Source organism: Rana temporaria, chromosome 10, assembly GCF_905171775.1.
Source record: "Rana temporaria chromosome 10, aRanTem1.1, whole genome shotgun sequence".
NCBI lineage: Eukaryota > Metazoa > Chordata > Amphibia > Anura > Ranidae > Rana > Rana temporaria.
The window spans coordinates 11,512,619-11,573,215 of record NC_053498.1 but is presented as its reverse complement, the minus strand read 5'-3'; the positions used below and the strand labels follow the sequence as shown (position 1 = coordinate 11,573,215).

The 60,597-nt window shown below is 46.6% G+C and overlaps 1 protein-coding gene across 1 annotated transcript; it reads left to right on the top strand.

Moving 5' to 3' along the window:
- The first annotated feature begins 11,634 nt into the window (after positions 1–11,634).
- LOC120916317 lies at positions 11,635–60,079 on the top strand. Its single transcript, XM_040327223.1, has 13 exons — positions 11,635–11,797; positions 18,898–19,008; positions 22,190–22,336; positions 24,503–24,646; positions 39,955–40,086; positions 44,756–44,869; positions 46,952–47,098; positions 49,248–49,388; positions 49,573–49,710; positions 52,104–52,220; positions 55,810–55,956; positions 58,095–58,238; positions 59,524–60,079. The coding sequence occupies exons 1-13, from the start codon at positions 11,743–11,745 to the stop codon at positions 59,640–59,642; spliced, it is 1,656 nt and encodes a 551-aa protein (XP_040183157.1). The 5' UTR covers positions 11,635–11,742; the 3' UTR covers positions 59,643–60,079.
- Positions 60,080–60,597: the final 518 nt, after the last annotated feature.

Below are 60,597 nucleotides of genomic sequence, written 5' to 3'. Positions count from 1 at the left end.
TATGTGTGCCCATCAGTGCTGCATACCAGCGCCGCCAATCAGTGCCACCTCATTTGTGCCAGTACTACCTCATCGATGTCCATCTGTGTTGCCATATCAGTGCCCGTAATTGAAAGAGAAAAACTTATTTACAAAAAAATTAACAGAAAAAATAACTTTATTTATTTTTTCTAAATTTGCAGTCTTTTTTTAGTTGTTGCGCAAAAATTAATAAATCGCAGAGGTGATCAAATACCACCAAAACCAAAAGAAGGCTCTATTTGTGGGGGAAAAAGGATGCCAATTTTGTTTGGGTACAGTGTAGCATGACCGCGCAATTGCCATTCAAAGTGTGGCAGTGCTGAAAGCTGAAAATTGGCTTGGGCGGGAAGGTGCGTAAGTGTCTGGTATGGAAGTGGTTAAGGTTTAGCTGCAGAAAAAGCCAGATGCCCCTAAAAGCAGCGTTTAACTCTCAGTGTGCGTAAGGTTAATGATCAGGGACAAAGGCACAAAAATTAACCACTATATTAAAATGTGATACAACAATATTTTTTTTTTTTACAATTTTTATAGTCTTCTATGGTCAACTTTTTTTTTGTCCCTGATTAAAGATACACAGGTGTTAAAAATGCCACAGCACCTTCTGGTGGCATATAGTTGTAATGCATCCATCTAGGCTAGGGCCCTGGTGTCCAATCTGTGGCCCTTTTGGTATATGATGTGTGGCCCTCAGCAATCTGTAAAGGGAACATTGATGGGGGGGGTGTGTGTAATAGCCTTGATCTCTAAGAGCCTCTGTGTAATGTTCCCAATGTTGTATCGTCTTCTGCAGCCAATCCTCAGCCAACAATGTATCCTGTCCTCCTCTCTGACCGTCTTTCCAAGCATTACATACACTATATTACCAAAAGTATTGGGACACCTGCCTTTACACACATGAATGTTATTCTCATCCCAGTCTTAGTCTGTAGGGTTCAATATTGAGTTGGCCCCGCCCTTTGCATGTATAACACCTTCAACTCTTCTGGGAAGGCCGTCCACAAGGTTTAGGAGTGTGTCTATGGGAATGTTTGACCATTCTTCCAGAAGCGCATCTGTGAGGTCAGGTACTGATGTCGGATGAGAAGGCCTGGCTTAGTCGCCACTCTAATTCATCCCAAAGGTGTTGGGAAAAATGCACCACTTCACAGGCATACTGTAGACACCCCTCAGTAGGATATTCCTAACTTTTTTTTTTTGCATTGATACATGTCCCCTGGGGCAGGACCTCAAATTATTTTTATGACAATACCATGCATATAAGACTTTAAAAATTAGCACGTTTGTTTTTTCATGTTCGTGTCCCATAGACTTTAACGATGTTTGTCCAAATTTTTTTTTGCTTGTTTGCAAATACTGGTGCAAACTGAACCTTGGGTGGTGTTTGGCTCATCCTTGTAAAATTGGGAAAATCTCAAGGGGGTATGAATACTTTTTCAAGATGCTGTAAAACTAAAATGGCATTTTAGTCAAACGACTAAGACTAAAACTGAATTTTCTGCCAAAATTAACATGGCACTGGCTAGAAGGTTGTAATGGTGCACAATGAGAACCTGAGGTTTGGTGTAACTAAAAGGCAGGCTTCATCCAACTGCTAGTATGTAAGGATGAGCCAAAGACCCCCCCCCCCGGGTTCGGTTCGCACCAGAACATGCAATAAATTTGTTCGAACACCGTTAAAGTCTATGGGACACTAACATGAAAAATCAAAAGTTCTAATTTTAAAGGTTAATATGCAAGTTATTGTTCTAAAAAGTGTTTGGGTCCTGCCCCAGGAGACATGTATCAATGCTAAAAAAAAAAGTTTTAAAAATGGCCGTTTTCAGGAGCAGTGCATTTAAAAAATGCTTAATGTGAAACAAAAGTAAAATATTCCTTTAAATTTCATACCTTAGGGGGGGGGGTGTGGTGTCTATAGTATGCCTGTAAAGTGGAGCATGTTTCCCATGCTTAGAACTGACCCTGTACAAAATTACATTTCTAAAGGAAAAAAAGTAATTTAAAGCTACTCGCGGCTATAATGAATTGTCAGGTCCCGGCAATACAGATCAAAGTTATTGAAAAAAAAAAAACAGCAGGGTTTCCCCCTCCAGTCCCTTAGCAGGCCCTTTGGATCTGGTATGAATATTAAGGGGAACCCCAAACCAAAATAAAAAAGTGCGTGGGGGGTCCCCCCGAAATTCCATATCAGGCCCTCCAGGTCTGGAAATTAAGGGAAACCCTGCGCCATTTAAAAGAAATGGTGTGGGGGTTAGCCCAAAAATCCATACCAGACCCTTCAGGTCTGGTATGGATTTTAAGGGGAACCCCCACACCAATTCTTTTTTTAAATGGTGTGGGGTTCCCTCAAAAATCCATACCAGACCCTTATCCGAGCACGCAAACCTGGTAGGCTGCAGGAAAAGAGGGGGGGGTGAGAGAGCACCCCCCCTCCTAAACCGTACCAGGCCACATTCCCTCAACATGGTCAGGATGTCCCCATGTTGATGGGGACAAGGGCTTCTTCCCCACAACCCTTGCCCGGTGGTTGTGGGGGTCTGCGGCCAGGGGGCTTATCGGAACTTGGAAGCCCCCTTTAACAAAGGGACACTCCGGGTCCCGGTCCCCCCTATGTAAATTGGTAATGGGGTACCATTCCACAAAGAAAGTATAAAAAAACACACAGACACAGCTGGACAAGGCCTTTATTAAAAAATAAATTCCAGCGATGTAATCCCGTCTCTCAATTTCCAACGATGATCTATTCTCCAGCAAGGAACAAAACCCCCATGACGCGTAAGAGGGGGCGGGGTCACCCATTCCACGTCATTGGGTAACCCCCGGCACCCGGGGGTTACCCAATGATATGGATGGGTGACTCCGCCCCGCAACAAAATTGTTCGCTGATCGCCAAACGGGTGAACAGCCAATGTTCGACTCAAACATAAAGCTCATCTCTACTAGTATGCATAACATTTTGGGGCAATTTTTAGGCCTTTTGCCAAAGCACCCCTGAAGGCACCCTGGTTGAGAAGGCTGCACTAGAGGATGCTACATTAGAAAGAAAGATATTCTTCGGTGCAGCTCAGAGGAAATGACAAGAACACTGCACTTCTGGCAGGATCAACAGGTATTTTCTGAATTTGCTGTAAATATTCATAGCCTGGGGAAAAAAAAAACCTCATACAGCCAACCAGCTGCATCGGGAGGCGGGGGGCTGGAGCCCTGAATGGGTCCTCGAAAAGCCCCGGGTCTCAGGCATGCAGCATTCTATTGTTAGCCCCGAGCCGCCGAGCACGGAGACCGATCTGATCCCGAGCGCCGCCGAGTGATATAGCAGGTCCCGCCTTCTGGAGCCTGCAGCGCTTATGATGGATGTCCAAAGCTGGGACCGTGGGACGTGTGACGTCCATCATGGGCACTGCAGGCTCCAGAAAGCAGGAATTACAATGCGGACGCCGAGCCACATACCCACTCGGGCGGACGGCTCTCCACTCCTCCTTTGGCTGCCTGCTGTGATGATGGGCATTGGGCGTGCCGCACACCGCACACCGCGGCTGGGTTGAGCTGAGCTGCTGCAGGACACATGAAGTCTGTCTCCTGGTCAGTGTCTCCTGCAGCCACCACAACTAAGGACTGGTATCTACAATCAGGGCCGCCATCAGGAATTATGGGGCCCCTTACACAGCCACACAATATAATACATTTTGTGTCCTTGAATTTAGATATACTTTAAAATTGTTAGTACATCTGCATACATTCAATAGTCACAATGAATGACTACTCTTTCTTGGAATATTATGATGGGTCAGTTGCGTGCCGTGGAAATCTGTCATGATGCTGTAATCTTTCATGAACTAGCTAATCCACATTATGCAATGCTTCTCCTTGGCACAGGGTGTGGTGGCGGCTTTGCATATTATTTTCTCCACCAAGGTACTCGTTTGTACTACTTCTATTATACTGTACATAAAACCTACTAAACACACACACTACGTGTTCTTCAGGAACAGTGGTTTAATGGTTGGCACTTTTGCCTTGTGCTAGTGGGGTTCTTGGTGCATATCCTGCTGAGGACTGCATCTGCATGGAGTTTGCATGTTCTACTTGTGCTTGCGTAGGTTTCCACCCCCACCCCACCACCACCACATACACCATAGACATGCTGGTAGGGCAATTGCCCATTGTATGTGCATCTCAGTGGCGGCTGGTGCTCAATTTTTTTTGGGGGGCACAAACAAACTGAAAAAAAAATCAAGTGCAGCCATTGTGCCCATCAAAAGCAGCTGCTGTGCCCATAAATTGCCGCCACTGTGCCACCAAACAAAGCTACAGTACCCATCAATTGCTGCCACTGTTCCAAACAATTGCTGCCAGTGTGCCCCATCAAATTGCTGCCAGTGTTTCCCATCAATTGCTGCCAGTGTGCCCCATCAATTGCTGCCAGTGTGCCCCATCAATTGCTGCCAGTGTTTCCCATCAATTGCTGCCAGTTTTTCCAATCAATTGCTGCCAGTGTGCCCATCAATTGCTACCAGTGTGCCCCATCAATTGCTGCCAGTGTTTCCCATCAATTGCTGCCAGTGTTTCCCATCAATTGCTGCCAGTGTGCCCCATCAATTGCTGCCAGTGTGCCCCATCAATTGCTGCCAGTGTTTCCCATCAATTGCTGCCAGTGTTTCCCATCAATTGCTGCCAGTGTTTCCCATCAATTGCTGCCAGCGTGCCCCATCAATTGCTACCAGTGTTTCCCATCAATTGCTGCCAGTGTTTCCCATCAATTGCTGCCAGCGTGCCCCATCAATTGCTGCCAGCGTGCCCCATCAATTGCTGCCAGTGTGCCCCATCAAATGCTGCCTGTGTGCCCCATCAATTGCTGCCAGTGGTTCCCATCAATTGCTGCCAGTGTTTCCCATCAATTGCTGCCAGTGTGCCCCATCAATTGCTGCCAGTGTTTCCCATCAATTGCTGCCAGTGTGCCCCATCAATTGCTGCCAGTGGTTCCCATCAATTGCTGCCAGTGTTTCCCATCAATTGCTGCCAGTGTGCCCCATCAATTGCTGCCAGTGTTTCCCATCAATTGCTGCCAGTGTGCCCCATCAATTGCTGCCAGTGTTTCCCATCAATTGCTGCCAGTGTGCCCCATCAATTGCTGCCAGTGTTTCCCATCAATTGCTGCCAGTGTGCCCCATCAATTGCTGCCAGTGTGCCCCATCAATTGCTGCCAGTGTTTCCCATCAATTGCTGCCAGTGTGCCCCATCAATTGCTGCCAGTGTTTCCCATCAATTGCTGCCAGCGTGCCCCATCAATTGCTGCCAGCGTGCCCCATCAATTGCTGCCAACGTGCCCCATCAATTGCTGCCAGTGTTTCCCATCAATTGCTGCCAGTGTGCCCCATCAATTGCTGCCAGTGTGCCCCATCAATTGCTGCCAGTGTTTCCCATCAATTGCTGCCAGTGTGCCCCATCAATTGCTGCCAGTGTTTCCCATCAATTGCTGCCAGCGTGCCCCATCAATTGCTGCCAACGTGCCCCATCAATTGCTGCCAGTGTTTCCCATCAATTTCTGCCAGTGTTTCCCATCAATTGCTGCCAGTGTGCCCCATCAATTGCTGCCAGTGTGCCCCATCAATTGCTGCCAGTGTTTCCCATCAATTGCTGCCAGTTTTTCCCATCAATTGCTGCCAGCGTGCCCCATCAATTGCTGCCAGTGTTTCCCATCAAATGCTGCCTGTGTGCCCCATCAATTGCTGCCAGTGGTTCCCATCAATTGCTGCCAGTGTTTCCCATCAATTGCTGCCAGTGTTTCCCATCAATTGCTGCCAGTGTGCCCCATCAATTGCTGCCAGTGTGCCCCACCGCCCGGCACTTACCTGTCTCAGCGCTGTCCTCCACGCTCCAAGTCCTCCATGTCTTCTCCCGTCCTCTGCTATGATTGGACGCCTAGTGTCCAATCACAGAGCCTGTCGCTTCAGCCAATAAGGTGACAGGGTAACCAGACCCGAGCACCTGATTGGCTAACACAGCACTGTGTATATAGCGAACGCACAGCATTGCGCCCGCTGTTTACCAATTTGGAGGCCTATGGCTCTAATCAAGCGCTTCCAAAAACACACCCACCGCTGTAATTCAAATGCCCGGCGCACGACAAGGGGCGGCAGCGGGGACAATAGATAGATTCATGCAATGCATGAATCTATCTATTGGTGATAGAGTGGTGCAGGATTGAGGGGGCGGCTCTCCTGCGCCCTCTATGGCTGCACTGCCACTGGTGCATGTTTGTCAGACGGGGACCTTAGATTGTAAGCTCCTTGATGTTAATATTTTTAGCGAGTTATTAATAACTCTGGACAGTACAATGGCTAAGCGGCCAGCAATCTAACATTCTAAATCTTAGGTTTATTCCCCCACAAAGTACCTATCTGCATGGAGTTTGTAAATCCCTCATGTGTTTGTTTGCCCCCGACGCAGCCCAAAACATACAAACATAAATACATGAACTGCATTCCACCCAAATACTACAGTCCTGATCAAAAGTTTAAGACCACTTGAAAAATGGCAAAAAATCATATTTTACATTGTTGGATCTTAACAAGGTTCCAAGTAGAGCTTCAACATGCAACAAGAAGAAATGAGAGTCAGGCCTCGTACACACGACAGAGTTTCTCGGCAGAATTTGGCGAGAAACTCGGTCAGAGCCTGATTCTGCCGAGAAACTCTGTCGTGTGTACACTTTCGGCCCGATGGAGCATGTTCTCTATTTTCTCGTTGTTCTATGGGAGCTCTCGGCCCGCCGAGCTCCTCGGCGGCTTCAGGGCTTAACTGGCCGAGGAACTCGATGTGTTTGGCACGTCGAGTTCCTCGGCCGTGTGTACGAGGCCTGAGACAAAACATTTTTTGAGCATTCAATTTAATGAAAACAACGAATAAACTGAAACATGCTGTTTTTCAGCTGATCAAAAGTTTAGGACCACACCTCCAAAAAAAAAGTAAACCCCCCCAAAACAGAAATCCAACTTCCAAACATGAACTCAGTAATGAGTGGCTCCGCCGTTATTGTTGATCACTTCAAAAATTGGTTTCGGCATGCTTGATGCCTCGCGTTTCCATGAGGCCAGTGGGAACATTTCTCCAAGTGGTGAAGACAGCCACACGAAGGCCATCTACTGTCTGGAACTGTTGTCCATTTTTGTAAACTTCCCTTGCCATCCGTCCCCAAAGGTTCTCAATTGGATTTAGATCAGGGGAACGCGCAGGATGGGCCACAGAGTGATGTTATTCTCCTGGAAGAAGTCCCTTGTCCTGCGGGCATTGTGTAGTGTAGCGTTGTCTTGCGTCATTACCACACAGACGAGGGCCCTCAGTCATGAGGAATGCTCTCTGCCACATCAGGACATAGCCAGCGGCCGTTTGACGCCCCCGCACTTCCTGAAGCTCCATTGTTCCACTGAAGGAAAAAGCACCCCAAACCATTATGGCGCCCCCTCCACTGTGGCGCGTAGAAAACATCTCAGGTGGGATCTGCTTGTCATGCCAGTAACGTTGGAAACCATCAGGACCATCAAGGTTACATTTTTTCTCATCAGAGAATAAAACTTTCTTCCACCTTTGAATGTCCCATGTTTGGTCCTCTCTTGCAAAGTCCAAACGAGCAGTTCTGTGGCGTTCAAGGAGACGAGGTTTTTGAAGGCGTTTTTTGTTTTTGAAGCCCTTCAGTCTCAGATGCCGTCTGATGGTTATGGGGCTGCAGTCAGCACCAGTAAGGGCCGACGATTTGGGTCGAGGATCGTCCAGTGTCTTGACGGACAGCCAATTGGATCCTCCGGCTCAGTGCTGGTGGAATTTTTGTTGGGTCTTCCACTTGACTTTTTTGTTCCATAACCCTCAGGATCATTTAAGAAATTCCAAATGACTGTCTTACTGCGTCCCACCTCAGCAGCGATGGCGCGCTGTGAGAGACCCTGCTTATGCAGTTCAGCAACCCGACCACGTTCAAAAAGGGAGAGTTTTTTTTGCCTTTGCCGTGTGACTACGTGACAGAAAATGACAAGGAATCCACATCTTTGCACAAATTTGGCATTTTAACCACTTCCCGACGGCCGTAAGACTATATACGGCCGCAGGGTGGTTCTACTTCTCTAAAGGCGCCGTCAATTGACTTCCGCCCATTTCCGCGTTCCCAGCGCGCGCTCCCGAGCGCGCAGCAGGGAACTGCTGTGCTGGCCGTGTCCCTTGGACACAGCCAATCACAGATCGCCGTGAACGGCCAATCGGAGTGGCCGTTTGCTAGGCGATCTGTGCGGCCAATGAGAGATGATCTCATATGTTTACATATGAGATCATTTCTCATTGCCGGCTCTCACAGACAGCGGTGCTGTCAGGGGAGAGAGGAGACCGATCTGTGTCTCTTGTACATAGAGACACAGATCGGTCACCTCCCGTCCCCCCACACAGTTAGAACACTATATAGGGAATACATTTAACCCCTTCCTCACCCCCTAGTGTTAACCCCTTCCCTGCCAGTCACATTTATACAGTAATTAGTGCATTTTTATAGCACTGATTGCAGTATAAATGTGAATGGTGCCAAAAATGTGTCAAAAGTGTCCGACGTGTCCGCCATAATGTCGCAGTCGCAATAAAAATCGCAGATCGCCGCCATTACTAGTAAAAAATAAAAATAAAAAAATTATAATTCTGTCCCTTATTTTGTAGGCGCTATAACTTTTGCGCAAACCAGTCGCTTATTGCGATTTTTTTTTCTTTTACTAAAAATATGTAGAATATGTATTGGCCTAGACTGAGGATAACAAAAAAAAATTGAGCTATTTATTACAGCAACAAGTAAAACATTTTTTTTTTTCAAAATTGTCGCTCTATTTTTGTTTATAGCGCAAAAAATAAAAACCGCAGAGGTGATCAAATACCACCAAAAGAAAGCTCTATTTGTGGGGAAAAAAGGACGCCAATTTTGTTTGGGAGCCACGTCGCACGACCGCGTAATTGTCAGTTAAAGCGACGCCGTGCCGAATCGCAAAAAGTCCTCTGGGCAGGAAGGGGGTTTAAGTGCCCAGTAAGGAAGTGGTTAAAGGCATGTGGTCCTAAACTTTTGATCAGCTGAAAAACAGCCTGTTTCAGTTTATTCGTTGTTTTCAATTAATTGAATGCTCAAAAAAATGTTTTGTCTCACTCTCATTTCTTCTTGTTGCATGTTGAAGCTCTACTTGGAACCTTGTTAAGATCCAACAATGTAAAATCAGATTTTTTGCCATTTTTCAAATGGTCTTGAAACGGCTGGGTACTAGTACAGGACGTACCTATACGTGCTTGTGCCCAGCCGTGCCATTCTGCCGACGTATATGTGCAGGAGGCGGTCCTTAAGTGGTTAACTTGCTGCACAACATTATCACCGGCAAGTTGTACACTTGCCGAGCACTTGAAGCACAAGTTCTAGCTGGCACTTTCCAGTTTGTAGCAAATTTGTGTGGCAAGTCTCTAGCAAGAGCAAAATTGCAATGGTGAGTCTACAGCAAGTACTCTGCACGTCACAGTGACCCCCTGTGGTGGGATGACTATTACACAAATTAACTGAACCTGAACTTGCAGCAGACTTGCAGAATGCTGCAAAGAAAGTCGATCTGCAATGTGGACTTCTTGCAGCTCAAGTGCTTACTGTCTGGGAAGAAGTTGCTGCAGATTTGATCAGAAGATGGGGACACTCATAAAGGGATGGACATGGTCAGCAACAATACTCAGGTAGGCTGTGGTGTTTAAACGATGCTTAATTAGTACTAAGGGGCCCAAAGATTGCCAAGAAAATTCTCCCCCACACCATTACATCACCAGCCTGAACCTTTGATCCATGCTTGCATGTTGATTACACCAAATTCTGACCCGACCATCTGAATGTCGCAGCTGAAATCGAGACTCATCAGACCAGCCAACGGTTTTCCGATCTTCTTCTGTCCAATTTTGGTGAGCCTGTGCGAATTGTAGCCTCAGTTTCCTGTACTTAGCTGACAGGAGTGGCACCCGGTGTGGCCTTCTGCTGCTGTAGCCCATCTGCTTCATGGTTCGATGTGTTGTGTGTTCAGATAGTATTCTGCCTACCTTGGGTGTAACGAGTGCTTATTGGAGTAATTGCTGTCTTTCTATCATCTCAAACCAGTCTGCCTATTCTCCTCTGATCTCCGACATCAACAAGGCATTTTCCTCCACACAAATGCCGCTCACTGGATATTTTCTCTTTTTCGGCCAATTTATTTTTGGACCACTCTCAGTAAACCCAAGAGATACAGTATCTCACAAAAGTAAGTACACCCCTCACATTTTTGTAAATCTTTTCTTCTATCTTTTCATGCGACAACACTAAAGAAATGACTCTTTGCTACAATGTTGTGTAGTGAGTGTACAGCTTGTATAACAGTGTAAATTTGCTGTCACCTTAAAATCACTCAACACTAAATCGCTGACAACAAAAGTGAGTACATCCTTTAAGTTAAAATGTCCAAATTAGGCCCAACGTGTTAATATTTTGTGTGGCCGCCATTATTTACCAGCACTGCCTTAACCCTCTTGGGCATGGAGGTCATCAGAGCTTCACAGGTTGCCACTGCGAACTCGCAGCGTGCTCGTGCGAGCTCGAGACAGGCGCGCGCGAGCTCGCGGTGGGCGCGCTTGTGCCCGCAGGGCTGGCTTTTCAAAGCAACGTACGGGTACGTTGCTTTGCGCACAGGAGCCATTCTGCCGACACAAATGTTCGTGAAGCGGTCGACAAGTGGTTAATGGGGTTCTCGCATCCAATCAGAATGCAGGTTGCATTCGCAGGTGTGAACGCACCCTAAGGCCTCGTACACACGATGGGTTAAACAGAGGACAATGGTCAGATGGACCATTTTCATCGGTCAAAACCCAATCGTGTGTGGGCCCCATAGGTTATTTAACCATCGGTTAAAAAAAGTCAACTTGCTTTAAATTTAACCAATGGATTCCGAACTGATGGGAAAAAAACGATCGTTAGTACGCACAACCATCGGTTAAAAATCCAGGCATGCTCAGAATCAAGTTGACACATGCTTGGAAGCATTGAACTTCATTTTTTTCAGCACGTCGTTGTGTTTTACGTTCTGACACGATCGTTTTTTTTAACCGATGGTGTGTAGGCGCGATGGACCATCAGTCAGCTTCATCGGTTAGCCGATAAACGGTTCATCGGTCCGTTCTCACCGGATGGACTGATCGTGTGTACGAGGCTTTAGAGTTCCAACACACAATGGCCATACGGCTGCTGTGATCCCACCCTTTGATAAAAAGGAGGCTTGGTTAGCCACTCCTTCATATTATTGGGTCCGTTCTCATCAGATGGACCGATCGTGTGTACGCGGCTTAAAAGGAAAGTGTCCGTGTCATCGACATAAAGAATCACTCTTTGTTCTTTCTCTAATTTTTCGGCAGTCAAACATCATCTTTCACAACTCACAATGTCTATTACGATTCAAAAGTAAAAGTTGTATTTCCCGTCTGGGAGATTTTGGACACTCCCGACTCTTATATTAATTTATGTACATAATTTCTTTTCTAGGTTGGGAAAATAATGAAATGGTTACAACTTCCTTATTGTGCTTGTCAACTTGATGGATATTTGCATCTGTACCCTCACCCATCAGTGTCTGCACTCGTATAAAGAAGCTCCAGTTCCAGGGAACAGTCGCAGAGCAGACGTCTGTTGGGCACACGTTGGACGGGATGATGGAAGATTTGCTCGGAGTCCTCTTTCTTCTTTGTGCTTTGGCAGCACCGGGTATGTCTGAACTCTATAGCGCAAACGAATGGCCACTGCCCCCACCTATAACTGGCTTTTGCAACAAGGAGCACGTGGAAGGGCAACGCATGGAAAAACAAAATCAAAGAAATTCCCAGATCAACTTGCCGACCAGTCTGGACGGGGGCGCACTGGACGCCTTTGCTGCCATGGTGCTATATGCTGGGTGTCCAGTGAGCCCCGTGCGTCCAAGGAGGGGTGGCCCCTCCATTCTCACCTGCTCTCTGCCTATCCATTAGAATGAATGTGCTTGCATTGTGGAGGCTCTCAAAATTTAGAGGTAGGACTGATAATACTGGGGTGCCTTGACGGGGCTCTGCAGCTTACGTATATAAAATTGCAAATCTGTGCAAACTAAACCCCTGTTTTTGCATGTTAGATATCAATAAATGTTACTTACAAAACTTGTGTAGCACTCCCCCAGGAACCCCAATGGGAACTCTTTTGTTGCCGTATCTAGGGAACCCCCGCCAGGGCCGGCCTTTGGGGTGTGCGAGCTGTGCGGCCGCACAGGGTGCCATGGGCAACAGGGGCGCCGTGCGGCCATCACAGCTCGCAGAATGTAAGTCGCAGTCAGTTGCTCACATGATCACATGGGACCCGATAGTACCAATGTACCAGACGGCACTTTCAGGGGGGCGGCAAATTGCACAATGTCTTGGGGGCGAGGGGTGAAGATGGGGGGGGGGGCACAGAATTAGCTCGCACAGGGCGCCTGAACACCTAAGGCCGGCCCTGACCCCCGCTTGAAGCCATCATCTTTTTGTGGCTATAATGGAGGTTCACCATTTCAACGACCTGTTCAACGGTTGGGATCTTGCCGGTTTTCCCCAGTCTTGTTAGGCACAATCTAGCAGCTAGTAAGATGTGGGTCGTCATATGTCTGAATGGTTGTGGTACCGAGTCACTATATAGGTTTAAAATCGCCAGCCCAAGTGTAGGGGATGATGTTGGTGTGATATGTCCGATATTATCTGGAAAATTATATTCCAAGAGTTCTGGATACGTTTTCCCAGTGTTCGCGGGGAGGCGTTTTTGTAAGGTGACGTTTTTGGTGTAGGATGTTGTAAAATATAGATATCCCTTCCTTCTTGCCTTCTTGGAAAAAACCCTGGCCTGGATTCAAGAAGCAATTGCGCCTGTGTAACCATAGGTTACACAGCGCAATTGCTTACTTGCCCCGGCGTAACGAATGCTCCTGATTCAGGAACCTCGTTACGCCGACTGCAGCCTAAGATATGCGCGGCATAAGGCTCTTATGCCCGCATATATTAGGCTGCATTCTTGCGTTGGCCGCTAGGTGGCGTTCCCGTTGTGCTCAGCGTATAGTATGCAAATTGCATACTAACACCGATTCACAACGTTGCGCGAGCCCTGCGTAAACAATTTACGTAGTTTCCGTACGGCGTTTTTTGCGTAAAGGCTGCCCCTGCTATTAGCAGGGGCAGCCAATGTTACGTATACCCGTCGTTTCCCGACGGAGCATGCGCTCTACGATCGGCGCGGGAATGCGCCTAATTTAAATGATTCCCGCCCCCTACGGGATCATTTAAAATGCGCGCGCTTACGCCGGGCATTTTGCCGGCGCGCCCGCGCAATTTACGGAGCTTCTGCTCCGCGAATCGAGGGCAGCGCAAAAAAATTGCGGGGCGCAGGGCAAAAACGTTTCCCTGCGCCTCCGTAAAAAAAGCGCAATTCTTACTGAATCCGGGCCCCTGTTTTTAACGTATACTATAAGACAGGATGATTCAGTTGTGCTCTTTGCTGCAAAGGCCAGTTATAGGTGAGGGCAGTGGCCATTTGTTTGTATTGTTGAAATATTGGCAAGGTGTTTTGTTCATGCTTAGATGGAAGCCATTGAAAATGATAAGATTCACAAATTTTAGAAAGTCCGGTGGCCTTGAGTTAAGCATTGGTTACCCCCCAGACTTTGATGGTACTGATATTAATGCCTTGGTAAGCCCTTATGTTTTTCTTTACTCCTCGCCATCTCGAGAACTAGAACTGTGCTACCTCCCCCGGGAGTTATATTGTTATGACTGGATGCCCAACTACCCTTGTGTACTTGATGGTTCTTTTTTTCTGCCTTTTTCTATGTCCTATGTTCAAACCAATAAACCTCTTTGACAAGGAAATATTGGTATTAATTGGTAATAATTCCCAGCTCAACTTACCGACCATGCTGGACGGGGACGCACTGGACACCTTTCCTTCCATGATGCTATATGCTGGGCGTTCAGTGCGCCCCTGTGCCTTTAACCACTTAAAGGTTTGTGTGTTTTCACCTTAATGCATCCTATGCATTCGGGTCAAAAAACACCTGGCAATGACGGCCCCCTTCAGCCCCCCTGTTTTACTCACCTGAGCCCTTTTACCTGCTGTGCACGTGTCCGGTATCCTCTTCTCCACGGAGTCTGGTCGTTGATTGGCTAGATTGGATGTATTGATAGCAGCTCAGCCATTGGCTCACGCTGTTGTCAATCACATCCAATGACGTAGCGTGCCGGGGGTGGGGCCGAGTGATAGTCTGCGGCTATAGAGAACCCGCAAGCTAACCCCCTTGGGAGAGCGCTTACCATGAAGGGGGTTAGCTCTTGCCGGGAGGAGCCGAAACAGCCGCCAAGGGACCCCAAAAGACGAGGATCAGGGCCAATCTGTACAAAATGAACTGCACAGTGGAGGGAAGTTTAACATGTTTGTTATTTAAATAAATAAAAAACCTTACAAACCCTTTAAGGTGAAAAAACACTTCGCTGTCACGGGCCCCCCGTTTTACTTAGATGAGCCCTTTCACCTGCTGTGCGGGTCCCCCGGCGTCCTCTTCTCAACTGAGTCTGGGCGTTGATTGGATAGATTGATAGCAGATGCGATCGCCTCCATCGCTGCCGACGGTGGTAAGTGGCGGAGGGGGGCCTCCTTTCCCGCCGCCGATAAAAGTGATAATGTGGCGTATCTGTCGCAGAGACCACTTTTATCTTGTAGCAGACCGCACGCTGAAGAAGAGGATACCGGGGCTATGATAGCTAGCTGCTACCATAACAACGATATTCCTCTTCAAAAAGCCGACATATAATGACAGTGGGGGGTCCGTAAGTGGTTAAGCAGGGGTGGGCTCAATCCAGGCTCACCTGCCCTCTGCCTATCCATTATAATACATGTGCTTTCACTATGGAGGCTCTCAAGATTTAGAGTTAGGTCTACAGAAATTACTGGGGTGCCTTGGCGGGGCTCAGCAGCATATGCATATATTAGCAAATATGTGCAGACTAAACCCCTGTTTTTAACGCATACTGTTAGAATCATTTGGTTGGTCATAGGCTGGTCGGTAAGTTGAACTGGGAATTTCTTTAGTTTTGTTTTGAATGTCTGAACCAGTGGCAGCCGCTCCCCTAATCCATGCGCCCGGCCCCTATTTTCATACAGGGCACCGGACGCATGGATTTCAAAGTTTTTTTTTTTTATTGAAGCACATGACTTAAGCTGGGGCTCTAATTGACTTAAAAAAAGGGAGGGCTCTGGGCGCAGAGCACTGCGCCCTGAGCCCGCCCAGTTGTGTGACAATAGCAAATTAGTATTTGCTATTGCCCTTCTGCTTCTCCTCCCGGGAAAATCAGGAAGTGGGCCTTAAGACCCGATGGGCCGAGTGGAGATGTGACCGTATTGGCCGGTACCGGGGAGGATGTCCGGGGAGATCCGGGAGATGGCTGATCTCTCTGCTCTGCATCGCCGGCAACACACAAGACAGAGCCCGACCGCGCAAATACCACTCCCAGTGTGCATGGGGCACAAGGCTTTCATTATGGTGGGAGGTCCCCACATCATTAGAGATGGGACTTTGGTGGGTCAATCTGGAAAATAGACGAGGTCCGGATGGGACTGTATGGTCACTGGGTTGGCCTAAGCAGACTAATTGTGGGGTTACCCAGTCTGAAATAAGAGTAATTGTTCAACCATTGTTACACCCTTGTGCAGGGCAGCCATCACAAATGTTGGGGCCCCTTACACAGCTTTAGGCAGCAGAGAACCGGGGGGAGGGGGGGACAAAAAAAACAAGTGTAATCTCTTCTCTCCTGACGCGAGATAAGCGCGGGGGGGGGGGTCCTGGGGACCATTGGGCCCCTCACAGGTGTAATGCAATAAAAAAAAAAAAAAAACAGGAGGGGGGCAAGCAGGGCCTGTAAGGGGCCCTGGGGACCATCGGATCAGTGGGAGGAATAGTGTCCCATCAATGGCATCAGTGGGAGGAATAGTGCCCCATCATTGGTGTCAGTGGGAGGAATAGTGTCCCATCAATGGCATCAGTGGGAGAAGTAGTGTCCCATAAATGGCATCAGTGGGAGGAATAGTGTCCCAACATTGGTATCAGTGGGAGGAATAGTGCCCCATCATTGGTGTCAGTGGAAGGAGTAGTGCCCCATCATTGGTGTCAGTAGGAAGAATAGTACCCCATTGTTGGTGTCAATGGAAGGAATAATGCCTTGTATCAGTGGAAGGTAAAGTGCCCCAAGGGCCAGATAAAGGCAAGCAAAGGGCCACATCCGGCTCGCGCGCCACAGTTTGGAGACCCCCTGTCTCTAGCCCTTTTCCTCTCTATCAAAGTACAGAAAATGAAAGGGGGATCCCCTGTACTGTTGCCAACACCCCTATTTATAAATGCATAGAAAGCACTTCTCCCATTTAATGGGACTTTGTAGGCAAGTTGGACAGTATAAAAAGTTACAAAATATCCTTTATTGTAATTACATCATCAAGGTAATCAAATAGTTAAAAGATGCATACAAATTCTAATATGTCAATTCAAAATATTAGAATTGTAAATAAAGTACAAAAAGAGTTGAACTGAAAAAAAAAAAACACTTAATTAGCAGAGGCTCTGGATGAGTCCCTACGCGTTTCAGAGACATGGGCTCCTTCCTCAGGGGTGCCTCTGCAGACAGTACAGTGTAACGTAGCAAACAAATAACAAGAATTAGACCATGATGGAGTTTCATAGGCAAGGTGCCACCATATCAATGCAACCCCCCAACATGGAGGGAATAAGGGGTCTCCACTTCAAAAGTCAGACCACCAATAGGCAGACACCTAAAGAGGAGAGAGAAAAAATATTCATTTTCTAAGCTGCCGTGATCCCCATAAAACATCAATTATTTATATTGAACCCCCAAAAAAGGGGTAGAAAAATAAAATGTTAAATGTCATTAGGGAAGCCATGACATACAGCGTACGCCTGGCAAGGAATGCAATAAATGGGGGAAGTGCTTTCTATGTACAGTGAATCCTCGGATTTGCGAGTAACGCGGTTAACTAGCGTTTTTCGCAATACGAGCAAATATTTTTTTTTAAATCCTGACTCGGTTTGCGAGTGCCGTCTCGCAAAATGAGCAGGATTCAAGCCTCTGCGGTGTGCAGTACCGCATTTGGCCAGAGGTGTGGGGGCGCTGGAGCCATTCGACTTATTCAGAAATACTCAGAAATACAGTGGAACCTCGGATTAAGAGTAACTTGGTTTGAGAGCATTTTGATTTGCGAGCAACTTTTAAAAAAAAAATCTGACTCAGTTGACTCGCAAGACGAGCAGAATTCAAGCTAAATAGGCCTGCAGTACCTCATTTGGCCTGAGGTACGGGGGCGCAGGAGCTGAAAAAAGCCGAACATTGGCCTGCAGTACCTCATTTGGCTTGAGGTACGTGGGCGCAGAAGTCGAAAAAAAGCCGAACATTGGCCTGCAGTACCTAATTTTGCCTGAGGTACGGGGGCGCAGGAAACAAGCCGAAAGTGTCCTCGGGCCTTTTCGGACATTTTCGGCACTCTCTGCCCCCCCCCCACCTCTGGCCGCATTCGGTATTGCACCCCATTGAAGTCAATGCGGATTTTTTTTTTTTTTTTTCGTTTCCATTGACTTCTATGGGGAAATTCGCTTTGATATGCAAGTCAGTGATGTATTATGGCCTAGGACGACAAGGCCCAGGCCTAGGGCGGCACTTTGCGGGGGACGGCAAAATCCCATCCCGTCCCCCTGTGCTCATCCCATCCTGTCCCCCTGTGCTCATCCCATCCTGTCCCCCTGTCCTCATCCAACCCTGTCACCCTGTCCTCATCCCACCCTGTCCCCCTGTCCTCATCCCACCCTGTCCCCCTGTGCTCATCCCACCCTGTCCCCCTGTGCTCATCCCATCCTGTCCCCCTGTGCTCATCCCACCCTGTCCCCCTGTGCTCATCCCATCCTGTCCCTCTGTGCTCATCCCATCCTGTCCCCATGTCCTCATCCCATCCTGTCCCCATGTCCTCATCCCATCCTGTCCCCCTGTCCTCATCCCATCCTGTCCCTCTGTCCTCATCCTATCCTGTCCCTCTGTCCTCATTCCATCCTGTCCCTCTGTCCTCATCTCATGAAAATGACAGGGTGGGTCTTAAAAAGGAAGGGGTGCGTCATATATAAAGTAGGGGGTGCGCGAGTTTCACCAGGCCTAGGGCGGCACAAAACCTAAATACACCCCTGATGCAAGTGCTTTGGATTACAAGCATACTCCTGGAACGGAATATGATCGTAATCCGAGGTTCAACTGTACTCCGTTCCTGAGTGTTTTCGAGCCTTTCCGAATGCCGCCGACCAGTTTCTGAGTATTTCTGAGTCTCTCTGGCGCCCCTCCACCACCTTTGGCCACATGCGGTATTGCACGCCATAGAAATCAATGTGGAACAAATTATTTTTGCTTCAATTGACTTCTATAGGGAAATTCGCTTTGATATGTGAGTGCTTTGGATTACAAGCATTCTCCTGGAACCGATTATCCTCGTAATCCGAGGTTCCATTGTTTCTATACCAAAGTAAAGCATTTTTGTTTGTGTTGCCGTTGGAGAGTTCTGCCCACTTTCGGTTGGGTAAAAATGTTGTCAGCAGGACAGGAAGTGAGGGGAGATCTCTCAAATGGAGCCCCAGATAGAAGTAAAAACTTAAGAGGGGTTCTAACCCCTTTTCACTTCATCCAAAACAAAACAAAAAATAGTTTTGGTCGGAGATACATTTTAAGTTCTAACAGATAAACAATAATAATCTTTTCTTTCTAATTTACATTCAGGACATTCCCTCTCGTGCCTCGAATGTGTGGGAAAGGATTCGACATGCAAAGGTGTCAGCAAAACATGCTATGATGGATCCTGCGGCTTGGTTTTTCAAGAAAACACTGAAGGTGGGCAACGTAACTGATATTTGTGGTAGAGTTCTTTTTATCCTCATGAAGCAAGGCTCCAACCCCAAAATGATTCCGTTCCAGAAAGCATGAGCCCAGTCCTGTGCCTAGGGCAGGGGTGTCCAAACTTTTTTCAAAGAGGGCCAGATTTGATGAAGTGAACATGCGTGAGGGCCGACTATTTCAGTCTAAGTGTGTTCCTCCGAGCAACTAATACACTGCCCAACAAGAATTCTCCGGCCCTTGTGGCTGTGTGTGGTAAAGAGATGAGCTTGGGCGTATTATTTGGATATATATCGTATTTATCGGCGTATAACACGCACCTTCACTTTAAGAGGGAAGTTTCAGGATTTATTTTTAAATTTTAAATTAAGACCTGTGAAGCCCACCATTGCCATGAATGCAGCAGCCCACCATTGCCATGAATGCAGCAGATCCACCATTGCCATGAATGCAGCAGCCCCCACCATTGCCACGTGCAGCAGACCCCCCCATTGCCATGAATGCAGCAGCCCCCCATTGCCATGAATGCAGCAGCCCCGCCATTACCATGAATGCAGCAGCCCCCCGCCATTACCATGAATGCAGCAGCCCCACCATTACCATGAATGCAGCAGCCCCGCCAATGCCATGAATGCAGCAGCCCCGCCAATGCCATGAATGCAGCAGCCCCGCCATTTCCATGAATGCAGAAGACCCACCATTGCCATGAATGCAGAAGACCCACATTGCCATGAATACAGCAGCCCCACCATTGCCATAATTGCAGCAGCCCCACCATTGCCATGAATGCAGAAGACCCACATTGCCATGAATACAGCAGCCCCACCATTGCCATAATTGCAGCAGCCCCACCATTGCCATGAATGCAGCAGACCCGCCATTGCCATGAATGCAGCAGACCCACCATTGCCATGAATGCAGCAGACCCGCCGTTGCCATGAATGCAGCAGACCCGCCATTGCCATGAATGCAGCAGACCCACCATTGCCATGAATTCAGCAGACCCACAATTGCCATTAATGCAGCAGACCCACCATTGCCATGAATGCAGCAGACCCACCATTGCCATGAATGCAGACTCACCATTGCCATCAGTGCAGCCTGAGCGTTGCCGATCTGCAGCCTCAGAGGGGACAGGGAGGGAGGGGGGGGACGAGCAACAACAGATTACATACAGGACAATCTCCTTTTTTCTTGGTGGCCTCTTTAACCACTTGTCGCCCGCCTTATGCAAAATGACGGCGGCAAAGTGGTTTCAATATCCTGACCAGACGTTATATGACATCTTCAGGATATTGAGCCGCTGCACGCCCCTGGGGGCGCGCATCGCGGCGATCGTTGTTGCAGGGTGTCAGTCTGACACCCCGCAACACCGATCTAGGTAAAGAGTCTCTGACCGAGACTCTTTACCACGTGATCAACCGTGTCCAATCACGGCTGATCACGATGTAAACAGGAGGAGCCGGTGATCGGCTTTTCCTCACTTGTGTCTGTCAGACGCGAGTAGAGGAGAGCCGATCGGCTGCTCCTCTGACAGGGGGGTTTGTGCTGATCCGTTATTAGCGCAGCCCCCTTGAGGGTGCCCACACTGGACCACCAGGGATGCCACCAGACCACCAGGGATACCCACCACCAGGTATGCCACCCTAGACCACCAGGGATGCCAATCAGTGCCCCTAATGGATGCCATTCAGTGCCCATAATGGATGCTAATCAGTGCCCACAATGGGCATCACTGATTGGCAGGCATTATTGTTTGGCATCCATCAGTACAATACATTACAGTACATCCGTGCCACCTATCAGTGCCCATCCTTTCCCATCCATGCCACCTATCAGTGCCCACCCATGCCGCCTATCAGTGCCCATCCATGTTGCCTATCAGTGCCCATCCATGCCGCCTATCAGTGCCCATCCGTGCCACCTATCCGCGCCCATCCATGCTGCCTCTCTGTGCCCATCTGTGCCACCTATCAGTGCCCATCAGTGCTGCATATCTGTGCCACCTATCAGCGCCCATCATTGTCCATTCGTAAAGGAGAAAACATAGTTATTTACAAAGTTTTGTAACTGAAACAAAAAAACTTAATTTTTCAACATTTTCGGCCTTTTTTTATTTATTTTTAGCAGAAAATAAAAACCGCATAGGTGATCAAATACCACCAAAAGAAAGCTATATTTGTGGGAACGCGGGCCGGACTTAGGACATGCCTGGCTTAGGAAGTAAAAGTCTATTGGGTTGCAATGGGACTTGCAATGGTCTCAGATTGTAAAAATCGTAGTTTTTGGCAATAAAATGACTGAATCCATAGAGGTCTACCGTATATACTCGAGTATAAGCCGACCCGAATATAAGCCGAGACACCTAATTTTACCACAAAAAAACTGGGAAAACGTATTGACTCGAGTATAAGCCTAGGGTGCCCATCTGCATGCCTCACTGTTCCTCACTTTGCCTCACTGTGTCCATGTTCATGCCTCACTGTGCCCATACCTCACTGTGCCCATGACTAGACTTACGTTTAACATGGGAGTATATAGAAGGGGTGCCCGGCTTTGAAAAATCGGTGCTTCCCAGCCGTAGGTCCCCCAGACAGAAAGCATTGCACACTTGTAGAGGAGAACTGGGGCTACGTGTGTGCCAGGTTTCGGGTCCAGGGGACCTACGGCCAGGTGGTACCGGGTCCCCAAATTTACCGGAGAAATTACCGTTTAACATAGGAGTCTATGGAGGCGGTGCCCGACTTTGAAAAATGGGTGCTCCCTGGCCGTAGGTCCCCTGGGCAACAAACTTTGCACACTTATAGAGAAAGAGTGGGGCTACATGTGTGCCAAGATTGGGGTCCAGGGGAGCTACGGCCGGACAATACCGGGTCCCCAAAGTCCAGGAGATCAGGCTCAAAAAGGTGACTCGAGTATAAGCCGAGGGGGGCATTTTCTGCACAAAAAAAGTGCTTAAAAACTCGGCTTATACTCGAGTATATACGATATTTGTTTCCTTTATGCCGGTAGCATTTTCTTTCACATCACCCACCCACGGGCCGGGCCTAATCGTAGAGGTAAAAATGTTTTGGCCATGTATACACTTTATTACTTCGATGATGATCAATAATGATGGGTATTAGTGTTTTTATTGATTATAAATGTAATTTACATATGTTTTATTCCCACTGGACAGATGGAAAAACCTCTAGAGACTATTGGAAGGTTTGTATAGGTACAGAGTACTGTAATAAAGTGGGCAGCATCAGCCATATTAGTGGTACTAAGAAGATTGGGATTTCTTGTTGCTACACCGACGACTGCACTCCATCTCTACCAAAATGTAAGTTCCCATATATTCAACCTCTTTTCTTTTTACTTTCAATAATTTTTATTGAATTTTCAGTGAAAATACAATAACACAGTTACAGGTTAATATGTTGTATCAAAAACACAACAACAGGCTGTATCAAACAAGGCTTTAGTACACAATGAGATCTAACATACCCTCAGTGGTGTGTCTATAACGTCTTTATATACTGTAGGACGGGGGTGTCCAAACTTTTTTCAAAGAGTGCCAGATTTGATGAAGTGAACATGCGTGAGGGCCGACCATTTTGCCTGACATTCTTTGAACCATAACAATTTGGTCTAAGTGTGTTCGTTCGAGCAACTAATACACGGCCCAACAAGAATTCTCTTGTCATTGTGGCTGTGTGTGGTGAAGAGAGAAGCTTGGGCGTATTATTTGGATATACCGTATTCATTGGTGTATAACTGTGAAGCAAAATAAGGGTCAGTGCCCGTCTGCAGCCCCACAGGTGCCCATCTGCAGATCCACCATTGCCATCAATGTAGCCTCACCATTGCTAGGAATGCAGCACCCACCATTGCCAGGAATGCACCCACCATTGCCAGGAATGCACCCACCATTGCCAGGAATTCACCCACCATTGCCAGGAATGCACCAACGTGTGCCAAAGATTATCTACAGGAGATTCTCCTGTTTACATGGCGGCCTCTTTAATAGAAAGTTCTGCCTCTTTTGATGGACAGAACAGTCGTCCAATGGCAGCGCCGGAGATGGGATTTCCTATTACAGAGGCCAGCTGTAAACAGGAAATTCTCCTGTGTGTGTACGGCGCTCGTCCCGCCTCCTCCCTGTCCTCCAGGGCATATACATCTTTGTGGCCTTAGCACTGGGAGATCGTCAGGCGGCCACAAAAGATATATATGTCCAAACAACCAGGAGGACTGTTCAAAACCAGAACGCGGGCCGGACTTTGGACATGGCTGCTGTAAGAGGAGATAACACCCCACTCCCAACACCCCTCAAAGGATCTAGCTGTGTGGGAGAGTGGGGGCCAGCAAATTTATGTTATAGAATAGATAGATAACAATAATAGGATAGACCACTATCTATTGCAACGTTTCTGAAAGGTTGTTGCGGGGAAGGTCACCCTTGAGTTGGTTCGAAAGGCCCAACTAACTGTGGGATAAATTAGAGCGGAGACTGTGAGCCAGGCCTTCCCGTCCAACATCAGTGCCTGACCTCACGAATGAGCTTCTGGAAGAATGGTCAGACATTCCCACAGACACACTCCTAAATAGGGATGAGCCGAACACCCCCCCCCCCCCCCCGTTCAGTTCGCACCAGAACCTGGGAACAGACCAAAAGTTTGTGTGAACTTTAGAACCCCATTAAAGTCTATGGGACTCGAACGTTTGAAATCTAAAGTGCTAATTTTAAAGGCTAATATGCAAGTTATTGTCCTAAAAAGTGTTTGGGGACCTGTATCAATGCAAAAAAAAAAAAGTTTTAAAAAAATGGCAGTTTTTTCGGGAGAAGTGATTTTAAATGCCTTTTTTTCATTCAGAAGTGACACTTTGTGCAGGGACAGTTCTAAGCACGGGAAACAAGCGCTGCTTTACAGGCATACTATACACACCCCCTAGGTACAAAATTTAAAGGAATATTTCACTTTTATTGTTTCACTTTAACCATTATTAAAATCACTGCTCCCGAAAAAAACTTTTTTTGCATTGATACATGTCCCCTGTGGCAGGACCTGGTACCCAAACACTTTTTAGGACAATAACTTGCATATAAGCCTTTAAAATTTGCACTTTAGATTTCTCCCATAGACTTTTCCAGGGTGTTCTGTCGTTCTTCGAAATTGCCACGAACACCCCAAATTGTTCGCTATTAGGCGAACAGGCAATGTTCGAGTCGAACATGAGTTTGACTCGAACTCGAAGCTCATCCCTACTCCTAAACCTTGTGGACAGCATTCCCAGAACAGGCTGAAGCTGTTATAATAGCAAAGGGTGGGCCAACTCAATATTGAACACTACGGACTGGGATGCCATTAAAGTTCATGTGTGTGTAAAGGCAGGTGTCCCAATACTTTTTTGTAATATAGTGTATATTGTTTGCCTGCACCACCCCCTGCAAATTGTGATTTCACCTACTAGCCTCTACTTCACTTTATTTTCTCTTTTCTCGCAGTGCCGGCTAACAGTCCTGAAGCCAATGCAATGACATGCCCAACATGCAGGGATGTGAAATCTTCGTACTGTAAACCACAGATTAATATAAAATGCAGTGGAAATGAGCGAATGTGCATTGATTACCAAGCAGCAACACCAACAGGTATATAAGTCTCTCCTTTTCTCAATCTACACCACCTCCCTGGATCAGTTGATGGCCTCCTATGGCTTTCAATATTATCTCTATGCTGATGACACCCAAATCTATGTCTCCACCCCCCAGCTCTCTCCATCTGTCTCCTCGGCATCACCAACTTACTAGCAGACATATCAGCCTGGATGTCACATCAATTCCTCAAACTCAACCCATCCAAAACTGAGCCCATGATATTTCCTCCCACACGTGCCACTTCCCCTAATTTCTCTGTCAATATCAACGGCTCAACTATCATTCCGTCCCCCCACACCAAGGTCCTAGGTGTAATCCTGGACTCCGAACTAACCTTTTCGGCCTCACATCCTATCGCTATCAATAATTTGCTGCCTTAACCTCCGCAACATCTCCAAGATATGCTCCTTTCTAATCAATGTTACATAGTTACATAGTTAGTCAGGTTGAAAAAAGACACAAGTCCATCCAGTTCAACCACAAAAAAAGAAACAAACAAAATAAAAAACATAGTACAATCCCATACACCCAACTCCATACCCACAGTTGATCCAAAGGAAGGCAAAAAAACCCCAGCAGAGCATGACATCCAATTTGCTACAGCAGGGGAAAAAAATCCTTCCTGATCCCCCGAGAGGCAATCGGATTTTCCCCGCATCAGCTTTACCTTCAAATCTTAGTACTCAGTTATATTCTGTACATTTAGGAAAGTATCCAGGCCTTTCTTAAAGCAACCTACTGAGCTGGCCAGAAACACGTCTGGAGGGAGTCTGTTCCACATTTTCACAGCTCTTACTGTGAACAAACCTTTCCGTATTTGGAGATGAAATCTCTTTTCCTCTAGACGTAAAGAGTTCCCCCTTGTCCTCAGTGTTGACCGTAAAGTGAATAACTCAACACCAAGTTCACTATATGGACCCCTTAAATATTTGTACATGTTGGTCATATCCCCCCTTAATCTCCTCTTCTCAAGAGAGAATAAATTCAGTTCCTCTAATCTTTCCTCATAGCTGAGCTCCTCCATGCCTCTTATCAGTTTGGTTGCTCTTCTCTGCACTTTCTCCAGTTCCCCCGATATCCTCTTTGAGAACTGCGGCCCAAAACTGAACTGCATATTCCAGATGAGGATTACCTCTTGTATCTGACCTTCCCTCTAAGTTTAAAGCGTTTGTTACCCCAACACTTCATATTCCTGAATGTGATCACTTATAAAGGGAAAACAAGGTATTTACGATGTTTTTTTATATCTATATGCGAAAATATTTTGCCTTTTTCATTTCTATTTTAAAAAAAGTTTTTTTTTACAAGGTAATCCTTTACAATCACTTTAACACTGGTTAGGCACACATTTTTTTTTTTGTAATTCCTTTATTTTCATAGAAAGTGCAGTTAACAGTCAACACAATTAGCATAGATACATAATAAAAATCAGACAGAAAGATCAAAAGTGGTCGTGAGATGGTGTAAACATATCAAATACTCCGGCAATGCACAGTAAATAAGGCACTAAAGTGGCACGGTACAGGACAAATATTGGTGTGAGGAGCCGGGGAGGCCTCCAAACAATTGCTTGCATGACCTAAAACTTATAGTAAGTGTATGCAGAGCTATACAACAAATTTTTACATTTTATAGCTGGTTGGGAGGCGGGGGATTCCAAAAGCCAGTTGGGCCCAATCGTGGGACATATGAAGTAAGTAATGCTCATTAGGATATTCACAGTATCTGATCAGAACAGCCCATGACCGGGTGATAACTAGGGGGAAGGAGTGTGTACAGAAGGGAAAAAGGGGAGGGGATAGAGGGTCAAGGGTCATATGGAAAAGGGAGAGAGGCGAGAGGTAGGAGGGGAAGAGGAAAGATGGAGGCACAGTGGAGTGCGAAAGCTGAGAGCAGAAAGTGAGAGGGGAGTAGAGCAACCCGACTAGGGAGCAGAGCCAGCCCAATGGGTCAGCCTGACTGTTAGGGTTGCCACCTTTTCGTCAAGCCAAACCTGAACACTTCAGTAGCGCACACCATTTTTTTTGTAGTACATTCAATGTATTACCGCTGTACAAAGCAATGCACAGCAGGAGAGGTGCGTGGAGGGTATGATGGGGGCAGTACATACAGGAGAGGAGTGTGGTGGGTATGATGGGGGCAGTATATACAGGAGAGGAGTGTGGTGGGTATGATAGGGCAGTACGTACAGGAGAGGACTGTGGTGGGTATGATGGGGGCAGTACCATACAGGAGAGGACTGTGGTGGGTATTATGGGGGCAGTACATACAGGAAAGGACTGTGGGGGGCAGTATGTACAGGAGAGGAATTTGGAGGGTATGATGGGGGAAGTATGTACAGGAGAGGAATTTGGTGGGTATGATGGGGGCAGTATGTACAGGAGAGGACTGTGGTGGGTATGATGGGGGCAGTATGTACAGGAGAGGAGTGCGGAGGGTATGATGGGGGCAGTACGTAAAGGAGAGATGTGTGGTGGGTATGATGGGGGCAGTACGTACAGGAGAGGAATGTGGTGGGTATGATGGGGGTAGTACATACAGGAGAGAAATGTGGTGGGTATGATGGGGGCAGTACGTACAGGAGAAGACTGTGGTGGGTATGATGGGGGCAGTATATACAGGAGAGGACTGTGGTGGGTATGATGGGGGCAGTATGTACATCAGAGGAATGTGGTGGGTATGATGGGGGCAGTACGTACAGGAGAGGACTGTGGTGGGTATGCTGGGGGCAGTACGTACAGGAGAGGACTGTGGTGGGTATGATGGGGGCAGTATGTACAGGAGAAGACTGTGGTGGGTATGATGGGGGCAGTACATACAGGAAAGGACTGTGGTGGGCATGATGGGGGCAGTATGTACAGGAGAGGAATTTGGAGGGTATGATGGGGGAAGTATGTACAGGAGAGGAATTTGGTGGGTATGATGGGGGCAGTACGTACAGGAGAGGCCTGTGGTGGGTATGATGGGGGCAGTACGTACAGGAGAGAACTGTGGTGGGTATGATGAGGGCAGTATGTACAGGAGAGGACTGTGGTGGGTATGATGGGGGCAGTATGTACAGGAGAGGACTGTGGTGGGTATGATGGGGCAGTATGTACAGGAGAGGACTGTGGTGGGTATAATGGGGGCAGTATGTACAGGAGAGGACTGTGGTGGGTATGATGAGGGTATGATGGGGGCAGTATGGAGAGGGATTTCTTGCAGTGTCTATGGGGTTACCAGGGAGCGATGTTGGGTAGAGAAGGGAAGGTAAGTGACCATGGAATGATGTCTCTCAGATGGGGGGTTAAGAAGCAGCTCTGAGCGGTGTCTGTATGAAGTGGTCTGGGGGTGATGTAAGCTGGGGGGAGTGGGGGGCTAAGAAAAGTGGTCAGATAGCGATGTCTATAATGAAAACAATCAGGTATAAGAAGTACCGTATTTATCGGCGTATACCGCGCACTTTTTTGCCCTGAACATCGGGGCAAAATCGTGGGTGTGCGATATACGCCGATACCCGCTTTCCCGCGCCGAGTTTTGAATACTGCGCCGACATATATCGAGCGCAGTACACTCGGGTATAGTCGGCCAGTCTCGGCTTCTTCCGCGCTCACGTCCTGGACGTACAGGACGTGAGCGCGACAGTTGCCGAGCCTGCCCGAGTGTACTGCGCTCGGTATATGCCGGCGCAGTATTCAAAACTCGGCGCGGGAAACGAGCGGGGAGGACGCGAGGACGCCGGACCCGATGAAGAGGACACCCGAAGCCGCAGACGGACGCCGGACCCGCCGATGGATGCCGCGCAAGACACCAAAACTGTAAGTACAAAAAAAATCTTTTTTTCCACAGGAATGGGGGCAAATTTAGGGGTGCGCGCTATACGCGGGAGCGCGCAATACCCCGATAAATACGGTATAGATCTATATACTGAAATCCGGCTCCTAGCACTCTGTATACCTGGATGATGTGAAGTTAATGGATGACCATTCATGCAACACTGTGCTATCCAAGCTCAGAGTCACTCTGTACAATCAGACCATACACAGGGTTACATGAATGCTCATAAATGACGTCACATTATCTGGACTGAGCATTTGGGATGTTTGTACAGACAAGTGTTCTTGTACAGACATGGGTTTTTAACACACACCACAGGCACTGTGTATTTAGAAGAAATACCTCTTCTGCTGTCTCCACAGTGGCAGGTGTTTTAATGTTCCCCCTGCCCAGATGGTCTATCCCTAGTCTGCGCTGTGTAATGTGCCCGGGTGTCAAGCAGTACAAAACCCGGGCACATGATTCAAGACCCGTACTGTCTGGGTGAATCCCGGACAGGTGGCAACCCTACTGACTGTGCAACCTTGTGGAGGTAAGCAGGGCCACCATCAGGGGGGGTACAAGCATTACACATGTAAGGGACCCCAGGGACCAAAGTATTGAGCAAAGGCTGTGAATACTTATGTACATGGGAGGAGCCTGTGATACTTATGTACATGGGATTTTTTTATTTTTAATAAATGTGCAAAGATTTCAAACAAACTTCTTTCATGTCGTCATTATGAGGTATTGTGTGTAGAATTGTAAAGAAAATAATACATTTTATTAATTTTGGAATAAGGCTGTAACATAACAAAATGTGGAAAAAGTGAAGCACTGTAAATACTTTCCGGATGCACTGTATTATCACTGATCACTATGTTAGTCTCACTGGTGATGTCAGTGGCAGTTAGTTAGCTCCCACTCAGTGTAAGTTAGTGTCAGTTTGCCTGCTGCACTATCACAGTCCTGCTATAACCACTTATAAGCCCCGGACCATTTTGCTGGTCAAAGACCAGGCCACTTTTTGTGATTCGGCTCTGCGTCGCTTAAACTGACAACTGCGACGTGGCTCCCATACAAAATTTACGTCCTTTTTTCTTTTGGTGGTATTTGATCACCTCTGTGACAATTTTGAAAAAAATTCAATATTTTTTCCTTTTTGCTATAATAAATATCCCCCAAAAATCTAAAAAAAAAATGTTTTTCCACAGTTTAGACCGATACATATTCTTCTACATATTTTTGGTAAAAACAAAATCGCAATAAGCGTTTATTGATCAGTTTGCTCAAAAGTTATAGCGTCTACAAAATAGGGGGTAGTTTTATGGCATTTTTATTAATATTTTTTTTTTTACTGCGACATTATGGCGGACACATCGGACACTTTTGACACTATTTTGGGACCATTGTCATTTTTACAGCGATCGGTGGTATAAAAATGCACTGATTACTGTGAAAATTACACTGGCAGCGAAGGGGTGAACCACTAGGTGGCGCTGTAGGGATTAAATGTGCCATAGGGAGTGCTTCTAACCGTAGGGGGGATGGGCTGTGTGTGACATGACAGTGATCACCGCTTCCGATTACAGGAAGCTGTGGTCACTGTTCTGTCACTAGGAAGACTGGGGAAATGCTTGTTTACATCATCATTTCCCCCTCCTTCCTCACCGTGACATGATCGCAGGGAATGCCCGCGGACATCGAGTCCACGGGACCCACGGTCGGAGTCACGGAGCTTGCGGCAGCACGTGCACGTCCACAATGGCGCTTCTTAAAGGGGACGTATATATACACGTCCTTTTTGCCTGCCCGTGCCATTCTGATGACGTATATCTGCATGCGGCGGTCGGCAAGCGGTTAAAGTTGCTGTTCAACGGCCATTAGTAGTGTAAAAAATCCAGCATATGGGCCATAGTTTAGAGACTCTGTGGGCTAGATTCAGATAGGTTAGCGGATCTTTAGATCTGCGTAACCTATCTGATTTACGTTACGCCGCCGCTATTTTTTGAAGCAAGTGCTTTATTCAGAAAGCACTTGCCTCTAAAGTTGCGGCGGCGTACCGTAAATCCCCCGGCGGAATTCAAATTCCACGGCTAGGGGGCGTGTACTATTTAAATCAGGCGCGTCCCCGCGCCGATCGAACAGCGCATGCGCCGTCCGCAAATTTTCCCAGCATGCATTGCTCCAAATGACGTCGCAAGGATGTCATTGGTTTGAATGTTAACGTAAATTACGTCCGGCCGTATTCGCGAACGACTTACGCAAACGACGTAAAAAATTCAAAACTCGGCACGGGAACGACAAACAAATGAACAAATGAACACAGTCTCTGGGACTCCGTGCCAACTGGGCACCGATCAGTCCACCCCTTCAAATGGGGTCGTTCTCGAACTTGCGCGACACAGTGGGAGAGCCTCCCCCACAACCGCTCAGAGTCCATCATAGGGAAATATCAACTTTAAAAGCTCTGAGCTAGCGCTAACCAAAAGAAAAATAGAAATGTCCCGCTTCTTAGGTAGTGAATAAAGACTCCCCCTTCAGCAGGTGTCATACCTGTTCCACCGAGTGTGGTCCGGGGCTTCAGTCTCCCTCGTCCGCATCACGTCTCCTTCGCAGGTCATGTTCATTGCGGTCCAGCCAATCAGCAGCCTCCGCAGCGGTTTCAAAAAAAGTTGCTTGGCCTCTGGCGGTGACCCTCAGCTTGGCCGGGTACAGCATGGCATAGGTTACTTGGAGCCTTTGTAGACGTTTCTTTACATCGGCGAATTTGGCTCTCCTGCGCTGTACTTCTGCCGAGAAGTCCGGGTAGAATGAGACCCTTGCGCCATTGTCCCGTGCCAATCGGAGTATGATTTCTCTGTCCCTGTAGTTCATGAGCCTGGCAAGCATAGGTCTAGGCGGGTTGCCTGGCGGGAGAGGTCTAGGAGGTGTGCGGTGGGCCCTCTCCACCGCAAACAGCGTGGTGAACGCTTCCTCGCTGAATATCTCCTGGAGCCATGACTCCACGAAGGCCGTGGGGTCCCTACCCTCCACCTTCTCGGGGAGCCCCACGATGCGTATGTTGTTTCTCCGCAAACGGTTTTCGATGTCATCCGTTTTTGCGTTTGCCTGGGCCGCTTGTTGCAACGCCGATCTTGTGTCCCTGGCGAGGGGGGGTATCTGGTCCTCCACCTCACTAATGCGTCCCTCCACCGCTGTGGTCCGCTCCCTGATTTTCTGGATGTCCTGTCTTATGAAGGACACAGTTTCTGTCAGTTCCCCAAACTGCAGCTTCAGGCCATCCACAGAAGCCGTCACAGATGTCGTGCAGCGCTGCACTGCCTGCAGGATTTCACTTAATGTGGGCTGTGGGGCATCCTCTGGCCTCTCAAACAGATCAGTGATCTGGTCCTGGGACACCTCCAGAGGCAGCGTGTCATCTAGGGCGGAGGCGCCATCTTGCCCTCCAGCCTCATGTAATGGAGTTTGCAGCGGTGGTGGGAGGGAGCTGCTAGGGCCCTGCAGCTTCTGGGCATAATACAGCATGTCCTTGGGCTGCTCCATCCCCTGCTGTTTCTGGGCCTTGGTGGACTTACCGCCCGTCTCCTGGGGTTTCTCCCATCCGCGCGGAGCTCTCTGTGGAAGGATGGGGCCGGCGCCATCTTGGAAGTGCAGGGCCGCCGCCGCTGCCACGTCTTTATCGCCTTTGCGGGCCATTACGGGAGCCGGGGAAGATTCGGTTTTGTCACCGCCGCACCGGGGAAGGTATGGTGAGTCCTCCGGTCCGTTTTATTGTGCAGGATCGCCGCGGGAAGGATCTATGGAGGATTGATAGCGGGAGCTCCGTGCTATGCGACCGCTCACATGCCTGTCCAGGCCACACCCATCCTCAAACATCTTACTCATGAATGAGAAGAAATGCCCTTTATTTCTGGCTTCCTTTGAAGATTGCGTTTAAGGGAAGAAAAGCGCTTTAAAGCTTGTTCTCTGTTGTTAGCAAGACAGGGTCTCTGTGCTTTGAAAGGCAGGGGTGCTACCCCGCTGTTTTCATTGTTTTTGTGGAATCCCTGTCTCATTATTTTCAAGAAGAAATGATCTTCAATAGATGGGGCAAGTTTGTGATCTTCTTTAGTCCCTTGGAAAACTGAACATCCTAAATGATCTCTGTCTTCATCACAAAGAAGATTGGTGGTGTAAGGGTTGGAATGAATTACACTGGCAGGCTTCTCTCTTACGAGGAATCTGTTGGTGCAAGGATGAAATAAGATTGGACGCCCACCCTCTAGTGTCTTTGTAAAGAGAGAGTTCATGCTGGTTTGTTTGTGAACACTCCCTAGTAGGGTTGTCCCGATACCACTTTTTTAGGACTGAGTACGAGTACCGATACTTTTTTTCAAGTACTCGCCGATACCGAATACCGATACTTTTTTTTAAATGTGTCCCCAAATGCAGCCATGTCACCCCACAAATGCAGCCATGTCCCCCCACAGATGCAGCCATGTCTCCCCCCATATCCAGCCATGTCTCCCCCCATATCCAGCCATGTCTCCCCCCATATCCAGCCATGTCTCCCCCCACGCAGCCATGTCCCCCCATATGCAGCCATGTCCCCCCATATCCAGCCATGTCTCCCCCCATATCCAGCCATGTCCCCCATATGCAGCCATGTCTCCCCCCATATCCCCCCTCATGCAGCCATGTCTCCCCCCCATATCCAGCCATGTCCCCCATATGCAGCCATGTCTCCCCCATATGCAGCCATGTCTCCCCCCCATAATGTACTCCCGCAAATACTCGGAATCGGTCCCGATACCGATACTAGTATCGGTATCGGGACAACCCTACTCCCTAGGCATACGTTGCCTATGATGACCCATCCGAGATCTAGCTTCTGGGCATAGGGGGAGTTGTGGGGACCATTGATTTGTTTTCTCACCTTGTGAACTCTGATGATGTCCCTCCCAAGGAGAAGTGCTATCTCAGCCTGGGGATCCAGTTCTGGGATGAGGTGTGCTATGCCCTTCAGATGTCTGTGATGAAGTGCCACCTCTGGTGTAGGGATCTCCTCTCTTTCAGTTGGGAACTGATTGCACTCGATTAGAGTTGTCAGAGGCAGGGTTGTCTGACCATCACAGGATTCGATTTGGTAACCAATGGCTCTTCTCCCAGTTTCTTCACTTACCCCTGTACAAGTCTTGAGTAAGTATGAAGAGTTTGCTTCCTTTATTTTGAAGGTGTCAAAGAAGGTTGAGCTGGCAAGTGATCTGTTGCTTTGATCGTCCAGGATCACGTATAGCTTCACTGCTTTTTCTCTGTGGCCTGTGGGGTAAACTGTAACAAGACAAATCTTAGAGCAGGATTTGTTAGACGAACCTTCTCCACATACTTGGGTGCACTGGGGTGTAACTAAAGGAGGTACTGTGTCTTGTTGCTCCCCGCCGTGCTCTTACACCTGGCGTGAGGGGGTAAAAGTCCATGGCGCTGGCCCTGGATGTAGAGCTGTGTTGTGCTCTGCGCTGTTACACTCAGAGCAGTTGATGTTCACCTTACAGTCTTTACCGATGTGAGAAGTTGATGTGCAGCACCTGTAACAGATTCTGTTTTCTTTGAGGAAGGTTCTGCGATCTTGGAGAGTCTTTTCTCTAAAACCTCTGCACTTTGACAATGAATGAGGCTTCTTGTGAAGAGGACACTCTCTGCCTGGATTCTCAGCTGGAGATACACTTGTTTTGCGAACTGCAACAGGTGTGACTTTGAAGTTGCGGGTTAGAGCAGGCTTACTAGACCTAGGGAGAGCAGAGTCAGATGATGAAATGTCAAAACTAGGATCATTCTTAACCTTTGTTTGATGGCGAATAAAGTCCACAAAATAAGAGAATGGTGGGAAGGGGACGTTGTGCCTTTGCTTGTAGTTGTAGTTGTAATCCAGGTTTCTTGAAGGCTGTAAGGTAGCTTCTGCATTATAGGGTTAACACCACGGGCTGTGTCCAGAAAGGCAAGGCCTGCCAAGTCTCCATCTGATTTGGCTATTTGGAGTTCTGTCACTAGGTCACTCAATTCTCTCAGCTTCTGGTATCCTTTGTTAGGAATCTTGGGAAAGTCCTCTATTCTTTTAAAAAGAGAGTTTTCTAGAACTTCTGGGGAACCGTAACATTCATCAATCCTCTCCCATATCATGCTCAGCCCTTTGGTTGGGTAATTAATGTTAATGTCTCTGATCCTCCTTGCATGCTCTGATGACTCATTCCCCAGGTATTGGCTTCCTCACTTGCTTTAAAAACCAAGATCCCTCATTGCATTTCTGAAGGACGAACGCCATGCTCTATAACTTTCAGGACGATCGTTAAACTTTGCAAGTCCCTTTGCTAACAGTTCACGTCATGATAAGAACTTGAAGAGATCTGACATACCTTGATCGTTGTGTGAGTAGCCAGGGGGCGCTTTGTTGTGCCAGGAACTTGTGGAGTAGATGCGGTCATCAGAGATGCTGTCGCTGTGTCTTTTAACCTGTTGTTCTTCATTTTCGATTTGGTCAACTGTGACGTAGTGTTTTGATAGCCTGGATGCAGAATGTGCTGAAAACTGACTGAGGGCAAGTTTACTTTCTTGCTTGATATAAGGCGTGTGAATGGCGGGAGTTGATTCCGCTCTTGGCGCTGTAAGCGGGCAGTTGTCTGGTTTGGCGTGTCGCCGCACATATTCTGAGGTACACTCTGTACTGTCATGAGGAACGGATTCTTCCCCTAGCACGTTGCTGCGCCGCTCACTGGTGGGCTTTGCAAGTTCTTCTAGGATGTCTGCCTCGGCTGCAGCAGCCGCTGACTCCTTCTCTGCAGCTAGTTTCTCTAATGCAGTTTCCATGCGTAACTTCTCTAATGCAGTTTCCATGCGTAACTTCTCAGATTCAGTTTCCATGTGTAACTTCTCTAATTTGAGTTGCATCTCTTTTTCAGCAAACCCAGCCTTTACTTCTGCCTCTTTTGCTGCAAAGTCAGCTTTCACCTTTGCAGATTCTGCTTTTGCGTGGGCAATGGCGATTGTTTCGCTTTTCACTGACCTCCTTGTGCTCGTGGAGTAGACTTCTGACCATGTCACGAGGTGCTCTGACTTTGTCTGCGACATGGTGTCTAGCTGTATATGGAAGCTGATAACACTGTTGTCTCTTTGGCGTTCTGTATGGTAGCCGTGCTTTAGAAGCCTTGGTTTTTATGGCGTTCTGTATGCTGGCCGTGCTTAGAAGCCTTCGTTTTGCTGGAAGTTCTGTATGCTAGCCATGTTTAGAAGCCTCCGTTTTACTGTTATGCCCCTCACTACACGTGACTGATGTGTATTCGGGCACACTGTTAACTCCTCTCATACCAATGCATTCCAGTAGGCGCGGAATCCTTTTGAACTTTTATTAGTACAAGACAGAGTAAAACTGAAACAGATACAAACAAGTACAATTAATAAATAATCACACAATTAGAGCATCCCTAACTACCTAGGTAGAGACACAAAGATAAACGTACCGGAGATGGATTGGTATGGCTGACGTGGGATAAAACTCAGCAGACATGTGCTTGCTTCCAAGGAGAAAATGGAAAGAAAGGCCTGGAGATGCTGCAAAGCCTTTATGGGATAGAAATACGGAGGCTTGCATGGACCAAAATAATAAACTATTCTAACTGACTGTATTAAGATAGAACAGGTGCAGTTAAAAAGAATGTCCATTAGATGGCAGCATTGATTTAATTCAAACAAACTAAAGTCAATGGGCCAGATCCACAGCCAGACAGCGCAACGTAACTTTTTCCATTTAAGTTACACTGCCGCAAAGTTGCCAAGTTAGGTGCCGATCCACAAAGCACTTACCTGGAAATTTGCGGCGGTGTAACTTATATCCGTCCGGCGCAAGTTGGGCCAATTCAAATGGGCGAGTCCCATTTAAATTAGGCGCGCTCCCGCGCCGGACGTACTGCGCATGCTCCGTCGGGTAACTTACCCGACGTGCATTGCGCTAACAGACGTCGCTCCGACGTCATTTGCTTAGACGGTAACGTAAATGGCGTCCAGCGCCATTCACGGACGTCTTACGCAAACGACGTAGAGTTTGAATTTTCGACGCGGGAACGACGGCCATACTTAATAGGGCTTAGTCAAATAGGACTCAGCCCTATTTTTACACGGCGTAACTCGACGTAAACGACGTAGAATTAGCGCGACGGGCCCGTCGGAACGTTCGTGGATCGCCGTAAGTGTTCATTTGCATATTCTAGGCTGTCTGCAATGGCCTCGCCACCTAGCGGCCGGCCTAGAATTGCATCCTTAAGATCCGACAGTGTAATTCAATTACACATGTCGGATCTTCTGTCTATCTCTTGGAAACTGATTCTGTGGATAGAAACAGATAGAAACAGGGATACGCCGGCGTATCCCTTTTGTGGTTAACCCCAATGAAGACAGCTAGGTAGATTCAGGTAGAGTTAGGCCGACTTATCACTATATAAGTCAACCTAACTCAGAATCTACGCCGACTTATGTTTAAGCGTATGCTCAAACAGAGATACGCTTAAACATATCTAAGATAGGACGGCTTGCGCCGTCCTACCTTAGATTGCAATATTTTGGATGGCCGCTAGGTGGCGCTTCCATTGCGGTCTGCGTAGAATATGTAAATGAGTTGATACGCCGATTCACGAACGTACGCCCGGCCGCCGCAGTCGATTTACGCCGTTTCCGTAAGGCATTAGCAGGCCTAAAGTTATTCCACCTATTAGGTGGAATAACAATGTTAAAGTATGGCCGCCGTTCCCGCCGCAAGATTCACATTTTTTACGTCGCTTGCGTAAGTCGTCCGCGAATCGTGATTTACGTCGTTTACGTCCACGTCGAAATCAATAGGCCCGTGCGGCGTACTTAGCCGCAATGCACCCTGGGAAATGTAGGCGCCTGGCGCATGCGCATTAAGAAAAAAAAGGTAAAAAACGTGAGGTCAAGCCTCATTGACATAAAACACGCCCCCCTCAAGCACATTTGAATTAGGCGCCCTTACGCCCGCCGCATTTACGCTACGCCGCCCTAAGTAAGGAGGCAAGTACTTTGAGAATACAGTACTTGCCTCTCTTACTTAAGGCGGCGTAGTGTAAACACGCTAGGCTACGCCGCCTTATAGTTGCGCGCCCCTACCTGAATCTACCTATATGAGCCTTATTTAATGAAGGCATGACACCGCCTAATTCAAACTAGTCTGTTAGGGGGCGTGTTGTATGTAAATGTGTTGTGACCCCACGTAAATGACGCTTTACTGCTCAGTATCACGTTGAATTTTCAAAGTAAATTACGCCCGCTCAATGCTTAGTCGACGTGAACGTAACCTACGCACAGCCCAATTCACGGACGACTTACGCAAACGACGTAAAATACGATGCAGTTCGTACGTTTCCGACATCCATACCTAACATGACTTACCCCTGCTTTATGAGGGGTAACTTTATGCCGGCGTATGTCTTACGTAAACGACGTATCTTGATACGCCGGGCACACGTACGTTCGTGAATCGGCGTATCTAGCTAATTAGCATATTCGATGTGGAAATATACGGAAGTGCCACCTATCGGCCAGCGTAAATATGCACCCTAAGATACGACAGCGTAGGAGACTTACGTAACAAGGGGAGAACTAATGCACAAAACAAAACTAACCAGGGGCACTAAAATAATGTTTAGAATAAAATATTAAAATCACTATAAAATTTATATTAAAAGCAGCAGCCACTACTGTAAAGTGCTCACGCACCGAATAGCATATGTAAAGAGGGGGGTGTAATGGCGCTTGCCAGTTAAGGACTGAATAATCAAAAGATATAATACGCACAGCAACGCATGAAACTTGACCAGTGTATCTAATAAAACGTGTTCCACTCCTATTTCCTCAAAAACCCCTCATACATCAACAACCATGATGTGAAGGATGGAAATTGTGAAAATAATGAAATCCAAAAAAAAAAATATCTGACTAAAACAACAAATAATAGTCATTCAATATTGTTAAACAATTGCAATATTGTGTGATAGAATCCAGTGCAGACAATAAATGTGCAAAAAATTATAATAAGGTGTATAAAAGTATATGGAGATCCAAGACAAAGAGGGTGAGAAAACACCTTGAAATGTAAAAAAATATAATACTCAAATATAAATATAAAAATATAAAAATATAAAAATATATAACGTGCACCGAAAATTGTGCAGGTGAATAAATATATAAATAATGTTCAGGCAAAAAAAATGTGCTTGCAGGGATTTTCCAAAGTGCACAGTGCTGTGTAAGGAATAAATAATAAATTAAATTCAAGTTTGAACAATCAAGTGCTTGATTCAATCTTTCCCCAAAAGTGCAATAGTGCTTGAACAAAGGATGATGCTGCAGTCCACCGCACGATCATTCAGTGTAGTTGTGCAGATCAGAGTAAGGAAATACTAGCCTCTCACTTACGCCGCTCGTATCTTGGCAACTGTGAGGCGTATCTGATTCTACGAATCAGGCGCCGAGTTGCGACGGCCCGCACTCAGAGTTACGACTGCGTATCTGGAGATACGCTGTCGTAATTCCTTTGTGAATCCGGGCCATAGTGCCTACAAAATAGGGGACAGAATTATGACATTTTTTTTTATTTTGTTTTACTAGTAATGGCGGCAATCTGTGATTTTTATTGGGACTGCGACATTATGGCGGACACATCGGACACTTTTGACACATTTTTGAGACCATTCACATTTATACAGCGATCAGTGCTAAAAAAATATGCACTGATTACTGTGTAAATGTGACTGGCAGGGAAGGGGTTAACACTAGGGGGCGAGGAAGGGGTTAATTGTGTTACCTAGGAGTAATTCTTACTGTGGGGGGAGGGGGTGACTGGGGGAGGTGACCGATCGGTGTCCCTATGTACAAGGGAACAGCATCGGTCTCCTCTCCCTGACAGCACGTGGATCTGTGTGTTTAGTAGAAATATTTGCCAGCACACCATGGAACGACATAAATAGCGTCCAAACGGATGTTTTATTGCATGATCACAACACAAAGAGAGTGCAATGTTTCGGAGCCACGCAGGGCCCCTTCGTCAGGCATATGTTTACACGCACAGATCCACGTCCTTGGCTGTGTAACGGGCGCTCTCGGGTACCTGGCGGACATCGTGGCTGCCAGGCACGCGCATCGGCACCTCAGTGACGCGGCGGGCACGCACGCGCGAGCCACTGCCGCGGCTCACACGCCCCCCAGTGGCCGGAGGAGCCGAGGACATCAATAGATGTCCTCCCGGCATTGTAGAGCCACCTTGTGGCCGTCATAGTACAATGGCCCGGATACCAAGTGGTTAAAGTAGCTCAGTGCTGAATAGCAAAAAAATGACTTGGTCATGATGGGGGTAAAACCTTCTGGAGCTGAGATGGTTAAAATATATTTGAAAGCCAAAATATTATTTTCAGCTTTATGACAAAGATTGCTTTTTTAATTTGTTTGAATTATACTTTTTCCTATAGGTTCTGGTGAAATTATGAAGGGCTGCGCTTCACAAGGTGTCTGTGATTTTCCTTATCAAATCAACTACAGAAATGACAAGGGCATTTTTTCCCAGTATTTTCAGTGTGAACCTGGAATCCCAACTGGAAGTGGTAAGAAAAAAAAAATCATTGAAAGCTCCATTCCAAAATGTTTTTTTTATTTTTTTTCGTGCTTTAACCACTTCATCCCCTTCCTGACCAGGACATTTTTTGGCGATGCGGCACTGCGTCGCTTTAACTGACAATTGCGCGGTCGTGTGATGCTGTGCCCAAATAATATGCATGTCCTTTTTTTCACACCAATAGAGCTTTCTTTTCTCTTTTTTTTTTTCCTCTGCGGTTTGTATTTTTCACGCTATAAACAAAAAAAAAATAGACAATTTTGAAAATATATATATATATATATATATATTTTTGACTTTTTGCTATAAAACATATTCAAGGAAAATACCGTATTTAACAGCGTATAACATGCACGGGTGTATAACACGCACCCCAATTTTAGGAGGAAAGTTTAAAGCGGAGGTTCACCCGCACATGACCCTTTTTCCCCTTAGATTCCTGCTCGTTTTGTCTAGGGGAATCGGCTAGTTGTTTTAAAATATGATCCGTACTTACCGTTTACGAGATGCATCTTCTCCGCCGCTTCCGGGTATGGGCTGCGGGACTGGGTGTTCCTATTTTGATTGACAGTCTTCCGAGAGGCTTCCGACGGTCGCATCCATCGCGTCACGATTTTCCGAAAGAAGCCGAACGTCGGTGCGCAGGCGCCGTATAGAGCCGCACCGACGTTCGGCTTCTTTTGGCTACGAGTGACGCGATGGATGCGACCGTCGGAAGCCTCTCGGAAGAATGTCAATCAAGAAGGAACGCCCGCTCCCGAAGACCCATACCCGGAAGCGACGGAGAAGATGCATCTCGAAAACGGTAAGTACAGCTCATATTTTAAAACAACTAGCCGATTCCCCTAGACAAAACGAGCATCCATCTAAGGGGATTGTTTGAAAAAATAGTTTAATGGGTGAACTCCCGCTTTAAGGAAAAAAAATTACAGTTTAAATAAAGAACTTATCTGCAGCCATTAAATTGCACAACAATGCACCCTTCTCATAAATTGCCCAACAATGCACCCTGTTCAGTGCCCATCTGCAGCCATTAAATTGCCCAACAATGCACCCTGCTCATTGCCCATCTGCAGCTGTTAAATTGACCAACAATGCACCCTGCTCAGTGCCCATCTGCAGCCATTAAATTGCCCAACAATGCACCCTGCTCATTGCCCATCTGCAGCCATTAAATTGCCCAACAATGCACCCTGCTCATTGCCCATCTGCAGCTGTTAAATTGACCAACAATGCACTCTGCTCAGTGCCCATCTGCAGCCATTAAATTGTCCCAACAATGCACCCTTCTCATAAATTGCCCAACAATGCACCCTGCTCATTGCCCATCTACAGCCATTAAATTGCCCAACAATGCACCCTTCTCATAAATTGCCCAACAATGCACCCTGCTCAGTGCCCATCTGCAGCCATTAAATTGCCCAACAATGCACCCTGCTCATTGCCCATCTGCAGCTGTTAAATTGACCAACAATGCACCCTGCTCAGTGCCCATCTGCAGCCTATAAATTGCCCAACAATGCACCCTGCTCAGTGCCCATCTGCAGCCTATAAATTGCCCAACAATGCACCCTGCTCAGTGCCCATCTCCAGCCATTAAATTGCCCAACAATGCACCCTGCTCAGTGCCCATCTGCAGCCATTAAATTGCCCAACAATGCACCCTGCTCAGTGCCCATCTGCAGCCATTAAATTGCCCAACAATTCACCTTGCTCAGTGCCCATCTGCAGCCAATAAATTGCCCAACAATGCACTCTGCTCAGTGCCCATCTGCAGCCATTAGATTGCCCAACAATGCACCCTGTTCAGTGCCCATCTGCAGCCTCTAAATTTCCCAACAATGCACCCTGCTCAGTGCCCATCTGCAGCCTATAAATTGCCCAATAATGCACCCTGCTCAGTGCCCATCTGCAGCCATTAAATTGCCCAACAATGCACCCTTCTCATAAATTGCCCAGCAATGCACCCTGCTCATTGCCCATCTGCAGCCATTAAATTGACCAACAATGCACCCTGCTCAGTGCCCATCTGCAGCCATTAAATTGCCCAACAATGCACCCTTCTCATAAATTGCCCAACAATGCACCCTGCTCATTGCCCATCAGCAGCCGTTAAATTGACCAACAATGCACCCTGCTCAGTGCCCATCTGCAGCCATTAAATTGCCCAACAATGCACCCTGCTCAGTGCCCATCTACAGCCATTAAATTGCCCAACAATGCACCCTGCTCAGTGCCCATCTGCAGCCTATAAATTGCCCAACAATGCAGACTGCTCAGTGCCCATCTGCAGCCATTAAATTGCCCAACAATGCACCCTTCTCATAAATTGCCCAACAAATGCACCCTGCTCAGTGCCCATCTACAGCCATTAAATTGCCCAACAATGCACCCTGCTCAGTGCCCATCTGCAGCCTATAAATTGCCCAACAATGCAGACTGCTCAGTGCCCATCTGCAGCCATTAAATTGCCCAACAATGCACCCTTCTCATAAATTGCCCAACAAATGCACCCTGCGCATTGCCCATCTGCAGCCATTAAATTGCCCAACAATGCAGCCTGCTCAGTGCCCATCTGCAGCCATTAAATTGCCCAACAATGCACCCTGCTCAGTGCCCATCTGCAGAATATAAATTGCCCAACAATACACCCTGCTCAGTGCCCATCTGCAGCCATTAAATTGCCCAACAATGCACCCTGCTCAGTGCCCATCTGAAGCCATTAAATTGTCCAACAATGCACCCTGCTCAGTGCCCAACTGCAGCCATTAAAGACCAACAATGCAGCATGTTCATTGCCCAACTACAGCCATTAAATTTCCCAACAATGCACCCTGCTCAGTGCCTATCTGCAGCCATTAAATTGCCCAACAATGCACCCTGTTCAGTGCCTATCTTCAGCCATTAAATTGCCCAACAATGCACCCCGCTCAGTGCCCATCTTTAGCCATTAACAGGAGATCAGGGCTCTATGTAATTCAGCGGCGCTCGCGCCTCTTCCCCTAAGAGACAGAAGGGATCGACGTATAACGCGCACCCACAATTTTCCCCTGATTATAAGGGGAAAAAAGTGTGTGTTATACGCCAATAAATACGATATGTAAAAAACTGAATTTCTTCACCAGTTTAGTCAAATATTTATTCTGCTACACATTGTTAGTATAAAAAAAAAATCTCAATAAGTGTACTGTATCTTGATTGGTTTGCGCAAAAGTTATAGCGTCTACAAACTATAGGATATTTTTATGGCATTTTTTTTTTTTACTAGTAATGGGGGCAAACAGCGTTTTTAAGCAGGACTGCGACATTGCCGACAGAAAATTTGAACACTAACTTACACTTTTTAGGGACCAGTGACACCAATACAGTGATCACTGATCAGTGCTAAAAAATAATAGACATGTGCAGTTCGTTTCGTTCTGAATTTAAATTTGGACACGTTTTCCTTTTTAGGAATTTTCGGATGTATCCGAATTTCCTAATTACAATGGCCCAGATTCAGGTAGAATTGCGCGATATTTGCGGGGGAGCAGGGCACCGATTTTGCCCTGCGCCCCGCAAATATTTTGTGCTGCCCTCGATTCACAGAACAGTAGCTCCGTGAACTGCGAGGGCGCGCCGGCAAATTTGCCCGGCGTAAGCGCGCGCAAGTTAAATGATCCTGCCGGGGGCGGGAATCATTTAAATTAGGCGCGCTCCCGCGCTGAGCATACATCGCATGCTCCGTCTGGAAACTTTCCCGACGTGCATTGCGGCAAATGACGTCGCAAGGACGTCATTTGCTTCAAAGTGAACGTGAATGGCGTCCAGCGCCATTCACGAAGCACTTACGCAAACGACGTGAAATTCAAATGTCGCGGGAGCGGCGGCAATACTTTAGCATTGGCTGCCCCTACTATTAGAAGGGGCAGCCTTGCGCTAAAGTTGCCGTACGGAAACTCCGTACCTGGCTTGCGCGGGGCCCGCGCAAGTTTGTGAATCAGTTGGTAGTATGCAATTTGCATACTACACGCTGATCACAATGGGAGCGCCCCCTAGCGGCAAGCACAAGAATGCAGCCTAAAATCTGCGAGGCATAAGTGCCTTATGCCGCGCAGATTTTAGGCTGCAGTCGGTGTAACGAGGTTCCTGAATCAGGAGAACTCGTTACGCCGGGGCAAGTAAGCAATTGCGCCGTGTAACTTATGGTTACACGGGCGCAATTGCTTCTTGAATCTGGGCCAAAAGTACCAAATTTAAATGAATCTGAAAAGACAAAAAAATATTATTACGAATAGATTAAAATAGTTTTCAAATCAATTTTGAAAAGTTTTCGAATTTGAAAAGTTTTCGAATCCAAATAGTTTTCCAATTTCCAAAGAGAATAAAATAGAATAAAAAATAAAGGAAATAAATAAAAAAAAAATAGAATAGAAAATAATATAACAGAAACTAAAATAATAGAATAGTAAAACAAAATAGAAAATAAAAGAATGAATAGAATAGAATATAAAAAGGAGGAGGATCTGGGCTGTTCTGTGCAAAACCATTACACAGGAGCAGGAAAATATGACAATTATTTATTATTTTATATAAAGAAAAATGAAATATTTTCTTATTTAAATGATATTATATTATGTGTCCTTAATAATTATTTTCCCTTTCTTTGTTTTGCTCAGCTGTTCCCCTTTCATGTTTTCAATGCGCAAAAACCAACTCAGCTTGCCAAGGCTTTAAGGTGACCTGTCCGCTTGAACACAGCTGTGGTTTCACCTATAGGGAAATTACTGAAGGTACAGTATTATGGGAAATTTGACGTAAATTTAGCTTTAAAGTGTGCTTTAACTTCAACAATACATTTTATTTGCTTTTTTTTGGTTGTTTCTTTATACCATTGAAAGTGTTTTATTCAATAAAAGCAAATAAAAATGAAAATGTTTATTCTACCAGAAATCCAGTGAGCTGGTAGGCAGCTGCAGCTAGCTAGTCTTCCACTAGGTGGCTCTGTGACAGAATGGAGTCTGGTTACAGCAGACAGTGTCATCGGGTGCTAGGCCCCTTTTAGTGATGTCATGGGTGAGTCAGTGCCCACATATAAGCCAGGTTGGGAGGGGCCCTCCTGCACTAGGGGCATAGGATCCAGGAAGCCCACACCAGCACATACAGTATGTAACCAGTACGTGTAGGAGGCACGGGATGAGTAGACATGCACCCATAGCTCCCAACTGTCCCTGATTTGGAGCAATGTCCCTCCGTCCCTCATTCCTCCTCATGCCCCTTTCCCCTCTCCCCATTCTAATCTCTGCCCCTCCCCTTTCCTCTCTCCCCATTCAAATCTCTGCCCCTCCCCTTTCCTCTCCCCCATTCTAATCTCTGCCCCTCCCCCTTTCCTCTGTCCCCATTCTAATCTCTGACCCTCCCCCTTTCCTCTCTCCCCATTCTAATCTCTGCCCCTCCCCTTTCCTCTCTCCCCATTCAAATCTCTGCCCCTCCCCTTTCCTCTCCCCCATTCTAATCTCTGCCCCTCCCCCTTTCCTCTGTCCCCATTCTAATCTCTGACCCTCCCCCTTTCCTCTCTCCCCATTCTAATCTCTGCCCCTCCCCTTTCCTCTCTCCCCATTCAAATCTCTGCCCCTCCCCCTTTCCTCTGTCCCCATTCTAATATCTGCCCCTCCCCCTTTCCTCTCTCCCAATTCTAATCTATGCCCCTCCCCTTTCCTCTCTTCCCTCTCGAATATTCTCCCTCCCCCCATTTTAATCTTTGCCCCTCCCCTTTCCTCTGTCTCCATTCTAATCTCTGCCCCTCCCCCTTTACTTTCTCCTCATTGTAATCTCTGCCCCTCCCCCTTGCCTCTCCCCATTCTAATCTCTGCCCCTCCCCTTTCCTCGCTCCCCATTCAAATCTCTGCCCCTCCCCTTTCCTCTCTCCCCATTCTAATCTCTGCCCCTCCCCTTTCCTCTCTCCCCATTCTAATCTCTGCCCCTCCCCCTTTCCTCTCTCCCCATTCTAATCTCTGCCCCTCCCCTTTCCTCTCTCCCCATTCGAATCTCTACCCCTCCCCCTTTTTAAGATATGCCCCTCCCCCTTTCCTCACCCCCATTCTAATCTATGCCCCTCCCCCTTTCCTTTCTCCTCATTCTAACCTCTATTATTATATTTATTTTTTGCTTAATGGGCCGTACACACGACCGAACATGTCTGCTGAAACTGGTCCGCGGACCAGTTTCAGCAGACATGTTCGGTCGTGTGTAGGCCCGAGCGGACAGGATTCCAGCAAACATTTGCCCGCCGGGCCTTTTTCCAGCGGGCAAATATTTCTGGACTTGTTTAGAAACATGCCCGCTGGAATCCTGTCCCCTCGGACATGTTCGGTCGTCTGTACATACCTACCGTACATGTCCGAGCGCCCGCCATCCCTCGCATGCGTCGAATGACTTTGACGCATGCGTGGAACTGGCAGGGCCGCCCACGTCGCCACGTCATCGGCGCGGCGACGGCGCGGCCACGCCCCGCGTATTGTTTACGCGCGGATTTCTGTACGATGGTGAGTACAGCCACCATACAGAAATCCCCGGGCAGACATGTACAGTGAAAACGGTCCGGCGGACCAGTTTCATCGTACATGTTTGCTCGTCTGTACGCGGCCTTAGTTGTGCATCGATGATTTATTAATTTTAGAATCTGAGCATATTGTGGATGATGATGATTATTATTATTATTATTTTGCTTTGGCTCTGGTTAGATCATTTTTTTTAAACAAACTCGAGTTCTTAGCATAGATGTATAAACCAAAATAGTTTATATTATAAACATTGTTATTGTTAAACATTATTATTATTTTTTACTAACATCTGTTTTATAATTCACTACACAGATGGAAAACTCTATAAAGACTATATAAAGTCATGCATGCCAACAAAAAAGTGTGATAAAACTGTTAGCATTACCCATGTAAACGGCACGATGAAAATGGGGATTTCATGCTGCGACACGGATTCCTGCACCCCGTCGCTACCCCGATGTAAGCTCCTTTTATTTCCTTTATTTAAAGTGGAAATGTGAGCACCACAAACTGAAAACACCATTTTTAATTCTTGTTTACCATACTAAGCAAAACTCCCACATCCGTCCATGTCTCCATGTTTTATTTTGTTGAGAAATCACTTTGAAATACACCCCCCCCTCCCCCTCTAGCATTTCCAGCCGCGGCCATCCGCAGTAAGAGCAAATTATTCATTTAAAAATGACTTCCTGGAATCCATCTGTCCCTAGCCCAGGCATGCAGGCAGGGAGTGTGCTTAGCTGAGAAAGCCCCTCCTCCTGATGAAAGAACAAATAGGCCCGGATTCAGAAAGGACTTACGACGGCGTATCTATGCGCTTATTCAGGAACTGAGATACGCCTGAATTTTGCACGATTACGACCGACGTAAGTCTCCTTACGCCTTCGTATCTTGGGTGCATATTCACTTCACTGCCCGATTCCCTACTGCGCATGCGCGGGGATCGCAGCGCGCGTCACTGGTCCCAGCTCTCTCCTGGGAACAGTTTTTCCCAGAAGACAGCGGGGGGGGGGGGGGTTGGGTTGACGTGACAGGCTGGATTCCCCGCGGGGATCCGAACCCGGAAGTGGTGCAAATACCTGTTCTCACATTGATGGATGTATGTTTGCAAAAAAAAAAAAAAAAAACACAGTGACAAGGGGGTAGCCATCCGGGGCCCTGGAGACCTCTGGGCCCTTTAATAAAAACAAAAAAAATAATAAAAATAAGAAAAAAAATATATAAAAAAAATCATTTTTTTTATAAAAAAATAAAATAAAAAAAGGGGGGGGTTGCCATCCGGGGCCCTGGGGACCTCTGGGCCCCTTAATAAGAACACAGTGGGGTAGATTCAGAGAGAAGATACGACGGCGTATCTCTGAGTGTGTGGGGTCGTATCTATGCGCCTGATTCATAGAATCAGTTACGCATAGATTTCCCTAAGACCCGACCGGCGTAAGTGTTTTACACCGTCGGATCTTAGGCTGCATATTTACGCTGGCCGCTAGGTGGCGCTTCTGTAGATTTACGCGAGGAATATGCAAATGAGCTAGATACGCCGATTCAGAAAAGGACGTCTGGCCGGCGCATTTTTTTACGTTGTTTACGTTAGGCTTTTTTCGGCGTATAGTTACTCTGAGATCCGACGGTCGGATCTATGCGGCTGATTCATAGAATCAGTTACGCATAGATCTCCCTTAGATCCGACAGGTTTGCGTTCGGCTTTTTTCGGCGTATAGTTACCCCTGCTATATGAGGGGTATCCTATGTTAAGTATGGCCGTCGTTCCCGCGTCGAGTTTAAAAATGTTTACGTCGTTTGCGTAAGTCGTTCGCGTAAGTCGTTCGCGAATAGGGCTGGACGTAATTTACGTTCACGTCAAAAGCAATGACGATTTGCGGCGGAATTTCGAGCATGCGCACTGGGATTTTTTCACGAAACGGCGCATGCGCCGTTCGTAAAAAAAAAAACGTCAAATACGTGGGGTCACAGTTAATATACATAAAACACGCCCACATCATCCACATTTGAATTAGGTGGGCTTATGCCGACACACATACGTTACGCCGCCGTAACTGAGGGCGCAAGTTGTTTCTGAGTACAGAACTTGCGCCCTAAATTACGGCGGCGTAACGTATCTGAGATACGTTACGCCGGGCGGACAGATTGACCATTCTATCTGAATCTACCCCAATTTGTTATATATATACACATTTTTTTTTTTATAAAATAAATAAATAGAAAGGGGGGGTTGCCATCTGGGGCCCTGGGGATCTCTGGGCCCTTTAATAAAAAAATTAAAATAAAAAAAATATATAAAAAAAGATAAAAAAAAAATGTATATAAAAAAAAGGGGGGGGGGTTGCCATCCGGGGCCCTGGTGACCTCTGGGCCAGTTAATTAAAACAAAAAAATAAATAAAATAAAAATATCTAAAACACAATTTAAAACAAAATGTTATAAAAAAAAAATGTTTTAAAAAGGAGGGTTGCCATTCGGGGCCCCTTACAGGTGTACTGCCTTTACCCCCCCTGATGGTGGGCCTGGCAATGCACATTGGTTTAGTTAACTTTGCTTTTATTTTTAACATGCCTTTTAAAATGCTATTTTTTTTATTATCTTCTTAAAGGGCCCGCCGACAGTTCTAAGGCCAATGGGCTGTCATGCCCGACATGCAGAGATTTAAAAAACGGCAAGTGTAACCCGGAGTCAGAATTACAATGTACCGGCAGTGAGCTAATGTGTGTCGCTCAATCCACTGAAACAGCAGGTATTTCATTTATCACAAGGACATATGTATTTTTTTTTTTGGAACAGGATCACCAGGTGAAAATAAAGTAAAAAAATGTCAGATAAAACTACTGCAGCCACCCAATGTAAGAATTTGTATGCTGTAATATTTAAATGTTTTTATTTTTGGGGTTTAATCTCTATGTCTTGTTTGGTTTCTAAAGGTTTTAAAGAAAGTGCAATGGGTTGCGCTACTAAAAGTGTCTGCGATATGAAGAGCTTTACCTATAAAAATGACCCGGCTTTCATTAACGTGGAATTTTCTTGTGACCCTACAAAATCCGAGGCCCAACCTGCAGGAGGTGAGAAACTATTACACATTTCCTTCCATATCAGCGCTGTGTGTTCTTATCAGACACTTCTCCTGGGAAACATATGGGGTGATTTTCTGAAGGTCTAGTGTACTGGCTGTTATGTTGTCTCCTCAAAATAACTCAACACACAGCCATTAATGTCTAAACCGCTGGCATCAAAAGTGAGTACACCCCTAAGTGAAAATTTCCAAATCGGGCCCAAAGTGTCAATATTTTTTGTGGCCACCATTATTTTCCAGCAGTCCTAACCCTCTTGGGCATGGAGTTTACCAGAGCTTCACAGGTTGCCACTGGAGTCCTCTTCCCCTCCTCCATGAACCAGGGCCATCTTTAACTACTTAAAGTGGGAGTTCACCCAATTAGTTTTTTTTTTCTTTTTTCCCCTAAGCTTCATGCTCGTTTTGTCTAGTGGAATCGGCTAGTTGTTTTAAAATATGATCTGTACTTACCCGTTTTCGAGATGCATCTTCTTCCGTCGCTTCCGGGTATGGGTCTTCGGGAGCGGGCGTTCCTTCTTGATTGACAGTCTTCCGAGAGGCTTCCGACGGTCGCATCCATCGCGTCACTCGTAGCCGAAAGAAGCCGAACGTCGGTGCGGCTCTATACTGCGCCTGCGCACCGACGTTCGGCTTCTTTCGGAAATTTGTGACGCGATGGATGCGACCGTCTGAAGCCTGTCAATCAAGAAGGAACGCCCAGTCCCGCAGCCCCATACCCGGAAGCGACTGAGAAGATGCATCTCGTAAACGGTAAGTACAGGTCATATTTTAAAACAACTAGCCGATTCTCGAAGACCAAACGAGCATGAATCTAAGGGGAAAATGTGTTCTCTATGGGTGAACCTCCGCTTTAAGACCCGGACCAATATGCAGGTAAAGAACCTGGTCCTTTTTTTGCGATCCGGCACTGCGTCGATTTAACTGACAATTGCGCGGTTGTGCGACGTGGCTCCCAAACAAAATTGGCGTCCTTTTTTCCCCACAAATAGAGCTTTCTTTTGGTGGTATTTGATCACCTCTGCGGTTTTTATTTTTCGTGCTACAAACAAAAATAGAGCGACAATTTAAAAAAAAAAAACAATATTTTTTACTTTTTGCTGTAATAAATTTCCCCCAAAAATATATAAAAAAAATGTTTTTCCCCTCAGTTTAGGCCGATACGTATTCTTCTACCTATGTTTGGTAAAAAAAAAAATCGCAATAAGTGTTTATCGGTTGTTTTGCGCAAAATTTATAGCGTTTACAAAATAGGGGATAGTTTTATTGCATTTTTATTATTTTTGTTTTTTCTACTACTAATGGCGGCGATCAGCGATTTTTTTTGTGACTGCGACATTATGGCGGACACTTCGGACAATTTTGACACATTTTTGGGACCATTGTAATTTTTACAGCAAAAAATGCATTTAAAATGCATTGTTTATTGTGGAAATGACAGTTGCAGTTTGGGAGTTAACCACAAGGGGGCGCTGAATGAGTTATGTTTCACCTAGTGTGTGTTTACAATTGTAGGGGGGTGTGGCTGTAGGACTGACGTCATCGATTGTCTCCCTATAAAGGGGATGACACGATCGATGCAGCCACCACAGTGAAGCACAGGGAAGCTGTGTTTACACGCGGCTCTCCCCGTTCTTCAGCTCCGGGGACCGATCGCAGGACCCCAGCGGCGATCGGGCCTGCAGGTCCCACGGTCCCGGAGCTTCGGGAGTGCTATAAAAATGCACTGATTACTGTGAAAATTACAATGGCAGTGAAGGGGCTAACCCTAGGGGGCGCTAAAGGGGTTAAGTGTGCCCAATTGTGTGTTTCTTACTGTAGGGGGGGCGTGGCTGGGCTTGTGACGTCACTGATCGTCGTTCCCTATGACAGTGACAAGCCACAGAGAAGAACGGGGGAATGTTTGTTTACACACACCTCTCCCCGTTCTTCAGCTCCTGTGACCCGATCGCGGGACACCGGCGGCGATTGGGTCCGCGGGTGCTTTCACGGAGCTTCGGACCGGGTCGCGAGCACGCCGGCGGCGGCACGAGCGACCCACGGCTGGGCACTTAAAGGGCCACGTACCTGTACGTGATTGTGCCCAGCCGTGCCATTCTGGCAACGTATATCGGCGTTAGGCGGTCCTTAAGTGGTTACACAGGGTTTATCTATTATAATATGTTTATTTGTTTTTATGTTTCTTCCTATAGAAAAAAAAAGTATAGTAATTTATAAAATTATTTGAAAAAAATAAATATTTATTATTTTTTTTATCTTCGTAATGTCAGTTTTTTTGGAAGTATAAAGTTCTATCCTTCTCTCTGTTTTGTATATTATTTATTTCCCATGTTGATGAGATTTCCTATTATTTATTTTTTTGTCTTTTATTATTTTATATTTTAGGCACTCCTCCTATGTGTGTATTCTGCAGAGCTGAGGATGCTTTAGAATGCGAAGGTAAACTGGACTTTTGCCCTAAAAATACTATCTGTGGTTCCTCATACAGAGTAACCGTATCTGGTAAGTCAAAATAAGCTTTTCATCTTTACCTTCTCTTGACTCACCACCTTATGGTAAACCCATTACAAACCCAGGAGTAGGGAATTGAGTATAGTGCTACCCCCAAAAGGGGGCGCTGTAGTTTAACTGGTTCTTCTTCCATATTGGTGCAGGGGTAGCCAGGTACACAGAAACAGTCACTCTGTCCAGCTCAATGAAGTAGGGGTTTGTTGTCTTGATGCATTATTGCAAATTAAACTTTGGATGGGGTGTAGGGAGTTGTGCAGTGGCGGCTGGTGCTCAACATTTTTGGGGGGGGCGCAAATGGAAAAAAAAATTGCAGCCTCACCGTGCCCATCAAATTCAGCCACTGTGCCATCAATTTTCACCACTGTGCCATGCCATCAAACGCAGTCACTATGCCATGCCATCAAACGCAGCCACTGTGCCATGAATTGTCACCACTGTTCCATGCCATCAAATGCAGTCACTATGCCATGCCATCAAACGCAGACAATGTGCCATGAATTGTCACCACTATTCCATGCCATCAAACGCAGCCACTGTGCCATCAATTCGCACCACTGTTTCATGCCATCAAATGCAGTCACTATGCCATGCCATCAAACGCAGCCACTGTGCCATCAATTTGCACCACTGTGCCATGCCAACAAACGCAGTCACTGTGCCATGCCATCAAACACAGCCACTGTGACATCACTTGTCACCCCTGTGCCATGCCATCAAACGCAGTCACTGTGCCATGCCATCAAACACAGCCACTGTGACATCAATTGTCGCCACTGTGCCAATTGTCACCACTGTGCCCATTGATGTCACTGTGCCAATTGTCCCCACTGTGCCCATTGTCCCCACTGTGCCTATTGTCGTCACTGTGCCCTTTAATTGTCGCCACTGTGCCCATTCATGCCGCTGTGCCAATTGTCCCCACTGTGCCTATTGTCGCCACTGTGCCCATTGATGTCACTGTGCCCTTCGTCGCCGCTGTGCCCCTTCCCCCCCCCCACCCGGCACTTACCTTTACTGGAGTCAGCCATCCACGTCCTCCACCCTCGATGTCTTCTCCCGCCCTCGATGACGCTTCAGCCAATCAGGTTACCGGTAGCCAGAACCGGCCAACCTGATTGTCTGACACGCCTGTCAGTCTTATCCAAGGAACGCACACCCCGTGCGTTCTGAGGATAAGCTTCCGGGGACCCGAGGGCTGTACTCGGGAAGCCTTTCAGAGCCGCTGGCTCTGATAGGCACTTCCGTACAGCCAACCAGCTGCCGTTATTCAGATGGTCGGCGCCTCATGTCCGGCCATCTGAATAGAACAGCGCAGCGGTGACAATAACATAGATTTGGGCAATGCATAAATCTATGTTATTAGACTCAGTGGTGGTGAGAGCCAGAGGGGGCGGCGCTCCAGCGCCCTCTATGGACGAACCGCCCAGTACAGTAATAGGAGGACACCCTTCACTTTGGAAAAGTGTCTTAGTTATTTCTTTCCAGTATGCAAGGAATGAGTAACATCGCTATTGGAACTGTCCCAGCAAACGCTTGCACTGATGTACAAGGGATTGTATCATCACACAGTCACTAGGATCCTACACAAAGGTCTGTACTCACAATGTTCCCGGTAGTGATATACCGAACACCCCCCCCCCCACCCCCTCGGTTTGGTTCCCACCAGAACTTCCGAACATGGAAAAAGTTTGGACCCGAACCACAAACCCTTTTAAAGTGTATGGGACCTGAACTTGAAGAATCAAAAGTCCCCACTTGAAAGCCTATATGCAAGTAATTGGCCATAAAAGGGTATGGGGGCCCGGGTACTGCCCTGGGGGACATGTATCAATGCAAAAAAAAAAATATATATATATATATATATACACACATGCCCGGATTCAGAAAGAATAGTCTAAGTTGTAGGCGGGCGTAGCGTATCTGAGATACACTACGCCGCCGTAACTTAGGACGCAAGTTCCGTATTCAGAAAGAACTTTCGCCCTATGTTACGGCGGCGTAGTGTAAATGTGTCGGCGTAAGCCCGCCTAATTCAAATTTGTCTGGTAGTGGGCGTGTTGTATGTTAATCTATCATGACCCCACGTAATTGACGCTCTTTACGAACGGCGCACGTATCCCAGTGCGCATGCTCCAAATCACGTCGCAAATAGTCAATGCTTTCGACGTGAACGTAACTTACGCAAAGCCCTATTCGCGAACATTTTACGCAAACGACGGAAAATTCGACGCTGTCCCGACGTCCATACTTAACATTGGCTACGCCTCATAGAGCAGGGGTAACTTTACGCCGGTCCGACGCCTTACGTAAACGACGCATATAGATACGCCGGACGCAACTACGTTCGTGAATCGGCATATCTACCTAATTTGCATATTATATGCGTAAATCTACGGAAGCCCCACCTAGCGGCCAGCGTAAATATGCAACTAAGATACGACAGTGTAAGAGACTTACGCCGGCCGTATCTTAGTAAAATACTGGCGTATCTTGCTTTCTGAATACAGAAAGAAGTTACGCCAGCACTTCCTAGAACTTACGCGGCGTATCAATTGATACGCCGACGTAAATTCTATCTGAATCCGGGCCATAGTTTTTACAGAAGAAGTGATTTTAATTAAACTTAAAGTGAAACAATACAAATGAAAAATGATTTTAAATATAGCGCCTGGGGGGTCCACTTAGTCTGTCTGTAAAGTGGTGCATCTGTAGCATGTATAGAACCTGCTGCAGCAAAACTGACGCATATAAAGAAAAAAAAATGACACTTAAATAGATTTTCCCGGCTGCAAGACATTGCCCGCAATACAAAAATGTTTTATAAAATGGCATGGGGATTTTCAGAGGAGATTCCAATCTTGCTTTGGTTTTGGGTCTGGACAAACCTAGACCGTCCGCTACCAACTGTAATTTAAGCGCCCCCCTAAGATGAGTCTTTGCCTCGCAAAGTTACTCCATTCTCTCTGTCTGGTTGACGTATGGAGGGAAACCCATCCTACGGGGCAGGGATTACACTCATTATTCTGCTCCTTATAAGTTTTCCTCTGCAATCCCTGGAGGCTCAGTCTTGACCACTTAAGGCCGTACAGAGGATGTGATATTCCGACAACAATTGTCTGACAGACGTGTTTTGTCGGATAATCCCACCGTCTGTACGCCCCATCGGACAATTGTTGTCGGAATTTCCAAAAACAAATGTTAGCTGTGCATGCTCTCAAATTGTCCGACAACAAATGTGTACACAAGTCTGTCGGACTAAAAAGTACAAACACGCATGCTCCGAACCAATGCTAACCATCACACAACATTAGCAGAAGTTGCCCAAAGGGTGGCGCTAAAGAGCAGAAAAACAGCGTAGTTTGGTGTATGTTGGCTGAAAAAGTTCTGCCATCTGTATGCAGAACAAGGTCACGGCCAACGCCCTTCGGACAAAAATCCACAGATTTGTCCGATGGAAGTCCGATCGCGTGTACGAGGCTTAAAGAGTAATCTATAATACAAAACACAAGTGGTGCGCACAACTGGCAGCACAAACTTTTTTGGTTCTGTAGCTTTGAGCACCTTTATTTTTTATTTTCAGCTGGAAACAAAACATCTTCCATTGCCCGATCATGTGTTCCGGAAGACAAGTGCAACATCTTTGGAACTATGTCTATAACCGGCAAAAGAATTGCCACAGGAACAAGTTGCTGCAAAGAAGACGGCTGTACACCTTCAATAGAACCATGTAAGGAAATCTCCAACTTCTGTTTTCAGGTCTAATTTGGAGGTTTTTTTTGTTTGTTTTTTTACATATTGGCTGTTTTTTCACCTCCTGCCTTCATGCAAAATTCCTTCAATAAAGGAAAGCCATGCTTTTCAGTGCAGTTATCCTGGTAGGGGCTAGGGAGGTGGTTGGGTTTGTAGATAATCCCTGGGATTTTGCCAGAATTAGGGAAAAACCTATATTGCGGTTCAAGCCTTTGCTATTGGTCAGTCGAGTCACAAGAGCCAATAATATGAAGGAGTGGCTAACAAGCCTCCTTTTTATCAAAGGGTGGGATCACAGCAGCCGTATGGCCATTGTGTTGGAACTATTAGGGACAGATTCTTTCATAAAACTCCTATTTATTTATTTTTAATTGTGGATTAGTTCTACAATTGGTCAAGATTGAATAAAATAAAAAATGATTTGCCGTTTGTAGGGCTGAGCAAGCTTGTGTCCAACTTTTTGTATCAGAAATTGGCACTGCCATATAGGCGGGCATGTTTCAAAGCCAAAATTGAAGAAAGAAAGGGGAGGGGAAGGGAGTTAAGGGGAGAGAGGAGAGGAGCAGAGGGGATGGGAGAGGAGGGGAGGGGAGAGATAGGGGAGAAGGGAGAGGGAAGAAGGGGAGGAGAGGAAAAGGGAGATGAGGGGAGGAGAGGAGGAAAAGAAAAGGGAGGAGAGGAAAATAAAAGGGAGGCTAGGAGAGGGCATGTTTCAAAGCCAAAATTGAAGAAAGAAAGTAAAGGAGAGGGGAGGGGAATGGAGTTGAGGGTAAAGAGGAGAGGGACAGAGGGGATGGGAGAGGAGAGGGGGGGAGGGTCGAGATAGGGAAAAGGGGAGAAGGGGTGGAGAGGGGAGGGGGAAGGGAGAGGAGAGGAGAGGAGGGGAGGAGAGGAAAAGAGGGGAGAGGAGGGGAGAAGAGCAAAAGAAGGGAGGAGAGGAAAATAAAAGGGAGGATAGGAGATGGCATTGCCATATAGGTGGGCATGTTTCAAAGCCAAAATTTAAGAAAGTAAAGGAGAGGGGAGGGGGAAGGGAGTTAAGGTGAGAGGGGAGAGAAGAGAGGAGCAGAGAGGAGGGGAGGGAAGAGATAGGGGAGAAGGGGGAGGGGGAAGGGAGAGGAGAGGAAAAAGGAGGAGAGGGGAGAGGGGAGGGAGGAGAGAAAAAGAAAAGGGAGGATATGAGAGGGGAGGAGAAGGGAGTGGAGGGGATAGGGGAGAGGAGGAGAGAGAGGAGCGGAGGAGAGCAAAAGGGAGGATAGGAGAGGGGAAAGGGGAGAGAAGAGGAGAGAAGAGAGGAGAGGGAAGGAGAAGAGAAGAGGAGAGAGGAGGGGAGGGGGGAGGAGAGGAGAGAAGGGAGAAGAGAGGGGAGGAGAGGGGTGGGGAGGGAAGGGAAGAAGGAAAAGGAGGGGGTAGGAGTGGAGAGCAGAGAACAGGAGAGAAGAGGGACAGACACCATTGAAGATAAGTGCCCAGTGGGTCACAAAGGCCCCCTCCCCGAACCACCTTTACTCACCTTACCAGTGCTCCCGCCCTGCTATAGACAATTGAATAATGTGAATTGCCATTTGTAGGGCTAAAACACAAGCTATTGTAACATTTTTTGTATAGGAAACTGGGCACTGCCATAGGGGAGAATGGAAAGGAAAGGAAAATGGAACGGAACAGACAACACTGAAGATAAGTGCCCAGTGGTCCACAAAGGCCCACTCACCAAACCACCTTTACTCACCTTACCAGTGCTTCCTTGCTGCTCCTGTGAACCATTGCCCTGCTATAGACAATTAAAATGAGCTTTAAGACAAGACCTCACTGACCTATGAAGTTACAGCCACTATGGAGCGATTCATCCTCAAATTCATGCTACAAGCAGAAATGTCATTCAAATCAGGTCTCAGCACTTTGCTCTCTCCACTCTTCCATGGCACTTGCTCACAGTTCACATTAAAGGTTAGAAGGCTGGCCTCTCTCCAGCATGTACACAGATAGCAGTAAAAAAATAAAATAAATATGGTTTAACCCTTGCCAGTTCTTTTCAAAACTACAAACAAAAAGGAATGTTTAGGCTCCTCCTTTAATACATTCCTCTAACATTGTAATACTTCTATTATTGTGCAGGGAAACCTAAATTGGCAAAACTCAACGAAAAGAAATGCAAAACATGTCTGTCCTCCTATGCTGACTCCTGTGAGACCAATGACACCCTGGAGTGCCGGGGGGATGAGAATGAGTGTGTGAGCTATGCAATGACCATGTCCACCGGTAAGTTTACTTTCTTATCTAATAACGACTTGTCAGGGAATTCATAGAACATTGAGGCCTCATGCACACTGGATGTTTCTGCAGATGCTTCCAGGGGTGTCAGCAGGGCCCCCATCTCAGGAATTATGGGGCCCCTTACACAGCTTCAGGCATGGGCCCCCTGGAGCAGAGAACCGGGGGGGGAGGGTGCTGCCGCCTCAAGTTGAGAAGCGGGTGGCTGCTGCAAATTGTGTAGTGGGGGGTGCCACCGCCAACTAATAATTGACATAATTGAGAAGCGGTGGGGGGCCGTGACTTGAGAAGCGGGGGGTGCCACGAATTGGGGGGGACCTCTGGGCCCCCCCCAATACGCCGGCGTACTTTCAAATTTGCCGCGTCGTATCTTTAGTTTGAATTCTCAAACCAAGATACGACGGCATTTGGGTAAGATCCGACAGGCGTACGGCTTCGTACGCCTTCAGATCTTAGGATGCAATACTTTGGCGCCCGCTGGGTGGAGTTCGCGTTGTTTTCCGCGTCGGGTATGCTAATTAGCTGTTTACGGCGATCAACGAAGGTACGCATGGTCGTCGCATTCTCTTACGTCGTCGCTAGTCGGCTTTTCCCGGCGTAAAGTTACGGCTGCTATTTCAATGGCTTATATTTAGATTAGCCATGTTAAAGTATGGCCGTCGTTCCCGCGTCGAATTTTAAATGTTTTTTTTTTTTTGCGTAAGTCGTCCGTGAATAGGAAAGGACGTAACGCACGTCGCCGTTCAAAAAATGACGTCGGTGCGACGTCATTTGGCGCAAAGCACGGCGGGAAATTTCAAAACGAAGCATGCGCAGTACGTTCAGCGCGGGAACGCGCCTAATTTAAATGATACACGCCCCATTTGAATTAGGCGGGCTTGCGCCGGACGGATTTACGCTATGCCGCCGCAAGTTTACAGGCAAGTGCTTTGTGAATCAAGCACTTGCCTGTAAAACTTGCGGCGGTGTAACGTAAATGCAATACGTTATGCCGCCGCGGATGTCTCTGAATCTGGCCCTAAGTTTTTTTCCTGACGAGATTCTGGCCCGTGTGTACGAGGCTTGACTTTAGAATACTGAATTTTATTTAGTTGACATTTTTTTGCATTGCAATTTAGAGAACGATAGTTAGGAGTGAAGGTTTTGTGAATAAATTGATGATTTATAGTACAATCAGTCGTGTTGAAGTGATTTATTACTACTAGCTGTGTATTGAAGATCATTTCTGTATTCTCGGTGGTATAATTGTGTAAAAATTTGTCTGTTCCTACAGATTTTGACACTGCGGCTTATTCGTTTCGTGGATGTGGCACTAAGGCATTGTGCGATGCCCAAAATTATCTCATGATCATTAATGATGTAGAATATGGACATCGCTTTACCTGTACATAATATAGAATTGAGTCCAGCAGTGGAAGGTGCAGCATTGAAGTGTTACCAAACCCAGGATCCTGCATTCACGATATCAGGTTTCCCACAGAATTCGAAGATTCAAAATTTCAGAAACTTGGAAATCCAGAATTTCAGAAACTTGGAAATTCAGAATTTCAGAAACTTGGAAATTCAGAATTTCAGAAACTTAGAAATTCAGAATTTCAGAAACTTAGAAATTCAGAATTTCAGAAACTTGGAAATTCAGAATTTCAGAAACTTGGAAATTCGGAATTTCAGAAACTCTGAATTTTAGAAACTCGGAATTTCAGAAACTTGGAATTTCAGAAACTTGGAATTTCAGAAACTTGGAATTTCAGAAACTTGGAATTTCAGAAACTTGGAAATTCAGAATTTCAGAAACTTGGAAATTTAGAATTTCAGAAACTTGGAAATTCGGAATTTCAGAAACTCGGAATTTCAGAAACTTGGAATTTCAGAAACTTGGAATTTCAGAAACTTGGAATTTCAGAAACTTGGAAATTCGATATTCAAAAATTCTGAAATTACAAAATATAGAAATTCGAAATTACAAAATCCAACCAAAAATAAGAACAAAAATTCAAAAGAACGAAAATCCAAAAATAAGAACAAAAATTCAAAAATGTAAAAACACAAATTCGAAAATCTGAAATAATAACCAACTAATAATAACTTAACTATTAAATTATAGGTATTGGAATTTCCTTTACAATTTGGCGGTTAGTGAACGTTATGAATTTATCCAAAGTTATGAATTATCCGTAATAATGAATGCCGTATCAAAACAAATGGAATGTAACAAATTAATAATTATAAATAACAATAATAATAAAAACATATTATTATTATTATTATTATTATTTACATAGTTACATAGGGCCAGATTCACAGCAGAGATACGCCGTCGTATCTCAGATACGCCGTCGTATCTCTC

Coding starts and splice junctions, on each gene's coding strand:
- LOC120916317 (XM_040327223.1), top strand. CDS start 11,743: ATGATGGAAGATTTGCTCGGAGTCCTCTTTCTTCTTTGTGCTTTGGCA. Junction 49,389..49,572: donor TCAATCCACTGAAACAGCAG/GTATTTCATTTA, acceptor TGGTTTCTAAAG/GTTTTAAAGAAAGTGCAATG. Junction 52,221..55,809: donor ATACAGAGTAACCGTATCTG/GTAAGTCAAAAT, acceptor TTTTATTTTCAG/CTGGAAACAAAACATCTTCC.